At 35.2% G+C, this 60,948-nt stretch overlaps 2 long non-coding RNA genes across 2 annotated transcripts; one reads left to right on the top strand and one right to left on the bottom strand.

Moving 5' to 3' along the window:
* Positions 1-251: 251 nt before the first annotated feature.
* LOC144303821 (uncharacterized) lies at positions 252-21,959 on the bottom strand. The gene is made up of 4 exons (XR_013370790.1): positions 21,865-21,959; positions 20,174-20,259; positions 1,390-1,478; positions 252-535 (listed from the first exon to the last, which is right to left on the bottom strand). It is a non-coding gene; the product is annotated as an uncharacterized LOC144303821 (long non-coding RNA).
* Positions 21,846-36,666, top strand: LOC144303820 (uncharacterized). Its single transcript, XR_013370789.1, has 3 exons — positions 21,846-22,219; positions 32,280-32,481; positions 36,215-36,666. It is a non-coding gene; the product is annotated as an uncharacterized LOC144303820 (long non-coding RNA).
* The last annotated feature ends 24,282 nt before the right edge of the window (positions 36,667-60,948 follow it).

Below are 60,948 nucleotides of genomic sequence, written 5' to 3'. Positions count from 1 at the left end.
AGAATCCGACTTTTGATTTTGGCTCAGGTCATGATTTCAGGGTTGTTAGATCAAGCACCACATCAGGCTTCATGCTCAGTGGTGAGTCTGTTTGAAGATTCTCTTCCTCAACCCTCCCCCTATATATATTCTCTCCCTAAAATAAATAAATAAACCTTAAAAATACCCCACAACTTTTAGTTTGTAAATTGGTTTCCATAAAAATGTCCTAAGTTGGAAAGATCTTTATTGCTTATTGGGTTGACATAATTATTAAGTTTTTAAAAAGGTACCTAATTGATGGTTTTCCTTTGCCCTCTTGTGTCCCAGGAGATTGACTGGTATCAACTACATTAGTAGGTTTCCTAAATCTCTAGTTCCTTGCTGGGTTTGGCTAAGGAAGACACTTGAAGAAGATCTGACAGTGAGAATACAGGGCTCTTGACTCTCTCTCTGATATGGCATAGTTTGGTAGTGGTTGTATTCCTCCATTAAAGGCCATAGATGGGGATGAGCACCCTTTTTCTGACTCCTCTCCAGGTTTCAGGGATGACTCCTACAGACAAAGAAATGTTAACTCCTATTAATTCTAGGCCTGAGTGCATCAACATCCCTTGGTGTTTTCCCTACTACTACCTACACCATTATAAATTCACCTTCATCAATCTCTCCCCAGTGACCTGTCTCTGTCTGCCATCTGTTTCCTGCCAGGACCCTGACTGATACTTGACCTAGGTATAAATGTTGATCTGCTTTTCCTTTTCACTGTTCTCCTTCACAGTCTTTGAAAGTCAAGATGTAACATCATAAAGATGGCAAATTATCAAGTCCAGGGCTTCATCTGGCTTCCATTCATGTTTAGTGTTGTCTACTAAACACTTGAATTTAGTATGATGGCTTGTATCCTAATTTTAGGAAAATTTGTACTATTTGCTAACGTTGAGAAAATGGAAAGTTCTTACATAAAAATCTGTATTTCCAGATCAGCCTGAAAAACAAGACAAAACAAAACACTGCGAGCTATAGGAAAATTCTGGTCCTGAATTTCTGGCAATGATTGACTAGATTGCCAATGATTGACTAGAGCTAAGAGGGGCTGGAGTTCTCTAACCTCTAACTCTTTGTAGTTTCCATCTCTCTCTGGTGTTTTGAGCATCCATTGCTATATGTGTGTATTTTATTATGGTTGGCCTTTTTTTTCTTATACGTTTAGAGAAAAGAGAAATGTCACATTCCTCTACTCCAATAACCAGTCTCCCACTACCTCAGAATATCTTCTAAATCCAGTGTGACCTGGACTCTGCTTACCTTCTTGACCTGTCTCCTATCTCTCTCCCCTTTGGCGCTCCATCTTAGATGAGTTTATTTTCTCTTTCCTGAGCCCACCAAGATTGTTCCTATCAAACTCACCTTTTGCCCTAGTATAGTTTCCATACACATCCCCTCCATATGCTTCATAGAGGTCCATCAAATGCTCTCTCTTCAAAAAGGTCTTCTCTCTAGAACATAAAAGTCTCCATTTTGAGAGGATCTACCATGTATGCTCACAACTCTAGTATCTTATTCTTTCTTCTGGATCCTCTACCAGTAAATCCATAAATTGTAGTTGCAAGTGAACTAATACCACATGACCTCTCCCTGGTCCAGATTGCAAATGTTGCTTCAGCTCTGGGATTAAGAGGTAGAAGACTTATTGTGCAGTATTAAAACCAGATGGTGTTATTTTAATTAGAGTAATGGGGGTTTTTAATCAGGAAAAGTGCACTAACAAAGCCAGGATATATCATCATGACCATTTAAAAAATCGGCAAAGAATTGCAAAGTCATTATTTTAGAATATCCCTGAAGTTTTTCTGTAGAAACATGTTTCCATTAACATGTATTTGCAAGTCTTTTCCAAAATTCCTTCCCTAAGCTTTTATTTTTTTAACTCTTTCTATGAAGAGACAAAACCACAAATATCTTAAGGGGCACATAAGCATGCTTCATTTGGGGGTGTGGGTGTGTATTGTGTGTATTTCTGCATGCCTAAGGTGCGTTCTCCTCAAAAATAAATAAAATAAAAGACAAAAACTCCCTTTGGAACCATTCACCATAAGAGATCCCTATGAGAAAAGTGAAATTTAATTTGGGAGGGATGAATGGAACAATCTGGTCCCATAAGTAGTGCAATATACTTAGCTCCATTCCAATCATTTTAATAACTCACGCCCACTCTTTATCCCTTTCACTTGCCTGTGTTTTAGCACTTCTATGTATACCTCCAGAGACCCCAGCATTCTTTCCATGTTTCTGACACTTGTGCTTATACGTATTGGGGCTGATCCTCTCTCCTCCATTAGATTTTAAATTTATGGTGCACCAAGAACTTTATAACTCCCCACTTTACTTAGTAGCCCCACAGCTGAAGCCTCACCTCTTTCATGAACTCTCCCTTAGACCCTTCTGACCCATGCTGATCCTGTCCTTCTCCAAAATCATATTGCAGTTTTCACTGCATCACATCCCACAGCACTTTCTGTAATAACATGTGCTGAGCACTTGTTAGATGACACACACTTTTCTCTGTGCTTTATATGCATTACTAAATTTAATTCTGATAATAACCTTGTGCATCAGGTACTATTCTTTACACCAATCCAATGGACCAGATTAAGACATTTGAACAAGCCATACAGCTAGTAAATGCTATCCTCATCAAGTTTTCTGAATCTAGAACATTCTTTTTAACCATTCTGCTTCATCATGTTACACAATCTCCTTCATATATAATGCTTATTCATTTATGAATTATGTCCTATAAATTAGTTGAGTCTCAGCCAAATATCATACAACTCCTGCAGTGCCCAGATCTCACTTGGGAGGTACTCAATAAATACATCTGAGTGAATTCAGAAGCAGTATTGGTAACTAAGCTGTCTCCTGAAAGTCTCTATGTCAACTCACCTATCTGCATGTAGCCAACTCTTTAAAATCTATAAGATTTTAACATTTCTGTTTTGAGATCATCAGGATATTTGAAGGAAATGGATACATGCTATGTAATTAAAGTTAACATTTTTAGGATCTAAGGAAAAAGAAGTAAACCTGCAAAACTACCCATGCACCAACCTGACCAGAAAAAAAATATTCTTTTCTGCTGTAGACTGAGTCTGAGTACTAGAAATACTTCATCTTAATTTATGCTGTGGAAGGAAACAGAGATGACAAGAGACAGAAGAGAAAAAGGAACCATTATTTATTAAGCTTCTTTTTATCTTATTACCTAAATTTAAAACTGTATTTTAAAACAATTTAAAGGAGTCAATCATGGGAAACCAATGTAATTGGTTTCCTTTCTCTGTCCTTGTGCAGGACTCCTTAGAATCCCATAGTATTGACAGACTGACTTCAGGGTGTTAAAAAATGTTAAGAAATTCTTTGTAAAATGCTGTGTGTGTCTGTTATTCTGTGGTTGAAAGGGCTCATTATGTTTATCAGTTCCTCAAAGGAACTTTGACCAGTAAGATCTACTGCTCTCCTGATGACTATAATATATTCTACATAACCTGAAAGTTGTTCATTTGTCCATAATCAAGAAGAAAAAATAATATCGAACTTCTATGAAAGCAAATTTTCAGTTTTAATATAAGGAACGTGAAAACGAAGAATACTGTTCATATTTGACAGCAGCAGTTCTCAGGACACTATGAAAAACGATTGAAGACCGTTCAAGTGCTTTTGTTTACGTGGGCTGTATCTATTAATACTTACCACATTAGGAAGAAAAACGAACTTGTTTTAAGCATACACGAGCACACATTCCATTAACTTTCAGAGAGATGGCGCCAACAGAGTCACAGTCACACAGCCTCTGGAAAACTCCACTGTGATCATGAGAGAATGAAATTAAAAAAGCAAATGATATTTTTGCCTTATTATGAAATAATTTCATTTAGCAGCTCCCCAAAGAGTCTAAAGGATCCTCATGTATACTCAGGCAACATTTTGAGAAGGACTAATTTAGAGAAACTAAAATCTTATAACTGATACCATTTTCCCATTTCATTTTGGCTTTTTGGAAAGGTAAGATCCAAATATGATACTCATCTCTGGGAAATGGGGGAACTTTTATGAAACCGTTAATGCTAATCCTCACTCTAACTTCATCCCTTATTTCCTCTTTGCTTTATTTACTTTTATCATACATTTATTTCACCTTACTACACCGTGTACACAATCGTTTTTTAAAACAATTTATTTTGAAATCACTAAGTTCAGTGTGATGACACTATTAGAAAACTTGTAACTTTACCAAGTTAAAAAAATTGTGTAATGGAATGATTTTAAAGCTAGAAGGGGTTTTGATGTTTTAGCCAAATCTCATCTTTATATAGGGGAGGAAAATAAAGTAATGTTTTTGCTTCAGTTTCCCTAACTTAAGTAGGGATTTTTTTTTTAAGTTCTTTATTCCTTGAATATAGAAATTACCTTGATAGAAATACAAGGTCGCATATTTTTATTGTTAACAGTGATGAATATTTGATAATTCTCTTACACAAATGGACTATGATGCCATTTATCTCATGAGTGTTTGACATATAAGGGCAAATGTTAAATATGGCAGAAAAATTGGGGTCCTGAGTGGGAGCCATTACAACAGAAGCAACTAGTGTCTGTGTCTGTGTAGTTCGTCATTGACAACAAAATACCGTGTCTTTCGCATGCAACTGGTGGCTCTCTCTTCCTGCCAGTAGGCCATTGTTAAAGATAAATGTTTGAAAACAGGAGATTTCTCCCATGAAACCATAAATCTGTGTTTGTGGTATTGTCTAATCTCTGTTGTGGGAATGGATCTGACATCGCCATCTGAAAATTATGACTTCTTTCAACTCAAAACCAGGATGCAGATGACGATGAAGAAAAATTTCCTCTATATTCAGGCAAATGTCACAATTGTGTATAATTCTGTTACCCATGTTGAGAGGCAAATGGGCTTAGGGTTTACTATTCTTTAATTAGATTTATCTTCCAAAAGATGTCATGGTTTATGTGCTCACTAAAGCAACCAAACTGAGCCCTTACTTCCTCTCTAGCTAATCCTGGGCTGGAGAATGCAAATGTCATCACTGTAATATTACCAGTCATGGAAACAACCCAGAAAAGAAGATTTTCATCCGGGGGTTCAAATCAAGTCCATATTTCCAGGTCCCCAATCACTTCCCCATGTTCTTTCATCAAACATTTCCAGTGTGCATCACACCTTGCTGGAAATATCCTTTAAATTCCACTTGTCAGAGTGATATGATGCAAAAGTTGTGCTTTATCGTAGGAAAACAACCTGCCACCTACTTATTTGTGCACGCTTCCTTCCTTCTTTGACAACATCCTCCAGGAAAATAGTATTACTTTAGTTATCCTCTCTTCTCCCTCCTCCTCGTCCTCCTCATCCTCCTCCTCCTCCTCCTCTTCTTTTCTCCTTCTCCTTCTCCTTCTCCTTCTCCTTCTCCTTCTCCTTCTCCTTCCTTCTAATATCTGAGCATATGTTGGAAGCAATGACATCATGTATTAACCTTCCTCTCTCAAAGAGCACACATCTTTCAGGCCAGATGCTTGGAGCAAACATTAAACATGCATCCTACCACTTCCCCAAACATGGGTAACCATCTACATATCATCACAGAGAAGTTCACATGGAGATTACTCCATATAATGTCTGATGGTGTAGGTAGGAATAGAAGCCAGAGCCTCAGCTCTCTGTGGTGTTCCACCTAGAAAGCATCAGGCCTATTTCTTCAGAAAAGCAATAAAGCACACCCTGGGAACAGGCCAAAGATTTGGCTAAGAGGAGGATGGGTCAGGACTTCCCCAGCCTCGAGTGAGCACACTTCCTGATACCGTCACAATGGTTCTTAGGCGAGTGAGTGTGACCTTTGCTGAACAACTATTTCTATTGACACAGAGACGATTCTGCTCTGTGTTTGATAGTAATGTGGAGGCAATTTTCTTATTTCAAAAAAGAGAGGTCAAAGCTGGAGGAGAAGTGCTACTCTCTCTGGAAAATCTCAAACATGTTCTTGATCTGTAAAACAAACCTAAATGAACAAACAAAAAACCCATTGTGAACCTCTATAAACATCAGGAAAAAAATATATATATTCACTTTTCTTTCCATGAATTACATTTTTGTTGCTGTGGATTGAATTAGATATTTCGGGCAGCCACTTTAGGTGGTACTGCTAAAAACAAAGTATTCTGAATTTATTCAGACCTTAAAATCTGAAAGCATCAGTACACCCCTCTTCCATTATGTCTTCTCTATGCCTTTCAATTCACCAGCAGGTTTTAGCTCAGCATCATTAGGGAGAAAAGATTCAGTTAAAAGGAAAACATAATTTGTTTTCTATCTGTATTTCCAACACAAAGTAAGTTCTCAGTAAGTATTTATTGACTATAATAATGAAAATTGTTGTCAAAACACTTGACTATGAAGGATGGCTATGCTGGATTTATGGTGGGGGGGATACATTTTTAGGAAGAAGAGAGTAGTTTATGGGATACTACAGAATAATTTGATAATATTTTGCAGCAAAAATATTTTGAGATATATTATTACTCATGCAGTCATAGGTAACTTAATACTGAATTTAATGTTGAACTTGATTTTACTTTCTCATCCTGCACAATTATTCTCCATTGGCCTTACTCTAATTATCCAAGGCAATGAAGCCACAGTGTCTATTTAAGTTTTACTTTTTCAGAAAGGCAAGACCCAAAGGAGGAATCAGAAATTTTTTCTTATATCCATGCAGTATGAGAGTCAGATTTTAAAGTTACTTTTTGTTTTTTTCAGTAAAATTTTTCTATAAATTAACTCCTCTTAAATAAGTTTAAAAATTTTCAACTTAAATAATTATGATCATATAGAGATAAACACACATTTGTCAAGTCAGTGGTCTAGAATCCTGTAGTATACAGTGATATACAAATGTGCATTAAGAAGTGATAAATACAAGTTAATTACTAGAACAATGGGAAGGGGTCAGAAGGAAAGGAAAAAAAAATCAAAATAATTTTTAAGTTAGTAACCTTTCACCTGACTCACACTGGTTGGAATCCAATATTGACCAGAGGGACAGGAATTCATTCTGATGATGTGATGGTAAAAAGTTGTTAGTTCAATGAGTCTGGTGGTCTTGGCACTATTCCCAGAGAACTAGAGTTCCCAGTATGTAACCGAAGGACAACTTTGGTCCAACTGGCAGGCAGTCTTTGTTGTGTCAAAAAAGACTCAGGGTAGAAATGGCCTATTGGGACACATCTTTTCCTTCCTACTGACAAGCTTCATCTCTGAATGAGTGGAAGGAACTCTGGTGGTCACCTCTAGAGAAGTAGTGGCCAGGACCCTATTCTCAGTCTGACCTGGGATTTCAGTGGACTTGGGTTTTGAAGGAGTACTTCCCAAAACCTAATGCTGTCTCTTTGGGAAACATAAAGAAACATAAAATTTATCACTTGGAAAGATAGAATGATTTCATGTGCAGCCTTCATATCAGAGTCCTCAAGGAGAAGTGATGAATAAGCTGAGAAATTTTATTCAGCAGAACTATTCCCTTGGGTATGGGAAAGAGTGAGCCACGGTCATCTTTATTAGAAATTGTGCACCTGAAGGTTCCCAGACAGAGTGAGAGAACATGCACAACCCCACTGTAAAACACTTTTTAAAAATCTTTAGGATGCATTAGTGCGTTAATACACAGGGGTTTAACTCTGATTGCCTGATATGGAAATCCCAGCTGCTCATCTTTAAAAGTGAACACTTTCCATTATAAAGTGTTTTGGGGTTTTTTGTGCTGGTTTTCCTCTTTCTTTTAATTTGTGGTATTCATTTATAGAGTCCTTATGTGGTCCCCATGGTTTCTAAAATTACTAAAGAAAAAAAAAAAGTAACTCTTCCCAAAGTCATTGTAAGTAGCTGGGGTGATTGATTCTTGTCCATGGACTAAGCTCCAAAAATATATGCAAAGAAATGCAAGATCAGTTATGGTGAAGTGATTCTAGTCTCTATAATTGTACCATTCCATTGGTGTTCCAATCCAAATGGATTATCTACAAGCAAATGATGCAAAGTTCAGAAGTTCCTTGGAGGGGTTCAGTCTCAGTGTGAGAAGAATGCAGGCAATCAGAAAAAAAAATTTACAAAAGCAATTCTATAATAGAGAGGAAAAGGAGCCCATAGACAATATTCAGACACAAAAACATTATGCAAGAAGGTATGACAATCCAGTCAGCTTCTCCAACTTGTATTTTATTTGGCCTGTTGGTAAAATCTGATACTGTTTTTTATGCCCTCTGTCTTGAAATTTCTCTTTTCTTGATTTCCACATTAATCTCCTATACAAGCTTCTACTCTGTTATCTTTCCAATTGGAAAATTTGATTTCTTGGGGGAAACTTAGATCCTCTTTCCTTCACATTTTATAGACTCTCCCAGGAAATCCTGTCCTATCCTTAGGCTTTAGATTTCACCCACTTGACAGTAACTCCTAATTGATCAGAGCTCATTCAGAGGCTAGTGACAGAAATTCAAAATAAGCCAAATGATTTTTTTCAAAGGTTATTTATTGGCTGAAACAACCAAAAAGCCTAGGCATAGTTATTATAAAGATGTTCAATGTATATATTTATTTAACAAGCTTTTATTGAAGATCTATAAGCCAAGTATTATTTAAGGATCAGGGATAGAAAAGTGAATTAAATAGACAACAATCTCTGACATCATGTAGTTAACAACATAATAATTTGAAAAGCAGTCAAAATATGTTAGATGCTGGTAAGTAATAGGGAAAGAAATAAGACATAGAAGGAGATAGGGAGGGCTGGGATAGAGTAGGGTTACTATTTTCAGTAGTTAGGACAAAATTTCACTGAGAAAGTAATATTTGACTCAAGATCTTCTGAAGGATCTGAAGTGTCAGCCATGTGGCTAGCTGGACAAAGAGTTTCTAGGTAGAGGGAATGGCAAGTGCAAATACCTTAAGGTAGAGGGTCCGAGAACTGAAAAGAATCCAGATAGCAGCAGAAAAAGGGAGTACAAAGATAGTCATAGATGAAAGTATAGAGCTAGCCAGTGGGCAGACTGTGCAGAGCCTTTTGGGCCTTTGTAAGGACCTTATCTCTTTACTCCAAATGAAATCTGACTTGTTGCTATGTTTTGAGGAGAAGAGCATTGTGATCTGACCTACATTTTGACAAAATTATTCTGTTGTCTGGTATAAAGGAAGCTACGTTGGAATCAGGAAGACCAGTTGATAAATGTATCACCCCAAAACTCAGTGTTAAAAACCATAAGTATTAATTATCACCCATGCATCTTTATGCAGTCTGGATGTCTTTTTGGGGGGGAGCTCTAGTGTGCCTACCCACATATCTGTAGTTGGCTGCTGAGTGGCTGGTTGATCTTGGCCATCCCACATTTTGGAAGATTGGCTGACTGTAGGTTGGCCTCTGGATGTCTGACTTCCCATCTTTGTGTTGTTTTAACCTCCACCAGGCTGACCTGGGCTTGTTCATGTGGTGGTGGCAGGGTTCCAAGAGATGGAGCAGGAATATGCCAAGCCTTTGTAAGCTGGTCACAGAACTGTCAGTCACCTCTGCTACATTCTGTTGGCCAAACCAAGTGAAAGGCCAGTCAAAATTCAAGGAGTGAGAACAGAATTCTATCAGCTTATGGCAAAAGCAGTAAAATCATATTGCAGAGGGCATACTGGGAGGCCAATGATCCATAACAGAGTATTATAAAAAGAAATAGGCAGTTGAATTCTCTATATTTTGAAGGTAGAGCCAAGAGAATTTGGCTGAAAAATTAAAGGTAGCATATGAGAGAAAGAGGAGTTGAGATTAACACAACTGTTCCTGTCTCAAACAATCAGAATGATGGAATTGCTGTTAACATGGAAAGAGAAGGTAGCAGGAGGAGAAATAACTTGTCCTTTCTATCAAGATTCTATTTTTAAGCTCTGATTTCCTTAGGCGCTCCTCATATCTAGGAAAAAAGTCATCAACAGCAGTTTCAGATATATATCTCTTTTCTGGATTAGCAGTTAAGTCAAAAATGAAAGATTCTTTGGACAATTGCTTTATTAGGAGCTCTGTACTGACTTCATGGATCATTTATGTCCTTTGGCCTTTCCAGAACCAATCACTATGACTATAATTACTCAGATATGGGTCATGTGTTCCCTCTCAGAGCCTGTGAAAGCTATTGGTCTTTTTTAATAACATTAGATTGAGAGTAGAGTAGTGGTTATTTCTCAGAGAAATGAGGATTCCATTGCTGGGGAGAATGGATGCCAAAACAACATGTGTCCATCACAAATCCAAAGCCTGTATCTATTACCGAGATCTCTTCTTATGCCCTTTATCTTTAAGATAACATCATTTGGATATTCCACAGGCACCTCCAGCCTGACTTATAGAAAACTGTACTCATTATCTTTCTACTTCCCTTGCAAACTCCAGATGATCCCTAATGTTTCTTACCACGGTGAATGGCACCATCATCCCTCTATTTGCCCAAGCAAGAAAGCTGGGAGTCATTTTTCATCACTACTTTCCCCCTACATTCAGTGAATCATGAAATCCCATAAATTCTCTATTAGCTATCTGTTAGAATATCTGTCAGTTTGGGGCCGTCATCCACAGGATTATTCCCTGGCTGATTATGTTGTCTTTATTCTCATTCCTAGCTAATCAATCCTTTATTCTAATTCATTTTTTTTGTGTCTGCAGACAGCAGTATTTCCACAACAAAAATAGTTATATGACTTCCTTGACTAATGTCCTATAATCAGTCCCTATTACTCTTAGAATAATACAGTTTGAAAGTTCCTTGTTTACATCTTATTTCCTGTTACTTTTTGCCACCCAGACTGTGTTCTCAGCATACTAAACATTTTCACTTCCTTAAGGAAACTGCCAATTCCTTCTTATCTTGGGCTATTGAACATTCTGTTTCTTTTCCCTGGAATACATATATTTCAAGATAGATCTCATTTCTTGTAGGAAATAATTTTGACCTTTCCTTCCACTGGTCCAGGATGATACTTGACCTCTATACCCTCCTTATCATAACTATTTTTACACTGCATTTTATTGACTATTTATTTGCTAGTCATCAGTCATTAGGTTTTAAATTTCACGAGTAATGATCATGTCTGTCTTGGCCACTATTTTCTCCCTTAGTAACTGGTTCATACTAGTCAGTTAAGGTTTCATTTGGATCCATGAATAGGAAACTCTGATTAAACCTTGTTGTAAAGAAAATCTTAATCATCACAGAATAAGAATAAACTTCATGAAACTTTGTTATGGTTGTGGTAGTGGCTGTTTTAGTATTATGGAATTACCTATCAGAAAAGATTCTATAGGAACCACCACAAAGACTAATCTGAAACACTGGAGAAACAGAAGAGAGAAGGGGAAAAATGTTATGACAGTGAGCCCACTTTTCAGAAAAGTTAAGATGGAAAAGTTCCCATTTCATTGGTTAGTATTTAGTGGAGGTAGCAGAAAATCAATGAGTGTTATAGAAAATTCATTATAACAATCATATCTTAGCCAGTTATGGGAGGAGTTGGGGAATGAAGGTCTGGAACATAGGCCAGGTACTCTAGAAGCCAAGAATATCCAGCTGCTAATGCTATTCCAGGCAGAGGGGAATTTATGGTGAAGCCGTGGGAAGCTCTTCTTTCTTATAGCAACCACTTCTGTGGAATCCCAACCAAATGTCTGCTGGTGGTCCTGAGGTTACTGTTGGCCAGCAGGACCTCATGTGGGGAAGATCTGAACATAGAGCAGAGGACATAGAGGATAAACCAGACCTGATGGGCATCTCTAAATCTGCCCCTAAAGACATCTGAGTGCAAAGATATCTGCTTCATCTCTGATTTATTTCTAGATTTTATTCAAATGTTTAACCTGGATCTATGAGAGAAGGACATTCTAGGAAATATATTTCCCACCTTAACAAATGTGACCAGCATCAACTACTGAATGCCGGATGCTTTATTTAGATGCTAGAGTCACTTGTGAATTTACTTTCCACCCAATCTGAATCTGGCAAAAAGCAGAGATTTAGACATTTAGTTGCCCTGTAGAGCAGGGTGACCCTGACTTAGACTTCACACTGAGCAGCTGGAGTGAAAAAGAATGGGTGGAAATGCCAAAAAGCCTAAGTATGAATGGCAAATAATCTTGAAAATCAAATAAATTCATGGCATATGGGGAAAAGAATGAGATCTAGTCTTAATTATAATGGTTTTAAAAATAGAAAACTTGCTGCCAAGAAATCAAGTACAAATATGTTTAGACTGGGTTTCAATTATGGGTTAGAAAATGTAATGAGTTAGAAACCTTGTATTTGTCTTATGGACTTGAGAAGCAAATTCAACATCTAATAGAAGGTGTCATATGAGCTAGTTAATTTAATTTTATTTTTTTTTGAGCTAGTTAATTTTAATATTGGGTGTCTGTTGCTCATGTTGAGGATGTGCGCTATAACATTGAATTATGTGTTGACACTTTCCTTCTTGAGCCTTATGTCTCACTTCTAGTGAGATCTCCTTTTCTTCCTCAACAAACTCCCTCCCCTAGCCAGAGTTTCTTGCCAGAGGATACTGGGAAAATATTTGACCTCAAAATACTCTCCCTGTAAAGATCGTGCCTTCCCCAGTGTTGCAGGCCGTCAAATTATTAAACAGAATATCTAACATGCCAGCCTTAAGTATTTGCACTCAGATGCTGTCACCAGTGTCCTGGCCTTTCAAAACACAAGCTATATCAAACAAGATGGCAAAGAGGCTCACCAAACCAACAACAAAAAGATCTCATAGAATATAACTTCTACTGCCCCTCTATACAAAGCCAATTTCTGGTAATTTTAGCACAGCTATTACATCCTGGCAACCAGTCAATAAAACTTTACATATATATTGAGATACAGTCTCAGAACCCTCTAACAGGTAAATGATAAACTTTAATGTTATCTGCATATTGAGATTAAATATAAATTCTCCAAAATCACTAAGATAGTACTTCATATAAACTACCTTAAAGAGATATCTCTCAAGTAGCTTCAAAGTCCACCTTTGTCATGTGTTTTCAAAGCCATTGCAGGAAGTTTTTAATGTTTCATCCAGGTCATTCCCACAACTGTTTCTGGGCATCTTACCCCAGGAGAATCTCCTTCTTTGTCCTTACTCTATTCTCTCAAATCAACATGCTTTAATACTGTCATTTAATTCCCTATCAGGGCCTGTCTGGCCATTTCTGGCTTTGTCTTTGTTAAGATTTTCTTCATGGGCATATACAAGCATAGGAGTGAGACCAGAAGATTTTGTGGAGAAAGAACCTTCCTTAATACAGATCCTTACTCATCTTCTGACTCATCCACAAGGCTAAAGGCTTAGAACTGTCTATTCTAATTACAATTAGTTTTTAATAGAACTGAAACAACTGTGTTGAGAAATGTCATTGGCACGTGACATTTCAGTTCAGTGGGGGGGAGGGGTGCTTGGCTTTAATACGATGCAGACACTAAAAAAGCTCACTATGTACAGTTCCTAAAAGTCATTTACAGAACAAACGATATATTATTTTCTATCAATATGATTATTTTAAGAGAGAATTTGGCAACTTTAGCTGAGTAGCTGACACTAACTGAAAGAAAATTTAAGATGGAAGTAGCTGCAGAATAATGAAGACATCATTCCCTGGAATTCATCTTTTCCCAGGAAGCCAATTGCCATCTTTGGATGAGTCTCAATGTCAGAAACTGATTTAACAAGAGGATAAAGAGCATAGGATATTAATGTATATGAAGTGGGAAGCATAAATTCAGATTTCAAAGCTGGAATTAATGCAGATATTATTATTTTTGGAAAGAGGGGTCTGAAACCTTTCTACTAAATTAAAGAAACAAAGTGGCACCCCAATTAATCATCAAACAAAGTGAGACCCACGATAGATGATAGATAGATAGATAGATACATAGATACATAGATACATAGATAGATAGATGATAGATAGATATATGGACAACTGAAACAGAAACTGGACTAACTCCTTGAACATATTCCATTGAAATACTTTAACACTTTCTCAACTGAAATAAAGGGAAAAAATATCACTATGTAAGCCAGTGCCCAATTCTATTTAGAGGCTACATTAAGTAACGCTGATACTATTTTATGAGTTAATCGTAGCACATGAGTTTAACTTTGGAGCTCCAGAAAATTAGATCCTCCTTTTAATAGGACGCTAAATGATCGTCCAGCAGAGGGCAATGGTGCTTGTGCACCGTTCAGCTCTGAACAGAGAAAGGGGAAGAGTGGGGAAGGAAGGAAAAGTGTGGCTCTGTAAACACGCACAGCACGATACAGTCAGACTTCATTATAAAATCTTCATGTTTGTTACTAATGAGATATAAGGCATTTCAACTCTTCAAGGTTTATTGAGATGTTGGTAGAACGAGTCCAGAAGCGGGGGAAATCAGCTTTTGAAATGCTTTATCTCAAATTACAGAATCGACCGCTGACTTAACAGTGGTGGGAATTATGCAGCTCTCTCTCGTAACCTTTTGAACTCTGTTTTTACTTTTTTCACTTAACACTTCAAAAAACCATCTTGACATATTGTTGTATGCAATATTAAAAATAGTGCTAACTGATACTTATTGGATGTTTCTAATTTTGTTAGATACTGTCTTAAGGTCTTTACGTATCCTGTATGCTCTGGACTGAACTTTGACGTTCCTGCAAAATTCATATGATGAAGTGTGATGGTATTAGGAGGGGAGGCTTTTAGGATGTTATCAGAATCAAATGAAGTTGTGAGGGTGGAGCCCCCTTAATGAGATCCGAGCCCTTAATAGAGTCAGGACAGAGCTTGTCTCCTCCCTCTGCTCTCTGCCGTGAGAGGCTACAAGGAGAACTAGCAGTCCAAAACCCCAGGGGAGGCCCTCACCAGAACCTGCCCATGCTAGCAACCGGATCTCAGACATCCAGCTTCCAGATAGTGAGAAATAAATTTCTATTATTTATAACCACCACCCAGTCTACGGTATTTTGTTAGAGCAGCCCAGACGGACTAAAATACTATATTAACGCATTATCTTCTCAGTAACTCTATTGTATATGTATTCTTATTTCTTTTTTAAAGGTGGAAAAACTGAGGTTAAGTAGCTTTTGTACTTCTAGCTTATCGCTTCTCACTCATGGATTGTATTTTAGAGCATTTCCTCCACCACATTCTACTTCTATATTTTTGTGTTGCAGAGGTCTAGATTGCCTCCAACTCCCCACTGTGGCAAGCTCTACTGCAGTGAACCCACTAAATTTTCCTCCTGTTCGGAACTATAAAACATATAGTCTTGCATGATTTCTTGGTCTATGATACAGCAATACTTAATTTCACAAAAGAACTGCCAACTATGTTCTAGAATGGCTATACCTGCTTACCGAGGGAATTCTTGGCTTCCGGTATTGGCATCAATATTTTAATATGTACCTTTTAAGTATTTATTGATTTGCATTTTGATCATTATTAATAAGTTGTGTCATTTCTCTAAAGAAACTTGTTGGCCTTTTGAATTTCCCATGTGTCATTCCAAAATAATAAATTCTATGTGGTAAAGTCCAGTTTTCACCTTAGGATTTCTCTTTTGAGATCTTATTCAAGAAGACTTCCCTAACCTTGGATCACAAAGATAAAACTTAATATTTTCTTCTCTTAGCCTATAGTTTTACCTTTCCCATTTAGGTTATAGACCACACAGCATTCACTTTTGTATACGGTGTATAGTTGGGAATTGAGCTGTGTTTTGTTTCCTCATGGTCAGCGGTTTTCCCAACACCACCTATTCCGTTTTTCTGTGGTAACAACTCATCATCTAAGTTCTCACATCCATATACATCTCCTTCTAAACTCTTGCTAGTGTTCTATTGCCAGTGGCTGGGGCAGTTTTCTGTTTTTATGCTAGTTTCATAATATTTTTATTCCTATGGCCTTATTATATTGTAATTTTGTAAAGTGCATTAGGGTATAAGTTACCAGCAGTGAAATTCAGCCTCTTAGGTAGAGTTCTATGGCTTTTGACAAACCTGTAAGTCAAAGTAACTGCCACCATAGCTGCGATAGAGAAAATAATTCCATCACTCCTCCTCCCCAAATACCCTGGTACTCCTTTGTAGTCAACAAATACTCCCAATGCAGACTCTGGTAACTGCTGATCTGTGTTTTGTCCCTCTAGAATGCCTTTTCCAAAATGTCACCTAAATGGATCATACACCATGTAGCCTTGTGAGAATAGCTTCTTGCACTTGGCATAATTCATTTCAGATGATCCAAGTCATGTGTATCAGTAACTTGTTTATTTTCACTGCTGAGTAGCAAGCCATCCTTTGGATAACCCACAATTTGTTTATGCATTCACCAGTTAAAGAAGGTTTGGGCCATTTTCCATTTTTTGTGATTGTGAGTAAAGCTACAATAAATACTTACATACATGTTTTTTCAAGAACAATATTGCTGGGTTATATGTTTAAGTGTATAATAAACTGCAGAACTATTTTCCGGAGTGGTGTAACGTATATTCTCAACAGCAAGCGGTGTATGAAACTTTCAGGTGTTCTGTGCTGTCTCCACCAACCGACATTGTCATTTCTCTCTTCTTTCATCCCCTTTCTTTTTGTTCTTGTCTTTGGTTCTTCTCTTTGATCTTGTGTTTCTATAGGTAAATACTAGTAATGATTATATTTTATTTTTCCATTATGACTAATGTTATCAGGCATTTTCTCATGTGTTTTCTTGCTATCCTTTTATCTTCTTTTGTGAAGTCTGTTGAAACTCTTTGCCTCCCCTCTTTTATTGGATTGTCTGTTTACTTACTATTATGTTTGAGAGCTATTTATACAGTCTGGACACATATGGGTTTTCAGGTACATGTTTTACAAGTATTTTTGGTCAGTTTATGGCTTGACATTTATTTTCCTAATGTTCTTAGAAAAGCAGAAATTTTTTATTTTGAATAAGTCTAAAATATCAAATTTGACTTTTATAGATAGTACTCTTGCAGAGGTTTGTAAGAAATATTTGTCTATCTCAAAGTCACAAAGATTTTTTTATGTTTTATTCTAAAAGTTTTATAGTTTTGAGTTTTACGATGAGACGCTCAGTCTATTTTAAATTAATTCTGTATATGTTGGGAGGTATGGGCCAAGGCTTATCTTTCTGCATACTTTATCTGAATGTTCCAGTGCCCTTCATTGAAAGGACTGTCCTGGTTCATTAAATTTTCTCTGTACCTTTCTTGAGAATAATTGACCATTTGTGTGAGTCTGTTTCTGGATTCTCTATTGTGTTCCTCTGTTCTAGATTACTCTACTTCTGCTGATACCACACAGCCTTGATTAATGTAGCCTTAGAGTAAATCTTGAAATCAAATATTGTGTATCCATTTCCCTCCTATTTTCAAAATAGTTTTGAATTTTCTAGTTGCTTATGCCTTTCTACTTTAAGATAAGTTTCTATTTCTGGATAAATTTCCATCTCTAAAATTTCTGGAATTTTTATTGGGATTACAATGAGTGTACAGATCAAACTGGGGAGAATTACTGTTTGGCAACATTGTGTCTTTTGCTCTGTGAATGGAATGGGTCTGGGCAGATTTAGTTCCTTTCCCATAGCACAGCCATGATTGTTCCTCAAGCTTGCACTACTGGTAGGACCTTTCTTACTTTCCTAACTGGCTTTTAATTTTTCTTGGGAATGCCCTTGAAGTCTGTGCAGAAGAGTCTACAAGTTCGTGGAAATTCTGTGGTACCTGCAGTTTCCAACTTGCCATTCATACTAACTCAAGGATTTTATATCTTCACAGTTGCCCACATTTGGCAAGTATCAGTACTTATCAGTATATATTTAGCATATATCAGTACTTAATTCTTTTTTATGGAAGAACAATATTCCATTGGGTGGATATACCACATTTTGTTTATCTACTCATCTGTTGATGAACATTTCCCCTCAACTTTTGGTTATTATGCATAGCGCTGCTATGAATATTCATGTACAAGTGTTTGTTTGAGTACCTGTTTTCAATTCTTGACTTTCTATCTTAGAGAAGTAGAATTACTGGGTCATTGCTAATTCTATATTTAACTCTTTGAAGAAATGCCAGGTTGTTTTCTACAACAGCTGTACCATTTTATACTTCAACTAGCCAGGTATGATGGTTCCAACTTTTCCATATCCTCTCCAAAACCTGTTATTTTTTATTTTCCTTCTTATAACCATCCTAGTGAATGTGAATTGGTATCTCTTTGTGGCTTCGATTTACATTTCCTTAATGAACTGTATCTTTTCATTTTCTTTCTTTAAGATTTTTAGTGTTTTTCTCTAAGAAATTTTGTCTCTTATTTACTTTAAAATTTTCTTATTTTTAATAAAATGATATACTTTTAAATTTCTAAGTGGAATCTCATTTTAAAATTTATTTTCTAGCTGTTTATTGCTAATAATGTCATTGATTTCCTAAGGTTAGCTTTAATCCAGGTGAACTTTCTAATTATTATTAACAAATTGTTTATTGAGTTATCATATAAATTTTTTTCTCTTCCCTGATGATCCTTATATCCCTTCTGTCTGTTTCTTAAATGCTTGGTGTTTTGGTCCATTTGGGCTGCTGTAACAAAATACCACAAGCAGAATAGCTTATCAATAGCAGAAATTTACTGCTTGTGGTTCTGAATGGAGGAAGTCCAAAATCAGGGCAGTAGCATAGTCAGATAAGGGTTCTTTTCTGAGTTGCAGAATTCTCATTGTGTCTTCACGTGACATAAGGTGGCAAGGGGGCTCTTTGAGATCTCTTTCCTAAGGGCATTAAATGTCATTCTTGGAGGGTTCTGCCCTTGTGACTTAATAACCTCCCAAAAGTCTTACCTACTAATACCATCACATTGTACATTCAGATTTCAAAATTTCAATTTGTTTTGGGGGGAGAGAATGTGAACATTCAGACCATAGCAATTGGTGAGAATCTTTAATATTATGCTAAAAAGTAATGGTGGTGATGAACATCAATATCATATTCCTGGTCTTATGCATCTCAATTCATCTATATTTCCTCCTTTAAGAAGGATGCTTTCTGTAGGTTTAAGTATACAGATTTTTATTGTTACAAAGGTTCAATCTATTCCTTGTCTTCTAAGATTTTTAAATCATATATAATTTATGAAATGCTTTATATGAATTTTTTAAAAATATTTTTTATTTATTCATGAGGCACACACACACACACACACACACACACACAGAGAGAGAGAGAGAGAGAGAGAGAGAGAGAGAGAGGCAGAGACACAGGCAGAGGAAGAAAAGGCTCCATGCAGGGAGCCCAACATGGGACTCGATCCCAGGTCTCCAGGATCACACCCTGGGCTGAAGGTGTCGCTAAACTGCTGAGCCACCCGGGCTGCCTTATATGCATTTGTAATACTCAATTATGTGGTAAAAATGAAGGCAGTTTTAAACAATAATGATAGAGCATGATGTTGAACCACCCTTAGTTTCCTAGTATACTTTGGACTCAATTACATAAAGCTTACCTAAGGTATATATTCTAGATTAAAATAGAAATGGTCTATTATACACTTTTCTTTAACTATTCTTAGCTGGTTTTAGAGTATTCTTTAGGTTTTACAAGGCTATCTGGTTTTGTGCTAGCCTTATAAAACTTATTAATGAACTTTCTCTCTTTAAATTTAAATATTTTATTTATTTATTTGACAGAGAGAGCACAAGCAGGGGGACTGGCCGGGAAAGCTGAGCAGGAGCTCACTCACTTTGGGGCTCAATCCCAGGATCCAGATATCATGACCTGAGCCAAAAGCAGACGCTTAACCAACTAAGCCATGCAGGAGCCCCTGAACTTCCCCTCTGGAAACAAAACACATGAGGTATATATCTCTGTTTATTGAAAGTTCAACAAAACCCAGCTATAAAGCAATACAGTTCTGGGGTTTTGGTGGGATTTCAGAGGTAGGAAAGGAGGAAAATGGTGTGTCTTTCGCTTATCATTTCCAGTTCTTTCATTAATTCAAGTTTTCTATCCAGGGCATGGCTTTATCATTTCTAGCATTAAAAAATAACAACCTTATACACACCATTGGTAATGTGGCTGTCAGTTTGTAGATGAAGAGATTGAGGCCATGGCTACTGGGTGCATCCATGACAGTTCTCTGGTATATTTCTGGAAAAAAAAATTTAAACAAGCATCACTTCTAGATTGTGGTGATAGCATTTAAATCCCTGGGATCTGAGCCCAGTAAACAGACAGAAGCCTCTGTAAACATGGTTTTCAGGGTCATTTCATTTGATTTTCACAACCGGTCGTGAGGCATATAAGGTGGAGTTTAATGTTCCTTATTTTTAGAGGAGAGAGAGAAACAACAAAAGCAACAATGACCAGAGAGAGAAAATGACTTGCCCAAGCCCACAGAACTGCTTGTTGATAGAACAAAAAAATCTGTCCTGAGTCTTCCTACATGTTATTCATTTCAGCAAATATTTACTTGGCCTGTTTGGAGCACTTGCTCAGATGAGAGGGAATATTAGCATATATTCCTTTTTTATCTTAATAAATCTTACCACAGTTTTGACTTTTTCATCAATCTTTCACTTTGGTATTATTCTTCTCTTCTACTTATTTAAATGAGTTTTGCTTTTAATTTTATCATATTCTTATTTCATTGGCCTTGTTCTGTTGTTCTTTTTCAAAATTAAATTAGCATTAGCTTTATTTTAATATTTCTTACTTTATGATTAATTATAGTATAGTCTTTATGTAGTATAGTGTTTCAAAATTCTACTTTAGCTGTGTATAATAAATTTCAACTGCAATCTTTTCATTTTTGTTCAGTTCTTACCATTTTATAACTTCCCTAAAGATTTGTTCTTCAAATCAAAGATTTTTTTCAGTAATTACCTAGTCTTTTCTAGACATTAGGGATTTTTAAAAGTTCCTTTGATTATTAATTTCTAATATTATTGTTTTATGATCAAAGAACACATGCAGTATAATACTCATTCTTTTTAATGTATCTGGGTTTCTACATGATGTTGCCAAAATTCAATTTTTGATGGCTTCATGTTTAGTCCTGCAACAAATATTTAATAAACACTCTGTGTCTGGCACTCTTTTAAGCAGTTGAGAAAAACTAGTAAATAAAACAGACAAAATCTCTTTTTTCATGGAGTTTACATTCTATCAAAAAGAAAAAAGTAATTAACAATAGCTAAGGGAACCTGGGTGGCTCAGTGGTTGAGTGCCTGCCTTTGGCTCAGGTTGTGATCCTGGGGTCCTGAGATAGAGCCCCACATCAGGCTCCCTGCAGGGACCCTGGTTCTCCCTCTGCCTATGTCTCTGCCTCTCTCGATATCTCTCATAAGTAAATTTTAAAAATCTTTTTAAAAACCCCGATAGCTAATAAATGAAAGTTAGAAAGAAATGGTATGGGAAAGAAAAAAACACAGAGTTGGATAAAGTAGATTAGGAATGCCAAAGTGGGTAGGATTTCAATTTTATTTTATTCAGATTTTACTTTTAAGTGATCTCTGGACGCAATGCAGGGCTCAAACTCATAACCCAGAAACCAAGAATCATGTGCTCCATCAACTGAGCCAGGCAGGCACACTGGGTTTCAATTTTTAAATAGATTAATCAAGGTTGGCTTCAAAGAAAAGATGACACTGAATGGAAGACAAAAGAAGATAAGAGATTTAATCATTGGGATAGCTAGAAGAATATCATTCCAGGGAGAAGAAGCTCATGCAATGTCCTGTGATAAAAATATACCCGACTCTTCCAGGAATGTGTAGTAGTGGAGACCGAATGATGGAGTCTTCTAGACCATTGTAAAGACTTTAGCTTTTATTCTGACAGAATTAGAAGTCAAACAGAAGTTTTGGAACACAGGAGTGACATGATTCTCATTACATAATAATGGGGCAAGAATGCAAGGAAGGAGAAGAGTTATGAGATTATAACAATAACCAAGATAATCCGTAAAGATGAATTGCATCATGGATATTGCAGTAAAGGTGGTGAAATGTGGTTGGACTGTGAATGTATTTTTAAGTCAATGCAAACAGGATTTTCTGATAAATCAGATGTGAAGAGTGAGAGAAGGAAGAAGTATAGGATGGGGAAGGTAGGTTTGGGAGTAATACTAAGTTTCAAAAAGATAAGTTTGAGATGTTGACTCATAAACTAAATACACAGGTCAAAAGAAATGAGAAGAGCTGGAGAAAAAAATGAAGGACATATTTTTTTAAGATTGTATGAAAGCTAAAAAACATACATTTATTGGTGAGAGTATATACTTTTTACTTAAATCTTCTGTGTCTATGCTTGCATATGTGCTCATGATTACTACATTTAATAGATAATAGTATGTAATCTGAAACTGTGGTGCCAGGGTTTTATTCTTTTTTTTTTTTTAATTTTTTTTTTTAAATTTATTTATGATAGTCACAGAGAGAGGGAGAGAAAGAGAGACAGGCAGAGGGAGAAGCAGGCTCCATGCACCGGGAACCCGACGTGGGATTCGATCCTGGGTCTCCAGGATCGCGCCCTGGGCCAAAGGCAGGCGCCAAACCGCTGCGCCACCCAGGGATCCCTTATTCTGGTTTTAATATTTTCTGGCTGTGAGTAAGTTACCGAACTACTCTGGGCCTCATTTTCCTCCTCTATTAAATGTGCCTAATAAGAGTACCTGTAACTTCGGGTTGTTATGAGAATTAAGTGTGTATGTGAAGTGCTTAGAACAGCACCTGACAATATGATAATCATTTTATATGTATTCTTTAGTATTAGTATCACTAACATTATTATAATTTTACCATTATAAACATCTTTTCCCCTAGTAATAGTTTTCACTTCAAATTCCATTTTGTTTGACAATATAATTGCTACCACATATTTCTTTGTGCTCAGTACATATTTCTCCTTTTCTTTAGCTTATATTTTCTTTTGATTTAAATATATCCTTCAATTGACAAGATTTTGCTAAACTTGTTTTCCTAGATTGGATTAGACAATATTGGATCTTTCTTTTGATGTTTCATTTAGATTTCTTGTGATATATTTTGTAATAATATATATAATAAACTGTAATCTTGTAATAAGATTTATTATAGCATCATACTTTCATTTACCATGCTCCTTTTGTTTTCTTTCTTTTTCTTTCTTTCTTTCTTTCTTTCTTTCTTTCTTTCTTTCTTTCTTTCTTTTTCTTTCTTTCTTTCCTTCTTTATTCCTTCTTTCTTGAGGGAAAGTTACTATTTCCATCATACAGATTTCATTTTCTTATTTCTGCTGGTTTAAAAATAATGTATTAGTTTATTTTGCTATTTTTTTCTTACCAATTATTTAAACTTCTCATGACCTATATCTTCCACCTAAACAAATAATCTCCTGTCTTTTTTTGTCAATCCCCCCACCCCATTAATCAGGAATGTAAGTATTGTTAATTTTTTAATAGTCTGTGTTACATAAATTATTTTTATTCTTTCTCTTTTTTCTCTTACTCTTTTGGATCTGTGTGTGTGTGTGTAATTAATGCTATTACTTCTCACACATGTCATAGTGACCTCCTGGGTTTATTTCTCTTCCTAATAGAGAATGCCCACATCAAAGGTTTTCAAAGTGTGTCTTTGCATGATAATATTTCTGGGAATATTTTTATCTTGACCTTCCAGTTGAAGGATAACAACTAGGCAACCTGCTGAATAGGAGAAGATATTTGCAAATGATAAGTCCAATAAGGGGTTAATATCCAAACTATATAAATAACTTATACAACTCAAAACCAAAAAAACCCCAAAAATTCTGATTTAAAAATGGGCAGAGGATCTGAATAGACATTTTTCCAAGGAATACATACAGATGGCCAACAGATATACACACACACAAAAACCAAACAACAAAAAACCAAGCTCAACATTACTAATCATCAGGGAAATGTAAATTAAAACCACAATGCTATTTTACTTTATACCTGTGAGAATGACTATTATAAAACAAACCAAAAACAACAAAAAACAAAACAAAACAAGAACTAATAAATGTTGGCAAGGATGTGGGGGGAAAAGGAACCCTCATGCACTGTTGGTGGAAATATGAACTGGTGGAGTCATTGTGGAAAACAGTGTGAAGTTTCCTCAAAAACAGAATTATCATATGATTCAGTAGTTCCATTACTGGTTATTTACTCAAAGAAAATGAAAACACTAATTTGAAAAGATATATGCACCTGAAAACACTAATTTTAATAGATATATGTACCTCTATGTTAATTGCAACATTACTTACCACAGTCAAGATATGAAAGCAAGTGTCCATCAGTAGATGAATGGATAAAGAAGATGTCACACACACACACACACACACACACACACACACACACACACAATGGAATATGACTCAACTATTAAAAAATAGTGAAACCTTATCATTTACAACAACATGGATGGACCTAGAGGGCAAGTGAAGTAAGTCAGAGAAAGACAAATACCATATGATTTCACTCATGTATGTAATTAAAAAAAAAAACAAATTAACAAAGGAAAAAAACAGACTCTTAAGCACAGAGAACAAACTGGTGGTTGCTAGAGGAGAGGTGGTGGGTGGATGAGTGAAAAAGATAAAGGGGATTAAAAGTACAGTACACATATTTTGATGAGCACTGAGAAATGTACAGAATCGTTGAATCATTATATTGTACCTCTAAAAAAAGTGTTAATTGTACTTGAATAAAACAATTAAAAAATTTAAAAGGATAGCAACCAATTATATAATTCTAGATCTGGTCTTCTTTTCCTTTAATATTTTGAACATTTTATTTATGGTTTTACTTCTTCTTTTTTCTTTTTTTTGGGGGGGTATGCCCCAAGTCACTGTTGATAAGGCAACTTAGTTCTTATTTTCTTTTGAGCACTCTGCTTTTTTAAAAAGCGTTTATTTATTTATTTTAGATAGAGTAGGGCACAGGGGCAGGGATGCATACAGAGTGAGAGAGTCTCAAGCAGACTCTATGCTGAGTGCAGTGGAGCCTAACATGGGGCCCATCCCAGGATCCTAGGATCGTGACCTGAGTGGAAACCAAGAGTTCAGCATCCAACCAACTGCGCCATCCAGGGATCTGCTTTTATTCTTTGAAAGCTCTTAGACTGTTCTCCTTTTCTTAAATTTTACTGTTAGGTACCTATTTGTGTCCCTACACTGAGGATATAGCCTTTGGTTCTATAGCGTGATTCTAACTCCTGGGTTTTAGCATTTCCTTCTGGGGCAGGGAGCATTTTGGATGTCTCTATTGAAATACAGTTATGTGTATGAAAATCCATAATACTCATAAACAAGTTTGGAGTTTGTACTACAATCTCTGGTTGCTAACATTGCATAGGTGAACTCTCCCATCAGCTCTTTATCCTCCTCATTGTTATATTTCTTTGAAGTTCAGTCTTGCATATGTGAATCTTGGAAGACAGCAAAAGACTTATGAGTGTCCACAGAGAATTTTGGTCTTCTTCTCTGCTATTTCCTCTTCTCCTCAGAGTTGATTACTCAATAGATAGATCATCCAAGTAGAAAACCAACAAGGAAACAGTGGCTCGAAATGACACACTGTACCAGATGGATCTAACAGTTATATTCAGAACATTCCATCCTAAAACAGCAGAATACACATTCTTTTCAAGTGAATATGGAACATTCTCCATAATAGATCACATATTAGGCCACAAAACAGGCCTCAATAAATTCAAAAAGATTGAAGTCATACCATGCATCTTTTCTGACCACAGTGCTATGAAACTAGAAATCAAATACAAGAAAAAACCTGGAAAGACCACAAATACATGAAGGTTAAATGATATGCTACTAAACAACGAATGGGTCAACCAAGAAGTCAAAGAGGAAATAAAAAAACACATGGAGACAATGAAAGTGAAAATACAATAATCCAAAATCTTTGAGATGCAGCAAACGCCATTCCAAGACAGAAACTTATAGCAATGCAGGCTACCTCACGAAGTGAGGAAAATCTCCAATAAACAACCTAAACTTACATTTAAAGGAGCTAGAGAAAGAAGAACAAACAAAATCCAGAACCACAAAAAAGCAAGAAAAAAAAAAAAAGATTAGAGCAGAAATATACAAAATAGAAACTAAACAACAACAACGCAACAGATCCATGAAATCAGGAGCTGATTCTTTGAAAAGATCAACAAATTTGATAAACTTTTAGCCAGACTCAGCAATAAAAAAAAAAAAGCAACTCAAAGAAACAATCAGAAGTGATAGAGAATAACAAATATCATTATAGATATACAAGGGATTATAAGATAATATGAAAAATTATAAGCCAACAAATTGGACAACTGAGAAGAAATGCATAAATTCCTAGAAACAAGTAACTCTCAAAACTGAATCAGGAAGAAATAGAAAATTTGAACAGATTGATTACTAGCAATGAAATTGATTCAGTAATCAAAAAACTTACAATGATAAAAAGCTTAGGACCAGATGGCTTCACAAGTGAATTCTACCAAACATTTTAAAAAAATTAACATTTATTCTTCTCAAACTATTCCAAAAAATAGAAGAAAGAAGGTTTCCAAATTCATTACCAAAACCAGCTAAAGACACTACAAAAAAAAAAAGGAAAAAAAAAAAAAACAAACTACAAGCCACTATCTCTCATGAACATAGATACAAAAATCCTCAATAAAATATATTTTACATTAAATCCAGCAATATATTAAAAAACCAAACCCACAAATACATTTAAAAAAAACCATTCCTGCAATCAAGTGGGATTGATTCCTGGGATACAAGTTTGGTTCAATATTCTCAAATCAATCAACATAATATATCAACAAGAAAATGGATAAAAACCATAAGATCATTTCAATAGATGCAGAAAAAGCATTTGACAAAGTATAACATCCATTCATGATAAAAATCTTCAACACAGTAGGTTTGTGCTTTTTTAAGATTTTTATTTATTCATGAGAGACAGAGAGAGAGAGAGAGAGGCAGAGAGAGAAGCAGACTCCCTGCAGGGAGCCTGACATGGGACTCAATCCCAGGTCTCCAGGATCAGGCCCTGGGCTGAAGGTGGCACTAAACCGCTGAGCCACCCGGGCTGCCCAACACAGTAGTAGGTTTAGAGGAAACATACCTCAATGTAATAAGGGCCATCTATGAACAGCCCCAACTAACATCATACTTACTGGAGGAAAACTGCTTTTCCCTAAGATTAGGAAGAAGACAATGATGTCCACTCTTAACATTTGTATTCAACATAGTATTGGAAGTCCTAGCTACATCAATCAGGCAAGAAAAAGAAATAAAAGGCATATGAATTGGTAAGGAAGTAAAATTTTCCCTATTTGCAGATGACATGATGCTCTACAGAAAACCCTAAAAACTCCATCAAAAAACAACTAAAACTGATAAATTCAGTAAGGTTGGAGGACACAAATCAATATACAGAAATCCATTGCATTTCTATATACTAATAATAAAGTAGCAGAAAGAGAAATTTTAAAAATCCCATTTACAATTCCACCAAAAATGATAAGATACCTAGGAATAAGCTGAAGCAAGGAGGTGAAATACTTGTACTCTGAAAACTATAAAACAGTGATGTAAGAAATTGAAAATGACACAAACAAATGGAAAAATATTCCATACTTATGGAAACGCACATATTGTTAAAATTCCCATATTACCAAAAGTGATCTATAGATTTAATGCAATCCCTATCAAAATACCAATGACATTTTTCACAGAACTAGAACAAATAATATTAAATTTCGTATGGTACCACAAAAAACCTTGGATAGACAAAATAATCTTGAAAAAGAAAAACTGGAAGCATCACAATCCCAGATTTCAAGACATACTACAAAGTTGTAGCAATAAAAACAGTATAGCAATGTCATAAAAATAGATATATAGATCAACAGAACACGAATAGTCAACTAATCTTTGACAAAGGAGGTAAGAACATGCGATGAGAAAAAGTTGTTTCAACAGATAGTGTCAGAAAAACTGGTAACTACATGCAAAAAATTAAACTGAACCAATTTCTTACATCATGCACAAAAATGAACTCAAATGAATTAAAGATTTAGGGCAGCCCAGTGGCTCAGCGGCTTAGTGCCGCTTTCAGCTCAGGGTATTGATCCTGGAGATCCTGGATCGAGTCCCACATCGGGTTCCCTGCATGGAGCCTGCTTCTCCCTTCGCCTGTGTCTTTGCCTCTCTCTCTCTCTCTCTCTCTCTCTCTCTCGTGTGTCTCTCATAAAAAAAAAATCTTAAAAAAAAAAGATTTAAATGTGAGACCTAAAACCATACAAATCTTAGAAGAAAGCACTGTTATTTTTCTGATATTGGCCATAGCAACATTTTTGTAGATATGTCTCCTGAGGCAAGAGAAAGAAAAACAAAAATGAACTCTTTGTGCTGCATCAAAATAAAAAGTTTTTGCACAGCAGACAACCAACAAACTAAAAGATAACTTATTGAATGGGAGAAAATACTTACAAATGATATATCTGTTAAAAGGCTAGTATCCAAAATGTATAAAGAACTTAACCCAACACCAAGACTCTGCCTTAAACAATCCAATTGAAAATGGGAAGAAGACATAAATAGACATTTCTGCAAAGAGGGCATGCAGATGGTCAACACATGAAAAGATGCTCAACATCAGTAATTATCAAAGCAATGCAAATCAAAACTGCAATGAGATATCACCTCACACCTGTCAGAATGGCTAAAAGTTTTAACAATTTTATGTGTATTTAAATTGAGAAAGCTTATAAGTCCTAGAAATATGTAACATCACCTCATATATTAACATATGACATTTATTCTACGGTTTTATTTAAATAGAATCAAAGATATATAGTCCTTTATCTTTTTCTCATTCCCCCTTTTTTTATTTTTTATTTTGATTTTTTTATTTATTTACTCATGAGAGACACAGGCAGAGGGAGAAGCAGGTTCCATGCTGGGAGCCTGACGTGAGACTCGATCCCGGGACTCCAGGATCATGCCCTGGGCTGAAGGCAGGCGCTAAACCACTGAGCCACCCAGGGATCCCCTTCTCATTTCCATTTGCATTGTATTTCTCTTCCCTTAATTTGCCTTTCCTTATTTCCTTCCTCTCTTTGATAATTAAGTTCAAAGCTACTAGGTGAGGCTGAGCCAGGTAAGTATCTGAACTGGGGAGATGGAAAGAGTCCTAGTGGTCTGGATTGAGATGTAGGTGCCCAAACAGGGTGAGGAAAGTTTCTACATAGAAAAGCTGCCAGACCTGGGTGCGGAAACCCAAAAAAGGTAAAGGGGGCTATTTATGTATTAGAACATACTGTTGTAGGGTACCAGAGTCCAAGCATCCCCACAGAGTCAGCGTATCAGAACCTGAGTGTGGATAGGAAGACTGTCCCAAACCATCTTAGAAATAATCCATCCAATGGAATGTCCTGCTATTGGGCATCAGAACCTGAAGACACAGAAGAAGGGATTTCTTCAGGAGGGCCTGGAGTGCATTGTCAGAACGTGAGTGAGATGAGAAGGCATTCATGCATACCAGCTGCCAAACATAGCATTCCAGAAATCAAGTAGGGGGAGGACAGCATCCATATGGAAGGATGATCTGACTTGGAGTGACACAATCCAACTGGGGTGAGTAGGGCATCCATATGCCCGACTTGATTCAAATTTCAAGCTGGGTAAAGAGAATGTCCATGTTGGCAGGAAGAAGTTGGGGAGGATGGGCAGAGAGGCAGTAGTAGAGATTTGGGACAGCATAGGAGAATCCTAGGGAGATTAGAACAGTGTCTGTAAAGAGGAAGGGACGGTGGCTAACGATATTAGTTACATACAGAGAGATTGATCAAATATGTAAATGTTATGGATAATGAGAGCTGGTATTCTCATTTTTGGAACGGGGCTACAAATAGACAAAGATACAGCTAGAACGAACCTCACAGTATTACATCAGAACTGAAGGCATTGAGGCATCAGTGTGAGCTTAGTTTCCAGTAGATATAGATGGATACATATATAGTAACATTATGACATCCCAACAGTGATGTGCAAACACTGAGCCCAAGTTTTGGTTTCTAAAAACTATTCTCCACTCAAGAAGAACCAAAGGTCCTTAGAGAAAACAGCTTATTCCAAAAGCAGGTAAGAGAAAGTATAAGATGATCCTGGAACCTCTCATTGTGCCAGAAAGCAAAGAGGTAATAAAAAAAAAAATAATGACATATGTCAAAAGGACGCAGAAGCCCAGTTGAAGGGATTCACGCTGGCCAAATCTGGACAATATGAGAATCAGAATCAATAATGACAGTAAAGGATAAGAAACCAGGAGTCAATATTGATATAAATAAGTAAATGAATAAATTGACAGTTTGATCAATGTATGAGATTTCTGCTGCTATTATCAAAAATTACCACAGTCTTAGTGGCTTTAAACAACACACATTTGTCCTTACATAGTTTCTGTAGGTTAGAAGTCTGGGAACTGCTCAGCTACGTTCTCATTTGGGGCCTTGTCAGGCCGCAATCCAGCTGTCAGCCAGGGTTATGGTCTCATCAGAGTCTCAACTAAGAAAATAAAGGCTTCCAAAGTCCCTCAGGTTGTTGGCAGAATGAAGTTCCTTGTAGCTGAAGGACTGAGGGTCATGGTTTCTGCTGAGAGTCATCCTTAGCTACTAAAGGTCACTTTAAGTTCCTTACTATATAAGCCTCCCAGCACTGACACCTTGATGCTGCTTTGGAAGAATCAAGCTGCCATGAAATAGAGAGGCTCTAGTCTGCTAAAAAAAAAAAAAAAAAATAGAGTCTTATAGAACAACTGTAACAATTATGGGAGTGATATCCTATTGTCTTAGCCACATTCTCCCAATGAGAAAGAAGCAAGCCACAGAGCCCACTCATCTTCTAGGTTAGGAGATTCTATAGGGTGTGAATTCAAAAACAAGGGGATACTGGAATCTCATGAGGGTTTATCACCGTTTACCCTATGATTTCCAATGATTCACTCCCTTCTACATGCAAATGTGTGTTTTCATATATTATTAGAGGGACTATAAATCATTAAAATTTTTCTGGAGGGAAATTTGGCTGTAGGCCCATTTTGCATTGATTGCTCCTCGGGGAAACTTACATTAAGGCAACAATTAGGGATGTGTGCAAAAATGTAGATATAATGGATGTTCTCTGTTTCATATAATAGCAAAAATTGGAAAAATTAAACTTTTACATAGGTTGGCAGAAATATCTAGCCAATGGAATGCCACAAAGCCTTTGAAAATAGTATTATAGATGCATTTATATTTGAATAGCCAAACGTGCAAAACATATTAAGTGAAAAAAGCATGTTGCTATACAGTATTTATAGTATAATTTGATTTTTATAAAATCTGTATCATATCCATATGCATAGAAGGAAGACTGAGAAATATATATTTTAGGGTATTAAAAATCATTTATTTTTGTTCTATTTTTATTTTTTTCATATATATTTTCCTTTTGTTTCAAAACGTATTAGTTTACTTATGGGTTTTTAAAATTTTAAGAATACTGTAGTTAAAATTTGATTTATTAATTCAAGCTTTAAGAATACTGTAGTTAAAATTTGATTTATTAATTCAAGCTTTATAGTAATATAAAAAATGATAAATTCATTGAAGGTTAACAAATTATAACTCATGAAAGTTATTACATTTAAACATCAAACAACACCAACTTATTAATGTGAGTAAAATTTCTAATCAATTTTAAGCTTCATCTTACTGTAATGTTCAGGAATAAGGGATATTCCCCAAACATTTACCTGTTTGAGACAGTGCAGGTAAGAAACAATCATGAAATATATCCACACCAACTTTTCATGTGGATTTTGGCACAAAATTCCCATTTTCTGTATTACATGCATTCAATTGTTCTTTTTCCTTTTCCTCTCACAAAACCATCTCTTTCCACTTCTTTTTTCAATTCACCTAAATTATATTAATAGGGCAAGAAATCCAGAGCCTGGAATTTCTTTATGAAGTAATGCAACCTCTATCCCTTTGGATCTTTTATATTTAAAAACTTCTTCTAAATTAGCCTCAATTTTCTTCTTTTTTTCCCTTTTTCCATATACTTATGACTCTTTTCCTATTTTCATTTCTGTTTATTTTTAGCCTGTATTCTCTTCCTGCCAAGCCATTTTTGCTTAGTCTTCTTTTGCCACCTTCACTTGCCCTGTTATTGGAGAGCTGCTATCAGGATTCCCGTTATGCTCAGCTAACCCTGATGAATGATTAAATTTGGCTCCAGATGTAACGTTTTTGGAGATCAGGGGCCTACAGCAATGTAAAGCTGAGGATGACAATGATCATGAAGGTAATGAGCAAAATGTTGCCTAAATTATTACTTCTTTTGGTGGTTAATTTGTAATATGTCATAGCTTGGTTCTGAGACAAAAACTCTTAAACCAGCTTCACCAAAGTTATGTCTTAAGATTCTATTTGCCTCAGCTAGTATGAAATTTATTGGTTCCATATAAGCGCAGAACTAAATGGATCAATGTATGGCATAACTAAAGATAAAAACTAAAGATAAAAGTGTTGTTCCTTCAATTCTTCCTTGAATGAATTAGAAATTCAAGGAGAAGGGGATCCCTGGGTGGCTCAGTGGTTTGGTGCCTGCCTTCAGCCCAGGGCGTGATCCTGGAGTCCCAGGATCAAGTCTCATGTCAGGCTCCCTGCATGGAGCCTGCTTCTCCCTCTGCCTGTGTCTCTGCCTCCTCTCTCTCTCTCTCTCTCTCTCTCATGAATAAATAAAAATAAAATGTTTAAAAAAAAATCAAGGAGGTGTTTTCAATGTATGTTATTTAGGACAAAAAGTAAGAAGGAAAAAGAAGAGTTGGAGCATCATTCATTCCTAAGGCCATAAAAAGATTCCCATTTAGATTGACAGACCTAGTTGGTGAATGCTAGCCAGTTAACTTAATTGGTTTCTACTTGATCCTGTGGGTCAAATTCTGATGAGTACGCATTTAATGAGTTTCAGAGATCTGTTGATATTAAAGCTTTTTTTCTTAAGGGGATATCATTCCACATAGGCCTCCAGCACCGTTTTATTTCATTGATTCCATCATGAATTAATACATGGAAAGCAGTTAATACATGTTGGTAAGCCATAAACATTCCAATGAATGTTAGTAATTATTTTTGTTATCTAATATTTCTAATAGAGTATATACATATTACTACTTAATATGCAATGAGTTTTACTTACTATTAAGTTTAAATATTAGAGCTAGCTCTATTTTTCATGGCCCAATCTTCCTCAAATACTTACTTGTAACAGAAAAAAATGTGGAGAAATAAGAGAAAGCAACACATTCTGGTATTTTGATGACTTTCCAGATATTTAAGTTAAAAAACAAAAAACTATTTGTGAAAATAAACTACAAATAATATTCAAAGAGATCATTCAGGAAACGTTTAGAAAACCCAAGAGGGTGACTTTAGTTTACATTGTAAATTAATGCTAATTAAATGATAACATATCAATGATCTTTTTTGAATGCCTGAGCACCTTAAAAGTTAACTCCAGATAAATTGTAATTCCTGACCCATTGCTGTCATACCCTTTTACTTATCAACATCATTCTCTAATCAGCATTTAGGCAGGAGAGTCAGAAACATGCATAAGGCTCTAGTTATACCCCTTGTTGTTTATTGTTCCTGAGCCATTAACAAGAAGGACCTTCCTTCAGTTTACACAACTCACCTTGAATAATTCCCTTGCTCCTCAATCAATCCTTGTTTCTTAGACTTTGCCTTTTACTCTTACCTGGACTCTGTCCCTCCATTAGTACCTACAATAGCCCCAGATCCACTATGTTTTATTTCCTTGGCCTGGTTTCAAGATCCAGAGCTTTTCTCACTGCTGGCCCACTGCAAGCTGATCAAGGGCTCCCTAGTGGACATGGATCTATATGCCTGTTTAACTTCTGTCCTCAGCATTTCAAAATTATTAGTCAGGATCTGGACTGGGGCCAAAAAATATGAATATTTTCAGATGCACAGTTGTTCCCATACTTTCCTCACCCCCCTGCATCTGGAAGACAGATAATGACTCCCCCAGAGTCTTGTTTATCCATACTCCATATTAATTTTAGTTATGATCCTAAGTTAATAGTTACCCCTGCCTATGAAGTTGAGTCAAACTTGATTGATGTGGAGACTTCTGGCATACTGATTTACCACAAAGTGGCTTTTGGACACATGGAGAGACTAAAGGAACTGAAGACTTGTGCCATGGAGTACTTAAAACTGAAACTACACTCTGAGTCTTTCCTTTCTTCAGTTGATTCTGCCATTTTCATTCTAATAGGATAGATCCCTGATAGTCTGGATTAACTGTAAGATAAGGGCAGTTCCAAGCCAAGTTGTCAGTGCAAGCTTCCATTTCTGAAACTCGCTCAGTCCCCAGGCATTTGTGTATCCAGTTGCATTACTATAAATACAAGGTCCTCATTTCTGCAAGTATATGGCACCTCATGGAAGCCCAGGCCCTATGCAGTCTTTTTCTTTTCAATTTCCTTGGTCTCATGTTCTTTTTCTCTGGGGAAAGAAAATCTTGATCTCATTCAAAGCCCAATTTCTAGAAGTATCAAAACACACTGAATCTATAAATGGCTATTTCCCTTATAAATCTATGGCATAGCTAAAGATAAAAACTAAAGATAAAAGTGTTGTTCCTTCAAGTCCCTTATAAATCGAAGGGTAGTAGCCAAGAATAACTTATGCCAAGATTGGATGGTGAACCTCTCGATTTCTTATATTGCCCCTACATTCTCCACCACTCCATAGTATTTGTCTTTTTTCTTACTCATACTTCTTGGTTATTCCATTGATCACTTGATTACTCTTTTCCTTACCATGCCTTAACTTTTCTGTGATTACGTAATTCTACTCTTGTTGTTTGCCTTTGACATCCATTTTTTCCTCCTTTCCTTTCTTTGGAAGACTTTTCCAAAGATGCTCCCATTTTGTATAAACATGTAACTCTCATATATCAAAGTTTCTCTCCTCTTTCTTTTTGCTTTACGCTTCAAGAATATTAAATAAACATAAAGAAAAAAATCAAAGGCAATTTATTTTTTCTTTAAACCTTAACTAGCAATATATTGCTCATATAATAGAAAAATTTGTCACCTGATTAGAATGTACTTTAGGTATACGTCTCAAGCCCATGAGGTAGGTCTCTATTTACTTCTTGTATTTCCAAAAGAGTAAAAAATTAAAACAAAGCAGTCATTGCCTATAAATACAGTTATTTTTAAATATTTAGACTAGGAAAATATTTGCATGAGATGCACAAAATAGTCTGAGTATCATCTTGGATGAAGTGAAATAAAATCTTTCCACAATATGTCATGAAAGAATAGAACCTTTTATGAACTACATAGAAATAACTAAAATTCAAGTAAAAATTGAAAATTGGATATGAAATTACTGACTTAATATAAATAAGAAAAGCCCATTCTGTTACTTACAGTTAGTGGAAAAAATGTGGGCTGACAAAGAAAATGCAATTTTCTCTTAAGTCCATATTGCTAATTATGTACCATATGTATGATACATTTGGTCATAGAAATTTAATCACAAAATATGCTGGTATAAAATTTTTGGATCAACAGATGACAAATGTTATATTCTACAAATTTTGACAAAAAAGGAAAATATTTAAGAGTTCATGTACCATTGAATGAACAAATAAACACTGGAAATTAGGAAGGAATTAAAACAGAATAAATTAAATTTTCCTTATGTACCCATAGGTTATAAAGCACTGTTCTAATTATATTTTTTAAAAAACTAACAACCTCCTACTGGCATAGAACTCATTGTACACAAAAAAGAACACATCAAACATATAATTGTGTGCATATGCATATTAGAAAAAGTATTAACTTTTCGATTTCATATTTGAATTACTTTCTGCTGGCCAAGAGAATTTGTTGAATTTATTATCTTAGAGTAGAAATAGTTTTAAAGATGAAAAAAAAACCTCAAAAGATCTAGTTATTCTCTCTTTAAATGTCTATTGATATATCTTACAGGTCCTGTAAGAATCTTCCTGGAAAATATTGTGTTAATGTAAATGAAAGTACATGAACAATTTGCAAGATGCAAGTAAAGATCAAATAATATGAAGATTTTGTAAACAAAAATGGGTATCTGAATTCTTACAAAATAAAGCAAAGACACAAGATAAAATATCATGTTAAAAGTGTAAGAAGTTGAAAAAATTGATTTGGGCCACCAGATGATTGTTGAATGAATGAAAAAGGAATGCATAGAGTGTGAAAAACATTAAATTGGAGAAAAACATTAAAATGTTGCAAATTTTTCCAGCAATACATAAGTATTAATTTCATGATGAAAAGACTTGGGCTATGTGGGATTCCTAAATGAAATTGAAAAGTAGAAAACAAAATTATTACTGAATTTTTAAAATACAGTTTACATAAACTGTGAGACCATAACTAATTAAAGACCCAAGATTTTCTTAGCCGTGATGTTTTGTTTGTTTGTTTGTTTGTTGTTTAGCTGTGATTTTTAATAAAGGAACAGAACCTCTGGTAATTGTCTCTTTAAAACAAAAACTTTTTGTGACCAGCAGACAATATCTTTAGGTAGCTTCCACTATGATGTAGCTTTGAGAACAAAGACTGTCACTAACGGAAAAGATTTCTAGCCCTGCGAGACTTGGTATAAGATGTTTACTTGGTATTTGGAATCAGTCCAATGCCGTATTCTTCTGAGGAAACCAGATAGTCATTGTAGTACATTTAATTATATAATAAACCATGAGAGAAAATGTCTTGCTGTCCCCAACTGACTAACACCATCACTCAAATCAGGAGCATTGACAGCCATCATATGCTCTCTTTTGTAGACTGATGACTGGAATTTAATGAAAATGTCTCACCACTTTCCAAAGCACCCTTTCATATATGAAATTACAGCAAATCAATTGAAATATGGCCAAAGAATAGTGATATGTTTTGTGTACTAGTTTTGGTTGAAGAATTTTTTATGATAATTAGCATTTATATAGGATTTTAACTTCTTTTAGCTATGCTCAAATACTTTATTTTGTTCACTATCTTTTCATTTCACTCATTCAGCAAATATTTATTGAGCATCTACTCTGTGACAAACGCTGGATGAGGTGCTAGAGAAAGAGAGCTGCAAGCAAGGGCACAAGACCGTGTCCTCAAAAAATGTAGACTCACATAGTCATCATAAAAACCTATGTGGTAAAACATTAAAGCCCATTTTACTGATCAGGAAATTGGACCTTAGAGAGTTTATGTGACTTGCCAAGAATGACATATTTAGTAAACATATAAACCAAAACTTAAAGGCAAATTTATACATTTTTATTTTTTTAAACTCAACTAACCACTTGTCAATAGGTATAAGAGGATATGCAGTGGTTTTGAGTACTATTGGTAGAGAACTTCCACTCGCATATGACTTTAGGATTATTTGACTACCCTACTATGGTGAAAAAGCTGAGCAAGCCCATTCTGCTGCTACCTGAGAAGCTCTTCTTGCTCCCCAACATATCAAGGTAGGTCTCTGTTGCTTTTAGGGCACTAAAATCCTCTGACAGTCCATGTTTGTGGGACCAACATTGCTCTGTTCCCTAGCTGCTTCCTGAGCCTTATTTCCCTAGGTATCTTTTTCCATTATGATCCATTCAAAGGAAGACATGTTATAACTTTAGTGTCACTTTCTGATAACATCAATTTAGTCATCTTATTTTTTTAAAGACTTTAATTCTCCTCTAATTCGTTGATCAAATTTCCTTAGAGATGTAAATTACTTTTTGGCATACACTCTCTAAATTATTTTTCTCCTTAGCAATGAGTAGTTAGGAGGGATTCCTTTCGCATATGTCTTGTGGCTGGATTTTAAGGACTAAGAATTGAATGAATACCAAGGTAGCTTGAGACTCATTTGGTGAGTCAGCATTCTCTGTAAATTAAGCTTTATACCATGACTTAGAAGCATTGAGACAATTACCTTAAACTCTATGGTATTTTTAGGTTTTAAAATATCAAGTTCCAGAGTTAGAATGAAATCCTTTTAAGTTTTCAAAGTTGGCCTCTGGTTCTTGGTAATTGATCAAATGCCATAATGAAGTAGAAGTTCAGATTTGGGCAGATAAGGCTGAAAAACTCTCTCTATATATAGTTCTGAAAATTAAAGAATGTTATGCCATATTTCTCCCAGAAAGGGCCATATCCCTTTGGCATTTCACTCAACAGCTGCATTCTTGGACAAAAGCAATAAAGGAAAAGAGAGAAAGAAGCCTTAAGAAACTGTCAAAGAGCTAATAATCTCTTCAAAATTATACTCGAAAGTGAGCTCTTCTGAAACACAAGGCATAAAAGTATAAAGTCAGTAAATGACAATTGTTCCACTTATTAAAAAACAGAACATCTTAGGTTACCATTTTCTAATCAATGACAATAGAAAAGTCCTAAAAAAAAAAACCTTTTGGAAAATAAAGTGAAATAAGCAACTGTAATATTTCTAAAATAGCTAAATCTCTTTAGTTTTGTAATCCCCGTTCTTGTCAATACCACCCATTTGCCTCTGCCAAAGAATTGCTGATCATCTCAAAAGGAATGATAAAAGTCTCCAAACAAAATGGATTTTAACTTAATTTCCAAACATTGGAAGTATGGAAGGGCAATATCCTTTATATGTGTTACTACAGTGCAGAGAATGTTGAATGCCGTAGTGGAGGCAACCAATATATCCTTTAAATGAGTCAATTGTTAAATAAAGTAGGAGAAGGTGAAAAATTTAGTTCCTTTTTCTTACAGGATATTGATCCAATTTTATTTTATATTTGAAATTTCTCAATGATCAGTTTGATCTCATAACAATGGCAATGGAACAAATATAAGCAAGATGCCAAATGACAGGGCTGAATTAGAGACTTTCCTTAGCCTGGCACATTTTTACATAATGGAGTTCTTCCAATTTATGCACATATTACTTCCTTGAAAATATACTTCTTATACAAAATTTATACTCATATGTGAAATATGAACAATATAGTAGAAATATTAGGGGCTTTGGATCAGAGTTGGCTTCAATTTCCAGCACCATCAGAGCAAAATTGTGTGATTTTTGGTAAATCATTAACTTTTCTGTGCCTCATGCTTCTCATCTGGAAAGTGATGATATCATACTTACTCAAATATATTCTCGTATAAATTATAGATAATGGATGCAAAACCAGTGTAACTAAAAATTAACTTCCATAGAGATTATTTGAAAGTATATTTTTAAATCTATTCAACCAAATTTAGTTGCACAGAAGACAGTTGTATTAGCAATAAAAAAATACACATCTGTATAATACATAGATAAGTCACTTTTCACAAAGGTTATGTCATTGTTTCGGTAGTAAAAAAAATGCAATCAGACAGCATTTATCTATTATTTTTAAAAGATAAATCTTAAAACTATCAAAAGGTCAAGTATGCTTGTTTTACATTAGAACTGTGATACCTTTAGGGATGCCTGAGTGGTTGCACATCTGCCTTCCACTCAGGTCGTGATCTCCGGGTCCTGGGATCAAGTCCTGCTTGGGATTCCCCGCAGGGAGCCTGTTTCTCTCTCTGCCTCTGTCTCTGCCTCTCTGTGTGTCTCTCATGAATAGATAAATGGAATCTTAAAAAGAAAAAGAAAAAAAAAAAAACTATGATGCCTTTCTTACATTGCAGCTACTTGACAGATTGAAATGCATATTCACCTCCCTTAGTAAGAGCCACAAACTTAAGGTCATAATGAAGGAAATAAATGAACTCATAATTATCAGCTACTGTTTTAAGTTATTTGCCCTGTGGTAGGAACTATTTTAAATGTATTTCCTATGTGTTAGACCAGTTTGTGTTTATTTTTTTAAAGATTTTATTTATTTATTTATTTATTTATTTATTTATTTATTTATTTATTCATTCATTCATGAGAGAGAGAGGCAGAGACACAGGCAGAGGGAGAAGCAGGCTCCTTGCAGGGAGCCCAATGTGGGACTCGATAGCGGGACTCCAAGATCATGCACTGGGCGGAAGCTGGCGCCAAACCGCTGGGCCACCGGGGCTGCCTCTCAGTTTGTGTTTATAACCACAATATTATATATATGTTTTATCCTAATTTCAGTGACCAGGAAACAGGCTAGGAACATTAAGCGACTGGTCTAAGACAATATGAATTCTAAGTGGAAAAATAAGCACTTATAACCCAAGGCTTGTCTGTGTTCAGAGTGCATGCTTTTCATCATTGCACCAGGAGCTGCTTGTGGAAAGAAGAATGTATAGTAAACAAACATGGGTTATTTTTCTTAATTATAATAACTTTATCCATAGACTTTATCCATAGACACATAATACTTTCTTTGACACAATCAATTTTGGAATTTAAGCCTTCTTTAAATTTGGAAGCTAAAACTGTTCTGAATAGTTTTGGCCACTGACAGTCATGCACATCATTGAAACTAACTGTGGTTGGGGTTATGGATTCTTTTTCCACTTTTGATACTGATCATATAATTTTGAGTAATCTGAATTATCTATTTTTTTAATTCAATTAATTAACAAAAGAAGTTAAATAGCTTCTCTTTGTAATCAGATGCTTTCTGAGTTATTCAGTTTCTGATAGTCATTTAGAACTGGCTTTAGATAATATTTTAGACCTTTTAGAGTTAGGAATTTCTAATTCACTTAATTCTGTCATTTTATCTTTAAACAAGTATCTTCAATTTATTCAGAGCTTTTTACTTCAAAGCTAAATGAGAATTTAAACTTTGTAGAAACATTTTAAAGGACAATTAGAAACCATATTTACCATGATTTAAATACCCACCTGTCAAGAAGTCAATACCTTGATTTTTCAAAGTTCAGACAAAGGGAGAAAGTTTTACCTACTCTATCTAGAGTCTTTTCATTGGCTGCAATTTGGGTATGAAGTATGCAGCTCTTTCCAAGATACTACTATGAAGCCCAAAATCATTTTGTTATGGAAAAGTTATAGGATTTTTCTATGTTTCTATTTTCTATGAAAATAGTAGTAACTACTATAGTAGTAACTACTATAGTAACTACTATAGAAACTATATATACTATATATAGTTTCTACTACTATAGAAACTACTATAGAACTACTATAGTTGTTTCGAGGAGTAAATGAGGTGATGTATGTGAAGCACTTATCCTAGTGCCTGGCACAACACAAAAACCCGACTGGACTGCTTTTATTGTTGTTACTATTATTATGCTATTATTAATATTCATAGAATACCACAACCATTAGCATTCCATATTAAAACAGAGTGTCTTGATTTTTCAACTTAGTAATGTCAGCTAACTTGAGATGATAAATCAACAAATGTCTCTTGGTAGATGAGTGACTGCTGGCTTCAACAATATTATTTTTTAATATAAAAACATGAAAAGGTAAGCTACAGATTCGAAGAAAATATTTGCAAAACACATGCACAATAAAGAACTTGTATCCAAAATATACAAAGAACTCTTAACTCAATAAGAAGAAAATTAACAAGCTATTTAAAAATAGGCAGAAAAAAAAATAGGCAGAAAACCTGAGCACATATCCGCCAAAGAAAATATGCTACACAGATGGAAAATAAGCATATGCAAAGATGCTTGATATCATATGTCATCAGGGAATTGAAAACTAAAACCCAAAGTAGTTGGAAATTTATGTTCATACAAAAACCTGCACACAGACATTTATAGAAATTTTATTCATAACTGTCAAAATTTGGAAGAGGTGGATCGATAAACTGTCAATAAATGAATGGGTAAACATAAATTTTGGTACATCCATGCAACGGAATCTTATTCAGTGCTAAAAACAATTAGCTGTCAAGCTACAAAAAGACACATAGGAATCTAAAATGAATATTGTTAAGTGAAAGAAGCCAGCCTGGAAAAGCTACCTACTGTATGATTCCAACTATCAAACATTCTGGAAAAGACAAAACTATTGAGACAGTAAAAAGATCAGTAATGTCCAGTGACTGGGGGTGGGGCGGGGGGAGTTAGGGAATGAACAGGTGGAGCAGAGAGAATTTTTAGCACAGTGAAATGATTCTGTATGAGACAGTAATGGTGGATACATGACTAGGCATTTATCAAAACCCATAACTGTACAAAAGCAGTGAACCCTAATGTAAATTATGGGCCTCAGTTAATAATCATGTATCAATATCCATTAACAATTAAAGCATATATACCACACACATGCAAGATATTAATAGGAGAAACTATGTGTAAGTGGATTTTGATTGGTTACTTGATCAGCCGCAAGTAGTTTGGGAAAGATACTAGAAATCAGAAAACAGAAAATTGGAAGCTAATTTTGCTCAACTGTGAAAAGGGATATCCATTACATAGAATGCATGGGAAATTAATGGCATAATAAATAAAACTGATACAATGCTTCATATGTTATGTTTTGACTACGACAAAGAACACACCTTCTTTGACTCCTACAGACACTTGAAAATTGATTGTATATTAGATCAGAAACAATATCTTTCAACAGACTGTGCAAGTTACATTCTCCATCCACAGTGAAATAAAATATAGGAGGAGTTAAAAGGTAAAGAAGCATGCAGAGTATTCATCCATTTGGAAATTTAGCAGCTCTCTCTTATATAAGTCCTGTGTCATCGACAAAAGAAAATTTGCAATTGCACACTAGCTAAATACTGTAACTGTACTACAAGTTATGGGATTCCGCCCAAGAGGAAAAAAAATAAAGAGCCTTAAATGCTCTTTGTATTAATCAAGAAAGAATGAAAACAAATTCAATATTCAACTCAAGAAATTAGTAAACGCACTCCACCCCACAAAAGCCACGCTTAAGAAACCCATGAGGAAGTAATAAAAATAAGAGCAGAAGCTAAAAGACAAGAAAACAGAAATACAGTGGAATTGCTAATTGTATTTAAAAGCTAGTTCTTTGAAAAGACCTATGACATAAACAAGTCTCTGGAATAGCTAGCAGATGAAAAGATGGAATCACAGTATAAGTTTAGGAAGGAGAAAGGGTACATGACCACAAATATGAAGAATATATTATAAAATATGTTAAAATGTATAGTAACTCAGCCATAAACTGAAAATTTAGTTTGCCTTTATGTTTCTCTAGAATATATAAAGGACCAATGTTGAACAAGGAAAAATAGGCTTCCCAAGAATAAAATAAATGGAAAATATTGTCAAAGAACTTCATCATCTTGGTCCTGGACCCAGGGCCCAGATGATTTTAGGAATGGATTTTTAACTGATGAAAAATTGATAATTCTTTTTAGCACTTAACTATTTGAACTCACAAAAAAAGGCAGATGTATTTTATGTTTATTTTAAAACTCAAGACAATATATTTTATTTTGTATAAAGCATGGAGAATCCTTTCAGTATTCATCAAATATTTTTTCCACCCCATAAAACAATCTCTCATACATATCTTTGATTATTACTTCTTTCCCATTTGGCCTAATATTTCTCCAGAAGTATCAATTTTCAACCCATGTCTTTTGCAAACACACTCAAATTAATCTTATTATTTACTGATTCAATTGTATACAGTATCAGTATGCCATACAGTGTGGATTTTAAATCTGATATAAAATTATATTTTCTTGAAATACTTTCTAATCTTCCACCACCCTTTTCACCCCATCTTATTGGGTTTTTTTTTCTCTTTTTTGTCCTCACTTCATGATTTTAGGCATTCTTCTGTCTTCAGATTCAATATTAAAGATTCCATATAATTTCTTAACATTTTCATCTGGGTTTCAGAGGACATAATTTTCTGAGGTGGCTACTCATCTGGCTCACCAAGATGATATTTCTTTTCTCATGTTCTGTTACATATTTTTTATTGATTAAAATGATGTTTTATTTCTTTACAAATTTTGAAGTGGTAGATCTCTGAGATAGGTCTGGTGTAGGACTCTTTTTCTGTATCATTATGATTAGGAGTCCAGACACTAGATCCAGATTGACTGGGTTCAGTTCCAAATTTCATCATTTTCTTTCATGAACTACTTTTCTATGCTTCAAACTCTCATCTGTAAAGTTTGAGTAATATAACAATGTCTCCCTCATAAGGTTTTTGGGAAAATTAAATAAGTTGATATACATAAAGGATTTAGAACACATCTTGCATAGAGTAGGCCCTGTAGAAATAGTAGCAATTTTGACTTAGTTGAAAGGTGATCTCAGCTCAACAAAAGAGCAGGTGAATGTCATAGTTTCTTTTCCACCAGAGAGTCTGCCATATAGACATACTATTTCCTTCTCTCCCCAGACATGGTTCTCTGATACTCTGAATTTTTTAGTAAATAAGAAAATAATATTATTTGGCAACCAATATTCTACTTCTGTTCTCACTATAGGACCATGAAGTTTATACAATGACATTGATATTTCCTCTCCTTTCTATTTAATTATTTGCTGGGAGTTGCCATTCCTATAAGAATGTGAAAACAAAAAGAAGAATCTGGAGAGACAGGCTATAGAAAGATTTCAGTCTCCTCAACTAGCCCCTACCTGATAATAACAAGGGTCCCCTACATCTTTCATTCAGCTGGGGGAAGTCTGTGTTAGAAATATGCAGTGTTTCTGTCTTCCATGGATCTCTATTGCATGAAGAAGTATCCAGGTGTGCCATGACATCAGGATGCATTGTTCCTATCCTAATTCTATCTGCCTGATAGTGGATATGTTAGCCAGTTCCTGGCATTCATCACTTGATTATTAGTTTGTTTTTGTTTTGTGGTGAAACACCAGGGATCTACTTATTATCAAATTTCTATAAACTATATATTATTTACTATAGTAACCATGTTATACATCAAATTTCTTGAATTTATTCATCCTACATAACTGTAACTTTATACACTTTGACTAACATCTCCCTCTTTACCCCACATCCCTACTCCTGGCAACCCCATTCAACCCTCTTCTCCTTTATGAATTCAAATTTTTTGGATTGCACATGTAAGTGAGATCATGCAATATCTTTCTATGTGTGTCTGGCTTATTTCACTTAGCAAACCTGTATCTTTTTCTTTCTGATTTTATAGGTGTTTTACAGGGAAGTGAGGGATGATACATCTGGAGATACACAGCAGATACAACTTTTAACTTTATATATTGTCAATGTAATGAGATAATATATGCAAAGCCTACTTTCATGCCTTTCATATGAAATGAATACTTTTCTTTCTTCAGTGTCCTGTCCACCACCATTTCACTTTATCACAAACCATGTAGTGATTAGATGTTTATCTATGATGTATTTGTTATACTGAGAGAAAGAAAAGGTCTCCTTTTTATGCTTATTCCTCAAAACTTAATAGTAATGAAATAAATAATACTGGCCACAAATACAGATATGCTATATCCAACTTCATACAACATTAAATATATTAGGAAAAAAGCCACAAACTTGCAAAATCATGTCTCCTATGACTAAGACTAATACTTTCTCCAGGAAAATGTCCTTTATAAACATGCATTTTTTTGCAATAATTTATCAATTTTTCCATCATCTCCTAGGCTTCTGAATGAGAATCCACCCCACCCCCCCACTATGTTCCAGTGTATTTTAGTGTAATTTACCTCTTTATCACATGTAGTTTTCACTTGATTTCAGGATATTTAGCAGATTTTCTCTTAGGAAAGTTAAATTAATTAGTTGAAGTCAATTTAAAAAAAATTATACAGCTTTAGAAAATGTATGACATCTGCTACCCTTTTTGGTCAAAAGTTCTTTTTAACCATCCTCTTTTAGCATCTAACTATTTTTTCACTAAATAGAGAGAGGCTAAGGAAACAAAAGAATGTAATTTCTTGGCTACTTTGGTTAATTCATTTAAACTAAAACCATGTGTAAGAAGGATCTCAACATTAAGGCAGGTGTAAGACAATACAAAATCAAGCAGGAAAGTGATCACTTCTGAAATGATTGAATTCCTTTCTCTTTCTTATTGAACTTTGAGCAATCTTATACTTGGATCTACCAAATATTTTTCCAACTCCAGTAGTTGGATCACTTACTAATTAAAAAATAATGTTTGTGGTTGGCTGGTATTCCAATCATGTAGCAGATGACTATCATGCACAAACAAGTCCAGAGTTCCACGGTATAGCAAATTTCATGGCTTTTGCCTCTCTTGTACTTAATGCCGTAATTTGATTTTTTTTTTTTTCAGAAAAACACTAAAGATAACTGGTGTTGATAGCCCCTCACACTGACAAAAAAAAAGGTCTTGGTTGCATATGTTGTACATATTTTTAAGTAGTTGTGAAGAAAAAGTATTTTGTTTATAAAAATCACTGCACATATGGTCAACAACTGGAATTCATACAGAGGCTTCAGCAGTGTAAACAATCATTGAAATAATGAAATTGGCTATTTCGGTCCTCTCGGCTTCTTTGTGAATCAGAACAAGCAATTAATCATTTCTACCATTCTCATTAAGAAAAATGTACTAAAAATTTGAGCTTCTAAGATATGTACATCGTTCCGTCTTCAGCATAGCTAACTTATACTTAAAATATGAAAAATAGAATTTTGCATATCCTATATACAGACAGTCTCTTACTCTATGATTGCCTAGCATAATGAACAGATCACTCAGGATAGTAGTTTTTCATGATACTTCATGTATACTTATAATTTAATTACCATTCAATTCAATTCAATGGGGCAGTCACATTTTCATATCAGAGTGCAGAAATAATAAAAGAGAAATCAAAATTTGAGACAACATTCAGCAAAACATGGCAGCATAGGGCAGTTTCTTCTTCTACTCCTGGAATGAATAAAAAATCAACAAGAAAATGAAAGAAAATCTGCAAACTACATATTCAACAAAACTAATCCCAGAGGTATGTATGTATATATGTATCTGTATACACACACACACACGATTTTCTACAGAGGGCTCCCAAAACAGATATAGTCAGGCAAAAATATGCAAGAGGATGTATAGAGAAGAATCTCAAGAGGTTCAGTACTGGACCACAGTCTGCTTGAGGAATATATATAAATATCACAGTGATATATATATATCACAGTCTGCTTGAGGATTCTCTCTCCCTCTGCACACCCCCCCGCCGAGTTCACACTCCTCTCTCTCTTTCAAACAAATATATAAATCTTTAAAAAATAAAGAAAAAAGAAAATACTGTAAAGGACACAGAAGATGGAAATGAGAGAAATTAATTTCTTTTTTTTTTTTTTAAGTAGGCTCCACACCCAGCATGGAGTACAACACAGGGCTTGAACTCATGATCCTGAGATCAAGACTGAGCTAAGATCAGCCAGATGCTTAACCAACTGGGCCACCCAGGTACCCCTAGAAATGAATTTTTTAAAAGTGAAAACAAAGATCCATGAATGACTAAATGGGAAATAGCAGACATGGAAAATAAATTCCCTGAACAAGATACATATTTGAAGGTTCAAACCTGAAAACGTCACTGACATAAAAGAATTTGAATTGCCAACTGAAAAGGCACGTTGTGCACCAGAGGAAATAGACCACAAGTGTAACGATAAAAAATGTTGGGCAGCCAGACAAAAAGATCAGGTTGTGGGAAAAATGGAGGTTATATTAGAGGAACATACCTTCACCACAAGGAAATAAATTATGACCCAAGGATTTTATATATAGCCAAGCTCATTTTCAAGTAAGAATATTATAAACGGTTTTGAAAATGCAAGAAAGCAGTAAATATTTTTCCTGGTATTTTATTGAGGAAATTTCTAGAGAATGATTTCAGCTAACCAAGAAATAATTCCAAAAATAATTCAAAGTACTAGGATGAGAATTTAATATATTTATATAACTGTAGAACTAAGATCCAAGAGATTAGTGTAACCAAACAGATCGTGAATGTTTATGCAATACATTGCCCAAAAGTTAACAAAAAGTAAAAACTGTGAAGGGAAGAAAAGGGTTGTAGGTAGAGTAAATTTATGCAATTTCTAAGAATCAAAAGATATCATTTAAAGTTGGTCAATCATGTAGAAATATAAGCACATATGATACTACAAAGGTTAAAAAAGAAAACATTATTGACTATATACAAGAGGTAGAGAAGGATATAAAAGGGATATAAAAGTTCTCCAAGAAATATATTAAGTAAAAATTAGGTAGGTGCAAAACTATGTCCAGTATTCATCTTTTGTGTAGAAGGAAAAGAAAATAGAAATAGCTTTTTGTGCTTGTTTTATCTACATGAAAAAAGTCTGGAGGAATAGACCAGAAACTAAGATATGATTACTAATAAAGGAGGAAGTACTAGGCAGATTGGGGACACATGTTGAAAGAAAAATTTTATACATTTAAAATATTTGAATATATTACTCTGCAGAGGATTAAAATAAGAACAAGAACAAAACCAATTTTTGGTATTTGTGTTTATTTCTATGATTGGGTCATTGTCAAAGTTGCTTTCCTTCTTCTTTATTCAAGATAAGTCTCTTTACTCTGCCTCAAATATATTCTGCCAAGGGATGCCTGGATGGCTCAGCAGTTGTGCACCTGCCTTCAGCTCAGGTCCTGATCCCGTGATCCCAGATGGAGTCCTGCATTGGGCTCTTTGCAGGGAGTCTGCTTCTCCCTCTGCCTGGGTCTCCACCCCTCTCTCTCTGTGTCTCTCATGAATAAATAAAATAAATAAATAAAATCTTGGAGATTTTATATATATATATATATATATATATATATATATATATATAGAGAGAGAGAGAGAGAGAGAGAGAGAGAGTGAGAGAGAGAGAGAGAGAGAGGGAGAGAGATCTCCAAACCGTGGCAGCAGAACTGACAAGTCAAGTGCTTCTGTTCCTGTTGTAGATGACCCTGAGGCATTCCCAGCTCTGGCTTAACTGGATGCCATAAGACAACCCTGGTTCCTTTGTGGACTCCATCCCATCTGAGGTTTTGCATGCTTAAGCATACCAAACAATTTAAGAATTAAAAAATATATATATTGTCATTCATACCATTCACACCTAAAGACTTATTTTATCTGTTTGAAAATGAACTTCTCTAGCTACACAGAAGTAACAATATGGTAGTCAGTTTTGTATTTAGAAATGTGTAGGTAGCAGGGGTGCTTTCATAATTTTCAGAGATTATGCATTCTTCATGAATACTTTTGTATTGCTGCTTGCAAATATGCATTTCCAAACTTGAAATATAGGTGTGAACAGTGAAAAAAATATATATATATCCTGCCAATTTCAGATCTTTTATTGTTTTTAAAGCTTAACATATGCCCTAGAAATCTACTTTTTTCCCTCTAAACCTACTTAATAGGCCCATTCTAAGTATCACCTCCTCCATAAAGCCTTCTTCAAGTACTCTTACTTTGATTTATTTCTAAATCAACCAAATATTACCCTTACTCTAATTTGAATAGAATGCATGTAGATATTTGTGTCTTATGTCTGTGCCCACCAGAGAATATCCACCACAGAGAGAGCACTAAAAAACCAGGTGAGTGGGATGACTCATCTGGGGGATTTCAGTCACTTGTCATCTATCTTCAGTGCTGGTGGTACATAGAAGTTATGCCAGCTACCACCTTGCAAACTCAGTGGCAGGGTAGATTTAATGCAGTTACACATGGATCTGAGCAGAACAAGGTGGAATGTTCCAGATGCTTACAACATCCCATATTGCAGCTCCTTGGCCAACCTCTGATTCAGCCACACATGTGGTTGACAGTACCATACAAATGACCCTTTCCTCCTCAACACTGCACAATGTATCATTCTGTTTCTATCCTAAGGTCTTCTCTGAAACTATAAGAGCCCACTTAACCTGTTTGTACATCCAGAAAGGATAGAAGAGTTACTACCTCTGGGGCTATCCTCAATAATGGGAGGCCGGAGCCATTATATAAATGCTTCGTCATCCCATCCTTGAGATGGAAATTTTCTGAAGGTATTCTTTTAAAAAAATTATTTAAATTCAATTTAAATAATATATAGTTTATTATTAGTGTCAGATGTAGAATTCAGTAATTCATCAATCACATAAGTCGCATACAACACCAGTGTTCATTACTTCAACTGCCCTCTTAATGTCCATCACCCAGCTACCCCATCTGCCTACCCACCTGCCCCCTAGCAACCTTCTGTTTGTTCCATAAAATTAAGCATCTCTTATGATTTGCCTCTCTCTCTGTTTTCCTCTTATTTTGTTTTCCCTTCACTTCCCCTATATTCATCAGTTTTGTTTCTTAATTCCACATATGAGTGAAATCATATGGTATTTGTCTTTCTCTGATTGACTTATTTTACTTAGCATAATACCTCTAGTTCTAACTATGTCATTATAAATGGCAAGATTTCATTCTTTTTTGATGGCTGAGTAATATTCCATCACACACACACACACACACACACACACACTCCGCACATCTTCTTTATCCAATCATCTGTTGATGGATATCTGGGCTATTTCCCTATTTTGGCTACTGTGGACACTGCTGCCATAAACATTGAGGTGCAGATGCCCATTCTAATCACTATGTTTGTATCCTTTGGATAAATGCAATTGCAAATAGTGCAATTGTTGGTTTAGAGGGTAGCTTTATTTCTAACTTTTTGAGAGGCCTCCATACTGATTTCCAGAGAGGCTACACCAATTTACATTCCCACCAACAGTGAAAGAGGGCTCCTCTTTCTCCAAAACCTTGCCAACATCTGTTGTTTCCTGAGTTCTTAATTTTAGCCATTCAAACCTGTGTGAGTGGTATCTCATTGTGGTTTTGATTTGTATTTCCCTGATGCTGAGTGATGTTGAACATTTTTCATGCATGTGTTTGTTGGAATTTGTATGTCTTCAATGCAATCCCTATCAAAATACCATTAACATTTTTCAGAGCTGGAACAAAGAATCTTAACATTTGTATGGAACCAGAAAAGACCCTGAATAGCCAAAGGTATGTTGAAAAAGAAAACCAAAGCTGGAGACATCACAATTCTGGACTTACATCTGTATTACAATGCTGTAATCACCAAGGCAGTATTGGTACTGACACAAAAACAGACACACAGAACAATGAAACAGAATAGAGAACACAGAAATGGACCTGCAACTCTATGGTCACCCAATTTTTTATAAAGTAGGAAAAAATATCCAATGGAATAAAGATAGTCTCTTCAACAAATGGGTGTTGGGAAAATTGGACTGCCACATGCAGAAGTATGAAACTGGGCTATTTTCTTACACCATCACAAAAATAAACTCAAAATAGATGACAGACCTAAATGTGAGACAGGAGTCCATCAAAATCCTAGAGGAGAAAACAGGCAGAAACTTCTGTGACCTCGGCAGTAGCAACTTCCTACTAGACACATCTCCAAAGGTAAGGAAAACAAAAGTAAAAATGAACTATTGAGACCTCATCAGGATAAAAAGCTTTTGCACAGCAAAGGAAACACTTAACAAAACTAAAAGTCAGTATATGGAATGGGAGAAGATATTTACAAATATCTTATCAGCTAAAGGGCTAGTATACAAAATCTATAAAGAACTTAACAAACTCAACACCCAAAACCCAAAAAGTCTAGTCAAGAAATGGGCAGAAGACACGAACAGATATTTCTTCAAAGGAGACACACAAATGAAGGCATTCTGATTGCTTCTCAGAACATCCTGATAGAATTGAGTCCCATTGTCCACAGCAATGATCTCAATAACACATTCTTATATTGACTCTTCTTCCTGTCCTGACTCTATCTTCTCATTCCCTCTCCCCTTCTTCTATGATTACCTTTCAAATGTATTTCCTTTGCCTTAATCTTTGTGTCAGATTTTACTTTTGGGGAAATACAAATTAAGTTCTTTGTCATTATTTAAGTTAAAGAAGAGCAGTTTTAGATAATTTTGTGATATATATGGGCAACCCAAATATAGATGTGAAAAAGGAATTACATACATAAGACAAGAATTTTAGGACAATGGTTTGAACTGAAGATATAAATTCCTTAATGGTTACCAGATAGTTTTAAAGGCACCCAACTGAATGAAATCACTAAGCTAGTGATATATTCTATAAGATATAAAAGAACAACAACAAAAAAGATATAAAAGAACGTTTGTTAGATAAAATAAAATCTCAATACCTCTACAATTCTGCTACTCATTTGAAATGTACCTAAATATTCTGTAAATTGATTATTTTATCTCTATAATAATGTGTGTTTAATTCAGGGAGATAAAAATAGGAAAGGGCAATGATCAAGGAGCTGATAGGGTTCTCTGTTTCTGCTGACACTTTGATCATAGCACATTTGTGCTCATATCTGTTTTGTATGTAGGAGTTCACATAAGATTCCATTTGCTGTTTTCAAAAAGCAGTTTTGTTTTTCTTTGTTTTTGTTTGTTTGTTTGTTTTGTTTTTTAAATTGCTGAATTAGACAAGTATGTTTGGGAAATAAAAGTAACATTTATTGTAACCCTAATATGTTCTGGACATAATGTTATGCATATTCAATATATATTTTCTTAATTATTCTTCCTTCCATGTTATGTAGAAGTCAATAGAAGTTAAGTGTCTTGTCCAAAATTATATGCCTCTTAGGTGGATTTGTATCTTGAATATATGACTCTTAAACACTTGTTTCCAATATTTATAAGTGTTAAGGGAAAATTATGAAGTACTTTGAAGTATAATCTATTCTTCATACTTCCTGCCTTTCAAACTTCTATCTTTGATGCTTTCTATATTTCATTAAAGGAAATAAGATTGAATTTAAAAACATAAACAGATAAAATGCAAGCAAAACGTCCAAATTAAGATAAAATGTAGCAGCAGTCAAAGTAGTAAAGCAATTTTTCTATGGAGATATTTTAAAAAAGAAAGAGGATATGCATATATATCACTATGGAAAGTGCAAGAATATTTTTCTATAAAATAAAATGTCTAAAATCATTAGCAAAGTTTCTATGTATAAATCATGAGAAAGCTAGCATTTTTGTGATGAGAAACTTCTTAAGGCAATATAGAATATTTTTCTCATTACTATATAAAATATAGCCATCTTGACATGAATTTTAGTGTAATTCTGGAATAAATATATCCATCTCAAAAATTTCTAGGATAATGTGTTTTTCAAAGATAAAGTCAAAATGGTTGCAAGTCTAAATGTGAGACAAGAATCCATCAAAATCCTAGAGGAGAACACAGGCAACAACCTTTTGGAACTTGGCCACAGCAATTTCTTGCAAGACACATCCATGAAGGCAAGGGAAACAAAAGCAAAAATGAACTACTGGGACTTTATCAAGACAAAAGCCTTCTGCACAGCAAAGGAAACAGTCAACAAAACTAAAAGGGAACATATGGAATGGGAGAAGATATTTGCCAATGACATCAGATAAAGAACTAGTATCCAGGATCCCTGGGTGGCGCAGCGGTTTAGCGCCTGCCTTTGGCCCAGGGCGCGATCCCGGAGACCCCGGATCGAATCCCACGTCGGGCTCCTGGTGCATGGAGCCTGCTTCTCCATCTGCCTGTGTCTCTGCCTCTCTCTCTCTCTCTCTCTCTGTGTGTGTCTCTGCCTCTCTCTCTCTCTCTTTCTCTCTCTCTGTGTGACTATCATAAATAAATAAAAATTTTAAAAAAAAGAACTAGTATCCAAGATCTATGAAGAACTTAACAAACTCAACACCCAAGAAACAAACAATTCAGTCATGAAATGGGCAGAAGACATGAACAGACAGTTCTCCAAAGAAGACCTACGCATGGCCAACAAACACATGAAAAAATGTTCTGAATCACTTGCCATCAGGGAAATACAGATCAAAACCACAATGAGATACCACTTCACACTGGTGAGAACGGCTAAAATCAACAAGACAGGAAACAAAAAACGTTGATGAGGATGTGGATAAAGGGGAACCCTCTTGCACTGTTTGTAGGAATGCCACCTGTTGCAGCCACTCTGGAATACAGTGTGAAGATTCCTCAAGAAGTCAAAGATATATGTTCCCTATGACCCAACAATTGCACTACTGGGTATTTACTCCAAAGATGCAGATGTAGTGAAACAACAGGATACCTACACTCTGACATTCATAGCAGCAATGTCCACAATAGCCAAACTGTGGAAGGAGCCATGATGTCCTTCAAGAGATGAATGGATAATTCATGCAGGGAGCCTGATGTGGGACTGGACCCTGGATCTCCAGGATCAGGCCCTGGGCTGAAGGTGGCCTTGAACCACTGAGCCACCTGGGCTGTCTTTTTTTTGCCTTTATAAAAGGAAGTTTTATTGTTAATTATTTACCTTAATAGTTTCAGAAACAGGAACAGATTAGCTCAGTGCAACATGATACCAATCATGTTGGCAAAACCTAGTGGTATATAAGATGTGGTATATACATGGTATATATGTACAATGAAATATTACCCAGCCATCAGAAAAGATGAATGAATACTTACCATTTGTTTTGACATGGATGGAACTGGAGGGTATTATGCTGAGTGAAATAAGTCAATTGGAGAAAGACAATTACCATATGGTTTCACACATATGTGGAATATAAGAAATAGTGAAAGGGGAAAAAAGGAAAACTTAGTGGGGGAAAATGAGAGAGGAAGACAAACCATGAGAGACTCCTAACCCTGGGAAACAAAGGGTTGCAGAAGGGGAGGAGGATGGGGGGGTGGTAACTGGGTGACAGGCACTAAGGAAGACATTTGATGGGATGACTGGGTGTTATACTATAGTTTGGCAAATTGAATTTAAATAAAATATATTTTTAAAAAGGATAATGTGTTTTCTTGGTGGCCATAGTTTATTTTCAGATCAATCAGTGCCTTTTGAAACAGCCACTTTAAAAAATGTGCATATAATGCAACGCCTGGGTGGCTCAGTGGTTAAGCATCTGCCTTCAGCTTAGCGTGATCCTGGAGACCTGGGATTGAGTCCCACATTGGGGTCCCTGCAAGGAGTCTGCTTCTCCCTCTGCCTATGTCTCTTCCTCTCTCTTTCTGTGTCTCTCATGAATGAATAAATACAATCTTTTTTTAAAAAAACCATGTGCATACTTTACATATATTCTGAGGTTAGTATATGTATGAATTTTAGAGTATGTGAATATATTCATAAAAATATTAATTATCTCCAAATAAACTTTTCAGTTTATTCTGTTCCTGTGATTCCATTAAACCAATTGTAACTCATGAATGAGATACTAGTATAGTGTTTAACTGGAAGCTATTCAATCCATGTCTGTTTTGAATAAGAAGACTTGCATTTTTCCGTATAAATAAAGTGTTTCTTCTACACACACATACACACACACACTATTCAATGTAAATGTATTCAGCTGTCTGGAAACATATGTAAGAATGTACATATCGGTAAGGGTTTGATTAGTTGTATTTCTTAGAGGGAATCAGTTGTCAAAAACTTAGACTTAATGAAGCCACTTAGTAAAAAATGTAAACAGAATTTTCCTAACCTATTCGAAGACAATGTTAAAATAAACTATATCTGCATTCCCTACTATAAATTCTTCTAAATATCTCACAAATGCTGCTATTTAGAAGCATCTGAATCATTCTTCTTTCACATCATGCAGAGAATCTGATGTTTAAATAACATAAGATCATAGTATAATGTCTCCTGAGAAACTGTACATTAGAAGTTGGGCATGAACACATTGTTCTTGGATTTAATATATATTTGAAACTTCTTTTCCGTCTCATTCACATCAAGTTCCTCATCTATGATGACAAAAAATATAAAACAAAACTGAATTCAGGTTTACAACATAATCCTGGAATTCTCTACTATCAGATGAGTGGGTCATATTTATTTGTGAATGATAGGATAGTTTGATAAACTTTTTACTAAATAATTCCTATGGTCAGATAAGCCACTTTTGACCTACAAGTGAAAATATGAGGAATCATAAGTAAAAATACACTTGATGAAGAATTTGGACAATTATATATTTATTATAAAATTATATTAAAATAGATCTATAAATGTGCATGTACAACTTATATAAACAGCTTAATGAAGGTCAATATCCTATAATGGTTGAGCCCAGACTCTAATACTAGAGTATCTAATACTAGTATTAGATTGGTAGGTTCTCATATTGGAACTAGATATCCTAGTTCCAATATGAGTATGGCAAGTCATATGACTTTTCATATAAATAACCACCTGTTTCCACTGTAGAGGATGCAAGTAATAAAAGGAAAGGTGGAAGAAAAAGTCAAAAGCTTATATTACCTTTCAACTCTGTGCCTCGATTCCTTCATCTGTTAATGGGGATAGCACTATTTCCTATGAAATGGTACCATTATAAAAATTGATTGACAATGCAGATAACACACTCAGAACAATGTTTGGCACACAATAAAAACTAAGCAAATATTAGATATTATCATTATTCTTATTTTTAAATTTTGTATTTATTTTATTTTAGAGAGAAAGAGAGTATGCGTATGAGGGGGATGGAGGAGCAGAGGGAGGAGAGAGAGAATCCTAAGTAGGCTCCATACCCAGCATGGAGCCTGACCTGAAACTCAATATCATGCCCCTGAGATCATGATCTGAGCAGAAACCAAGAGTCAGACACTTAACTGATTGAGCCATCTAGGTGCTATCAGATCTATTATTAGATAGCATGATATTGCTATCTTTTGAAACTTTTGCTTTTGCTCCCAAAGAGTCCCTCCCATAAAACATCCTTCAATGGGAGGATAATATATTCTTGTCCCAATAGCTAAAGGTTTGGCCATATGACTTGCTTTGGTCCGTGGAGTATGAATGGAAGTGACTTGTGATACTTCTAACTGAAGCTGTAAGATCTGTAGTCTTGTCCATTACCTTCTCTTTCATTTTTCTGCTGTGAGATCAGCATGCTCCAGAAATGAGTCAGTTCTATCAGCTTGAGTCCTGAAGTGAAGAATATGTGCAGTTGACCCAAAATAAATATGTAACATGACAAGAAACAAGATTTTTTGTAGATCACTAAGATATTTGTATCCTTTGTTATCAGCATAACAGCTATACCAACTGATAAAGAAATTGGTGCCAGAAATAGGATTCTAATGAAAAATGTTAAATTAATAATAATATGTCATTAATTTTGGTGCCCCAAGGACACTTCCATAAGAGTCTGGAAAGATGACAATCCATATTATCCTATGCAAAACATTAGGTAAAAGTGTTACCTCTAATAACCTGGAAGGCAGGTAAAATATTGATTTCGTGTGTGTGTGTGTGTGTGTGTGTGTGTGTGTGTGTGTATTTTTTTTAAGTAAGCTCTATAGGCCCAATGTGGGACTTGAACTCATGACCCCTGAGATCAAGAGTTACATATCCTACTGATTAAGCCAGCCAGATGCCCCTAGTTTATGGTTTTAGATAAAGAGATTAGTAAGCAATATTATTAGTGTGCTTTGGTTGCACACAAAAAGGTGATACAAGAAAGATATGAGATAAGAAATGAATTGGTCAGTTTTCAGGAATAAAAGGAAACCAGATAACCAGATACTTGAAATATTTCAACATTTCCCAGAATAAAGGATGTAAGCTTCTTATCTTTGACAAATGAAATAAAACCAAGAAGGCCTTGAGCAGTAAAGACCAATTAAAACTCATACTAGAGGGGAAAAAACACATCAAGATTATAGAATTCACACATGTAATGGATTGAATATTTGTGTTCCCCCAAAATTCATGCATTGAAGTCTAATCCCCAATATGATGGTAGTTGGAGGGAGGGCCTGTGGGAGATATTTAGATCATGGGGATAGAGCCCTCATAAGTGTGATTATCGCCCTTATGAAAAAAGAGGAGAAAGAGAACTCACTCTTTTTCCACTCTGGGAACATACAGTGAGAATTTGACCATCTGCAACCCAGAAGAGGGCTTTCACCAGAACACAATCATGCTGATACCATGATCTCAGACTTCCAGTTTCCAGAACTGTGAGAAATACAAGCATTCCTCATTTTATTGCACTTTGCTTTATTGCACTTCAGAGATACTGCGGTTTTGTTTTTGTTTTTACAAATTGAAGATTTGTGGCAATCCAGCATCAAGCAAATCTTTTGGCATCACTTTTCCAATAGCATTTGCTCATTTCATGTCTCTGGATCACATTCTGGTAATTTTGACAATATTTAGAACTTCATTATTATTATATTTGTTATATATAACAGATCACAGTTATAGTGATCTGTGATGTGACTATGGTAATTATTTGGGGGCACCGTGAACCACACCCATGTAAGAAGGAAAACTTAATTGATAAATGCGTGTATTCTGACTGTTACTCTAATGGCTGTTTCCCCATCTCTCTCCCTCTACACAGGCTTTCCTATTCTCTAAAAAACAACCAAAAAAGAATTGAATTCAAGTCACCTATTAAGCCTATGATGGCCTCTAAATGTTTAAGTGAAAGAATCACATTTATTTAAAGTCTCTCACTTTAAATAAAAAGCTAGAAATGAGTAAGCTTAGTGATGAAGGCATGTAGAAAGTCAAGATAGCCTAAAAGTCAGGCTTCTTGTGCCAAGCAGTCAAGATGTGAATGGGAAGCTAAAATTCTTGAAGGAAATTAAAAGTGCTACTCCGGTGAATGATAAGAAAGCAAAACAGATTTAAGGAGGATGTGGAATATGTTTCAGTGGTTTAGATAGAAGATCAAACCAGCCACACATTTCCTTAAGCCAAAGCCTGATCCAGAGCAAGGCCCTAACTGAAGGCTGAGAGAGGTGAGGAGTTTGCAAAAGAGAAGTTGGAAGCTAGCAAAGGTTGGTTCATGACATTTAAGGAAAGAAGCCATCTCCATAACATAAAAGTGCAAGGTGAAGCAGCAAGTGCTGATGTCGAAGCTGCAGCAAATTATCCAGAAGATCTAGCTGAGATAACCAATAAAGGTGGCTACACTAAGCAATAGATTTTTAATGTATATAAAATAGCATCCTTAAAAAAAAGATACTATCTATGACTTTCATAGCTAGAGAGGAGAAGTCAGTGTCTGTCTTCAAAGCAACAAAGGACAGGCTGACTCTCTTATTTGTTTTTTGTTTTTTTTTTTTTCAGGCTGACTCTCTTATTAGGGGCTAATGCAGCTGGTAACTAAGTTGAAGTCAATGCTCATTTACATGCTGAAAATCCTAGGGCTCTTTAGAATTATGTTAAATCTACTCAGCTTGCCTGTGCTCTATAAATAGAAGAACAAAGCCTGGATGACAGCACATCTGTTTAAAACATGGTTTTCTGAATATTTTAATCTGACTGTTAAGACCTAATGCTCAGGAAAAAAAATCCTTTCACAATGTTACTGCTCATTTGCAGTGTACCTGGTCACCCAAAAACACTGATGGAGATGAACAATGAGATTAATATTGATTTCATGCCTGCTAATATGACATCTACTCTGCAGCCCATGGATCAAGGAGTAATTTCAACTTCTAAGTTTTATTATTTAAGAAATGCGTTTTGTAAGGCTATAGTGATTCTATGGATTCTGATGGATCTGAGCAAAGTAAATTGAAAACCTTCTGGAAAGAATTTACCATTCTAGATGCCATTAAGAACATTCGTGATTCATGGGAAGAGACAAAATATCAACACAAACAGGAGTTTAGAAGAAGTTGATTTCAACATTTATGGATGACTTTGAGGCATTCAAAACTTCAGTGGAAGAGGTAGCTGCAGATGTGCTAGAAATAGCAAGAGAATTAAAAGTGGGGCTTGAAAGTGTAACTAGATTATTAAAATCTCATAATAAAATTTTAGTAGATCAATTGCTTTTTATGGATGAGCAAAGAAAGTAGATTCTTCAGATGGAATCTACTCCTAGTGAAGATGCTGCGAAGATTGTTAAAATGACAACAAAGGATTTTGAATATTACATAAACTCAGCTGATAAGGTAGCAGCAAGTTTGAGAAGATTGACTCCGATTTTGAAAGAAGTTCTATTGTGTGTAAAATGCTATCAAACAGCATTGCATACTACAGAGAAATAGTTCATGAAAGAGTCAATCAATGTGCCGAACCTCATTGTTGTCTTTTTTTTTTTTTTAAGAAACTGTCACAGTCACTGCAGCCTTCAGCAACCATCACCCTGATCATCATCAAGTATCAACATCAAGGTCAGACTCTCCACCCACAAAAAAGATCACAACTCACTGAAAACTCAGGTGATGGTTAGCATATTTTAGCAATAAAGGGTTTTTTTGGCAGTAAGTATTTTTCAATTAAGGTATGTATACTGTATTTTTAGACATAATGCTATTGCACACTTAATAGACTACTATGTAATGCAAACATTACTTTTATATGCACTGGGAAACCAAAAAATTCATTTGGTTCACTTTATTGCAATATTTCCTTTATTGCAGTGGTCTGAAATTGAACTTACAATATGTCCAGGGTATGCCTATAAATCTCTGTTGTTGATAAGTACCACATTTATAATATTTCATTATAGCAGCCCAAGATAACAACACTTTTTATGAAAATCTTTGAATCTTTAAGTGGCACTGAATAAATCCTTTCAGTTGGACAAAATGGCACAAGTTAAAGAAAATAAGAGTATGATTCTCCCAGGTAAGACTGATAATCTTAAATTGATAATAATTAACTAAAGAGATAGAAGATTGTCTCCCACAGAAAAAGAGTATGGGCATGACTACTGGCATACAAACATAGTAGGCATGAAAGA

Source organism: Canis aureus, chromosome 33 (genome assembly GCF_053574225.1).
Source record: "Canis aureus isolate CA01 chromosome 33, VMU_Caureus_v.1.0, whole genome shotgun sequence".
NCBI classification, from domain to species: Eukaryota; Metazoa; Chordata; class Mammalia; order Carnivora; family Canidae; genus Canis; species Canis aureus.
This window is presented reverse-complemented; position numbering and strand designations above follow the sequence as displayed.